The sequence below is a fragment of the Buteo buteo genome, chromosome 6, assembly GCF_964188355.1.
Source record: "Buteo buteo chromosome 6, bButBut1.hap1.1, whole genome shotgun sequence".
NCBI classification, from domain to species: domain Eukaryota; kingdom Metazoa; phylum Chordata; class Aves; order Accipitriformes; family Accipitridae; genus Buteo; species Buteo buteo.
Genome location: NC_134176.1, coordinates 29,398,630 through 29,470,718, shown reverse-complemented (window position 1 = coordinate 29,470,718; position 72,089 = coordinate 29,398,630). Strand labels below are relative to the sequence as shown.

Sequence of the window (72,089 nt, the reverse complement as noted above, 5' to 3'; positions counted from 1 at the left end):
GTTTCCCTGTGCTTATGAAAGTGTGCTTAACTGGGAACGTTTACTTCCAACTTCCTTGACCATGTGCTTGCTTCTACCCTTTTGGGTCACTGGTAGACTCATTTTTCCATTTGTGTACAAGATAGCACACTGACAGAGGTTAGCAAAGTAGGCAATTTGGAGGCTTCATTCTGGAATATTATTTGTCAGTTGACCTTGTAATATTCTCATTTGATAACTGTATATGACACTAGCATTTAATACTCTGTCTGGGCTGACAGATAAAATTCAAGGTGCAAATCAGTAACTTTCCAAGGACCTGATCACCACTAAGATGGCCTGCCTTTTCATACCATGCCCAGACTAATACTGCCTAAAGAAATCTGCATGAGCAATTAGAAGTAGTTCATCATGGTGGGTCACTGGCTCTTAAAATCATTCCCTTCATAATTTGCTACAGAGGGAAATAGACAACCTTGTAAGGAGCATGCAAGAAGCTTTTCTTTAGTTGTCTGAAATGGCTGCTAAATGCTGTGGTGTTAGACGTCAGAAATAACATTTTCTTTGATGATATGGGTGGGTCTGGGGAACTGTAAGGTAATCCTCTGCTCCAAACCATAAGAAGATGTCACAGACCAGGGCTCAAAGAGTACCAAAATGCTGATCACTATCTCAACACAGTTTAATGATAATGATAATGATAATAATAATAATAATAATAATAATAATAATGAATTGTTCCACAGGTTTATTCATAATTATTAGTTAGAACTGAAATCTGCTTAGATCTTCATACACATCCCATCTGTATACCTGACAGCCCTCTGCTGAGACATAAAGGTGAGTGGCACTTGCTCAGTGAAGCTGACCCATACAGTGAAATGGTTTATGAGAAATGACGATACATGATGAGAATACAAAACTTGATAATAGGTTTATTTATTGATTGAAAATAAAATTCATGAACTGTGAAGCTGAAAACTGCACCAAAGGGAATTGGTCCAAGAGGACATTTGGGAGGGGAGAACGGGGGGGAGAGAGAGAGTGAGAGAGTATGTGTGCTTGTGTGTATGTATTACATGTAAACTAAGTTAAAGGTTGCCTAAAGGCTTCTGATTCCACAAGCAGAGCCTCTGAGGATAGGATCTGAAAGCCTTTAATGCTACTAAGGCTTTGTCAGTAAGATATTTGCATATTTTGCCTACAAACCCAAAACGCTGTATTAATTAATTTTTATTTACCTTTCTGCCGCTTCCAAAAGAAACCTCGCAGGAAGCCATTAATGACACAGCTTCACGAGAGATAATTTTCAGAGAGGCTTTGCAGGTAGTGACTGAAGGAGGAAAAAAATGTGTGTCAAATTTAGGTTATTAACAACATAATCCTTAAACAGACGGTATCTCAAAGACTAATTCATCTTCAAATTTGACTGTAAAAACTGCATGATCCTTCACTCTGTGTGCATGCGAATTTATATTGCATGTCTTCTTTTTGTCATGTTTACTAGAAAGGGAAGCAGGAGAGTTTTGAAGCACCAGGCTGGAGGCTGGAAAACACAATTTCATCTTCATGCTATCGCACCTTCCATTCAAATTCAGGTCCTTTCTCCGCAGTCCACCAGCAAAATGATCGGGCAAGCAGCTTTCTCTCGCAGCCCATGTGCAAAGTCATCGGGCAGCAACAGGGCCCGTTTCCAACAGTGGCTGCCTGGGGAGGACTATTTGGGCAGCATGGGCCATTGTAGAGCTCTCTGCAGGACACCCCCAGTCCCCAGCAAGTGACAGCCCAAAAACTTTGCTCACTTGGGGCGTGTTTGCCATCTCTGGCATCACGCATGGGGAATCTGGATTGCCACAACAACTCACCACAAGCCAAATCATTTTGGTATCTAAAACATGCCCTGGGTTCCTCCCCACAAAATCAGACCTGGCGTCCCTGATTTGTCCGTGACTCACAGCAGTGGGCAGTTGGGACAAGACTGCTGTATTTTGTTATAAGTAAGATAAATAACACTTTTTGTTCAGTTTAGTGCCAGGTTCTTGGCAGACAAACCTTTGGACAAGCTGAATGAGAAGCAATTGCTCTGAAATCTGTGGCTGCAAGAATGCAGGAGTCCCATTTAATACAATTTTAACAGCATGATTTTTTAATCATGATACAGCAAAAGCAGTCTCAACCTTTTCCCCACTTAAGCATAAAGTACTAAAACCTTTGTATCTTCCCACACTGAGAGAAGTAAAAACCTTTTTTATAATCTTCAGTACAAGATTCTTTTAAACTTTCCTGTGGTTGGAGGTACATTTTTTCCTCCCTCTACTAGGATCCTTTCAAGATTTATAATTTATTAGAGGTTTCCTCTTCCTTCCTGTACTTTTCTGCTCTGGATGCTCTATTTATAGTCTTTGTAATGTCAAAATTAATTCTGAGGAAAAACAGAGAGAGTCATATACATAGGCAACATAAATGGGCCCCGTTCCACTGCCCAGTCCAGCATCTTTGCATCACATTTGTCCTTTAAACAGAGGAAACATTTCTCTTTTAATTTATTTACATTTGTCTAATTTATTTACTAATTTTTCTACATGTAATCTACGTTTAATCATTTGACCTATATCTAATTTATCTCCATACAGTAGTCCTTTTCTCCCCATGTGATGCATAGACCCGGTCTCCCGTCACATCCCTTGCTGGGCTGGCACATGTGTTGTGTCCCTGTGTACAGGCAAGTGCCATGTCCTGGTTAAAACCCATCAATGGCCCTCAGAGATGAAACAAAAGGTTGTATATGTGAACCATACGAGGTGCCGGGCACCCGGCCCCCCACTGCGCTGGAGGCTGGGCAGAGAGTGGGGAGAAACAACATCTTCATTACATGACCACCATCTTTCCACCACCTCCTCCGCCACAGTGCCTGGTTGAAGCCAGTGAGATTTTGTGTAACTGTGAGGCTCCTTGGGGACAGGACAAGGGAGGAAAAAGTGCCACCTGGTCATGCCATAGCACCTCCATCCTCCCTGATTGCACCGAAGTGTGTCTGCATCCAGACTTTCCTTTTTGGTCAGAAAAAGACTTGACCCATATTGTCCTGGAGGAGGACAAAATGCCTCTGTTCCTCACAGAGCAGTTATTCCCAGGAGCGATCCCACTGAAATCAATAGCACTCCTCCAACGAGTCCTCGTGCCACAGCGCAAGGGTTTCAAAACTTGACCCCACTGCAGTGGATATGATTGCAGTCCATTACAAGGCCCCCTCTTCCTGTGATGAGCCACTGAAATGTGCTTAAATGAGAGCCCTGGCCTTTCCAGGCACCCGGTAGCCCCGCGCCACATGGGCATGGGCGAGCAAGGAGGTGTACGAGGACATGCATGGGAAGGGCAAAAGATAGCAGTGGTGGCAATGACAAATTGTGAGCAGAAAGACCTTGGGGGTCTAGTGGTGTGTTACATGTGGTTTAGGAAGTTTTTTGCGGCTCTGTACCAAAAGGCTACAGAGCATTGCAGTTACATTTGTTCTTTGCAAGGGCTCTTTTTTTTCCTGGGGTTTTTCTGCATGAAACGAGGAAATGTTGCATCTGCAAAATTGCAAGGTCAGCTCATGCCAGTAGCTATTGCTGGAGAAGCAGCCCTGTGACACTATTAACCAGGCCACTACCACAGCTAATTAGCAGCATGAAGATGTTTCTTAGATCATGACTTAGAGAGCGGAGAAAGTAAGAAAAAGAGATTTCTGGGTAGGGGACTTCAAGCTGGGACATTTCCTAAAGCAATTAATATGGGGCAGGAAAAAACCAGAAAGTTCAGGAACATATGAATGTCAGCCATTTCTTCCTCCAAATACAAGTGCTTGAGATGATATCTTCGAAAACTAGCAGCAGGGCTGTGTGCCGGCGTCCTTTCCCGCTGTGTGCTATCCCAGGGACATGACAGGGGAAGGTGCCACAGTGGTGAAATTGGGTGTGTGGAAAGGGGGGTTCTCCAATGCACACATGTTCACTGAGTGTGCATGAATAGCGTGCAGAAACGTCTCTTTGAGCTGATATTCATGCCCTGTAATTCTAATATGACAATTATTTTATAGGCCTTTAATATATTTTTAACTAATTTTGAAGTTCAGAGCTGACAGTTGATTAGCCATATAGCCTAATTATTTAAAAGCTTAAGCCTTTTCTAACATACCAAAAAAGAGGGGAGTTTAGGTATTTCGCCTTTAAAGCCCCATGATAATTTTTCCTCCTCCTTCAAAAATGGCTGCAAAACAAAAAAATAAATAAAGTGAAAGGTTCAGCGCCAGAAACTGTTTCTCTTTGCTGCTCCTCAGACGTCATTACCAAGGTTTAATCCTTATTTGCAGTTCTGTAAGACAAGCAAACCGCAGACAGCGATAGCACAGGGCTTGGGGCTGTGCGTTAGTACAGGGCTGGTCTGTCTGGTCTAGGTGGGCGCTCTCATTGCGTGCCTGCACAGCCTCACGGGTGGGAGCAGCGGGCACTGCCGGAGGTGATTCAAGCCAGGCAAGACGTGGGTTGTGCTCTGGAGGTGTCGATCTCCAGACACCTGGAGGAGTCAGCCTGGAAGACTATTTACTTAATTCAGTCACCCTGTAAGTCAGCAGCGGCAAAGCCAATCCTCCAGCCCCTCGTACCCAACGGATGGCGTGCGCCTCCTTCCAGAGTCCAGCAGGAACGGGATGTGTCTCTGAAGATGACGATCCTGGCACGTGGCACGCTGCCTGCCACATCTGTCACCTACCGCCTCGGAAATAACCAGGACTTGACTTTGCTGCTAGTGGGTTGCCTATTGCTCACGGTCATTTTAATTTGTGTCAGTTGCCTCCAAATTTATTCTCACCCCCCTATAGCCCTATATTATTTGGTCTGCCATTTTGCTCACCAAAACGTACACACTCTGCTTAACCAAACATACTCGAGATTTTGGAGGTTTTCTTTGTTTTGTTTCTGGTTTTGTCAAAGAGATATAGCACAGTATTCACTAGAGATTTAACACCTTCAGTGCAGGCACTGTTAAGTCCATAAGCAAAAGTAGAAACAACCAGGAAGCTTCCTGGCCCTTGTAAAGTTTCAATAAAAATAAGAAGATGGTTCTAAATAGTTGTCAAATACCTTGCTTAAATCTGTTCTTTGTCGATGGACAGAGTTTTAGTTGAAGTCATAGAAAGTTGTCAGGTGACTCCATGTTTAATTTTAACATGGTTTTATGACATTTTCTATTTATGTTTCGATCTTTTCAGTAAGAGAAAGAATTTAATAGAGAAGAAAAAAAGTATATATTCTGCTTATAAATGTAGGCGCAACAGACATGCAACAGATATACAACAGATGTAACCATGTACAAACAACCGTGTCATAAAGATTTGGCCTCTTCCACCTGCAAAACCTCACTGGAAAAATAAAGAAAACCTAATTTTGCTATAACAAGTGTTAATTATTCTTTAAAGGAGTAGTAGTAAAAATAAGAAGTGGAAGAATCACATGCAAATGTAATGGCTAAAGAGCAGTCATCATATTGGAAAAGAATTAGCTATTCATAAATGGTCAAGTTACTCTGTATAATAGAGTAGAATATAAGCCATTTCAGGCAAGTTCCCCTGCTCCTGGCAAGACATATTTTAAAAAGATCTGATATCCTAATTATAACCTCTTCCCCCTGGGTAACAATGCTAGGTGTTACTCAGGTTAATATCCCCCTTTACATTTATTTTCTTTCTCTTTATAATGTGAAAAAATAAAATTGAAATGCATTCACACTCACACTTGTAAGAGCTTTGGAAGTTATGCGGCAAGATTTTTGGAGACCTTTTCTCCTGTCAGGTTTCACTAACACACACATTTGCCAATTCCCTTCTAGTGGTTCCTTTCAGGAGATCAGCTGCATTAATTTAACTTCTCTACTGTGATTTGTAGTTAACAGAGACTAAACCTGGGATAAAAGGAGGTTGGTAACTGCTTCTGCCTTTCGCCATCGTTTGCTTGGTCTGAAGATAATGGTGGCAACACTGACAATGTTAAAAAAAAAAAAAAAAAAAGAAAAAGAAAAAGAGCAGTACTTCAGGCTTTCACGCTAAGAAACAAAAAGCAATTACCCCAAAACAGAGAGAAAGGGAGAGGTTGTTGAAAGAAAGCTAAGAATCGATGTCTCCTGAGAAAAGATGTCAGCTTTGAGAAAGCATCTTTCTGACCTAAATCTTTCCTGTTGGCCTCCTATTCCAGGTGTTCAGCTTACCCATGCAGCCAACCCACCACTGCGCTGCCCCCACTACGTGAGGTCCCACGGTGACTTTCAGCTCTCCAGGCTCCCGCAGCACCCGCACCTTTCCACCCACCGAAGGGCAAGGCCCGTTCAGCTGGTGGCTTCGCAGGTGCCGGCAGCCACGCTCCATGGCAGGCAGAGGGCTACGAGACCTGCAGACCCTTCGCACCCCCGGCACGTGCTGGGATTTAAACGTGCACGCCCAGAGGTGGGATCTGTGCGCGTGTGTGTGTGTGTGTGTGCACATCCCTAAGCCTCTATATCTGTCACTTTGCCTGCTGCTGCCTCGTGCCCCGCATGGCTCTGGGGAACCCTGTCCCCATGGGAGAGGCACCTCTCAAAAATACTGTTGTGTGCCTCACAACATAAATAATAAAGAAGCACCTCAGTCTTGTCTCCACAAAAATTCTCTTTTTCGTTTTTTTTTTAAAATCTAGGCTTTCTAAACCACTGGGAAGCAAAGGGCATTATTCAGCTCCTGCACAGGAAAGAAAAACACGTGGCTAAAGTACAGCGTACTTAGTACTTTGGCTGAAAAACAAAACACCTCAGCACACATGTAAGTGCCATTAAAACCCGTATAAATTTGCAGATGATTTCAAAAGTGTCAAAGTCACTCAGGAGCGGCTGCGCTGGAAATGACAGGGGCCGGCTGGGACATTCCTCAGCCAGTCCTTAGGGCCTGGGGGGCTCGCCACTCTCTCTGCTCACACGCCAGGTTGTGGAGGGGGGGATATGCTACATCCCAACAAGTCACGGAACTGTGTCAAAGTACAGCCTGAACTGTCCCATACACCCAGAAGACCGTTCATGTTTGCCTCTCTGCTGGCTGCAGCTCCAGAAGCAGCTAAAAAAAGGCATGTAATACACCCCATGACTGCATGGAGATGGGTGCTAGTATGATCGTTTAACACACAGGAAGTAAAATGCATCACAAAAAGAAAAAGATAGCTAAACAAAAAAAACCCGAATCTTTTTGTAAATACATCAGGGCATCTCAGATACATCGCTGTGATCTATAAATTATAAGCCATTGCCTAACACAGCTTGTACCACTTGGTGGCAACACTTCCATGTTTGATTTATTGAACCTTTCTCTTAATCTTTCTTCTGATACTTGAAAGGACAAGTGTAGGCACTGATATGGGCAATTAATTACTGACAGAGAATAAAAATAAAAGTTTTGAATGGCTTTCCTACTACTTTCTATCCAGGAGTCATACTAAATAGTTTACAAAAGCATGGTGCTTTAGGTCCTGAGACATTTCTAAAAGGAAAATTTCACATGCCACAGAGACATCACTGAGCAGCCTTGTGCAGCAATCTCATCTTAAATACTGGCAGAAAACAATTTCTTCCAATGTGCAACCAGACCCATGAAATAATAAAGTGTTGACCAGCTGCTTGCAAAGCATCAGGTGCTCTGGAAAGACAGGGTAGATGGCTACAACTACTCAAGGCTCTCCATTGCAAGTGTGTTTTAAGGCTGAAGGTGCACATCCGAATGGCATTCAAGCTATAGTCTTGCATGGTGCCCAAACAACAGCCATGCCATGGCTCTTTCTCACAGTTTAAGTTTGATCTGCAAGACTCATTCTTCAAGCAAAGGTCATTCAGTGTCCCCACCTGCTCAACCCTGGGCCCCCTACTAAACCTGACAAGTAATGTCAATAATATCCCAAATTGCAGGATGTGCAAACCCATTGGCATTGGGCCCATACATGCAGTTTGTGGTGTCCTGTTCTGCCACATGTCCCTGCAGTAACATGTCACCCCAAGGCTATCAAGGGGCAGGCAGGATAGCTCTGGGAAAAGCAGCCCGGTCACACCGCAGCCCAGGGTTGGTACTGAAAATGGCAACACTCCTGGGTCTCTGTTCACTGCCACTGGTAGATTCTGGGTATCAAAGCAGTCCACAGACAACGTAGGCGAGATTCACGCGCTGCAATAACCTGTGGGAGTGCTTTCCAGTCCAGACCACCGTAGCCTCAGGCAGAACAGGGACAATGCAAAAGGCACCTGCATTTATCTATTCCTCACCTCTCAGGACACAGAGCACAAATTTAATAGCCAAAGTCCTTGAGGTCAGCAGCTGACACAGCAAATGGAGACATTGTTTGAGTCTTAAGGCTGGAGGGGAGAAGTCTCCTAGATATTCCTTTGCCCTTTGTGCCTACTCCACGGGGTGATGCTGGTCAGAGTGCTGGCATGGGTGCTCTATTCAGAGGGGATGGCAGCGGGGTCCCTCTCCTCCAAAGTGCTGAGCCAGCTTGGAGAGGATGTGCCATCTGCAGAGGCTGCAGAAGGCCCACCTCCTCCAAAATGGCCTCATCTACATCTTCTGTGCTGCCAAGGGGAATGAAAGGAAGCTGAGACTCCAACAATTTTCATGTGCTCCCTCGGCACATTTGCAGAGGCTAAGCAAAGGAAATACACTAACAATAAAGGGGGAAATGTTTGGCTTATGATATTAACATATTTATAGCAGCAAGAATACTATAGGTCCCAACCTTATATAAAATTCTGACAGACTGCCAGTTTTAAAAGTGAAAGAAAAGTTTGCAAGAACTACCCATGGTATTTAATATTAATAATAAAAGTATCCAGGCTTAAGTACTGATATTCCAAGTGCTTGAATTTATGATCACGTTAGTTAAATCAAGTTCTTTCAAATGTGTTGAAAGAATTAATGACTCAACTGAGAATTTACTTACAACATACTTGGAAATCAACACAGCTTTGCAAAAGGGAGAAAATGTTCGATGGAGGTAGTAAATGCTGACTTTCAGATGGACATACGCACATTCTCTTTAATCAGGACATGAACTGGGAGAAGGAGCAGACATTCCTGCCTTCAAAACCCCATATGCTCCCAAAGGCTAACTTCTGATACGCCACTGTATATTTCGTCATCATTCCTTTTTTTTTTCCCCACTATTATATCCATATGTCACGAATGATTGAAGATGACCTATAGCTTAATATTTCTCAGAAAACAGAGAGCCCAACCAGCTGCACAGCTGCTCTGGGTAGGGCGGGGAAAGCAAGATGTGCTCCCTGCTCTAAATCTGTTCTCAGCTCTACCTTGAGGCTAAATCCAAAGGGGCGTCAGGCTCAGAATTGCAATTCCTGAATTTGAGACAGAAAAAAGAGGAGAATCCACAGCCTTAGGCTCTAGATCAAAAAGTTTGGGCATCAAACAATAGGATAAGTGTAACGTGCATGAACTATCCAACAGGGAGCAGGTACAAAAGGAGCTACTGATACCACATTGCTGTGGAAAACACGGGTTCAGCTCTTTGCTGCACAGGAAGATGAGGTGTTGCTCAGCACAGAGCAGTGCCAGGCTGCAGCATGGGTACCTGCAAGTGTATCAGGCCAGAAAGAAGAGGGCAGGGGAGGACAAGCACTCACGGCAGTGTTGGGCTGAATTTCATTCCTCAGGAAGGGCAGCCCTGGCCTAGCCCCACCACAATGACTGTTAGTGGTCCCTGTAACCATTCACTGGAATAGGACAACCCCAAACCTCTTCCCTTCCATGGAGTACCTCAACCGCTTCAGCTCCAAAATCACGCTAACATTACCACGACACAGGACATGTCATCTAGTCTGGTCAGTCCCTTCTCACTGCTCCAAGAAAAAAAAGTCACTTCTACCTACATTGCTCTTGGCAGACATTTCTCCAACCACATCTCTGGTAACGGCATCTCCACAGCTTCTTCAGGCACTCCAGTAGTTCAGCGTCCCAGCCATAAGAAAGCTCTTCTTTAGAGCTAACTGGCAACTTCCTTGCTGCAATTTTATCCCAGTATTTGTGTGTTATCTGTTACAGGTATAGAGAACAAGCTATTTCCTTATTGTTTGCAGTAACCTTTCCTACATTTTAAGACTTACTTTGCTTTTATTTCCTCCTTCACTCCTGTCCCCGCTCTCCTTATCCCTGGAAGAAACTATCCCAGGTCTTTTAGCTTGTCCTCACAGGTCATGTTTTCTAGATCGCTGATCATACTCATTTTTTTCCAGTGGACTGATAGGAGAACATTTTTCTCCACATCTTTCTTGATGACAGCTGAGCCACAATATGCCAGTTCAGATAAATTTCCTCTTCAATCCATGAAAAAGTATTTATTCCCTCAGAAATGGAACAGCTTCAATGGGTTAACCAGCAAGGTCAGGTCACACTCCCTGACCACAAGGACATGCTGTGTAGCCTAATGCTCAGGATCTTCTCCCGGTGGGGGAATGAAGACGGTTTGAATCTCCTTGGGTAAGCCTGGTATCAGACCTTCGGCACCCTGCCTCCGTGCACGGACAGCTGGCCACCAGAGAAGGGCAGGGGGGCAGCTCTTCTCCCTCCTGCTATGGTCCACATGGGACCCAGGCCCAGAAGATTCATGTCTGCTCAGCGCTGTCAAGACTGAGGCAGCTCTTGACCAACTAGAAGGAGATCTGCTGGTGCTCTGGGAACTTGGCTAAAATAAATGTAGGTGAGTGTGGTGGTAGGCAGGAGGTTGGAAAGCTCCAAATGTAGGTCTCTGGCATGCAGTGTAGCACTTGGGCACCCAGGGCCACATTTGTGCCGATTAGTTATTGCAGTTTAATAAGCTGAGCTGTTCAACTGATGGTGCCTCAGAGTCCTCCATCTCCCCAGCCCTGGGAGGGTTTCAAACCCCAAGAACTGCATTCATACGATTGCACCACAGATCACAGCACTGGCTTGGCCCTAGCCCTGTCATGTCCATGCATTGGGACTGCAGCACAGGGAGCTAAAAATAATCAGCCTTTCCCAAATCAAGGAAAGATATTGCAGGTGAGGACCAACAGATTGGGAGCTAAGTAGAAGAGGAAAAAAAATATTTGAAGAAAGAGAAATCAAAACAACTTTCTGTATTGACACTTGTTTTTAAACTAAAGACATAATTATCCTGTTGCAAGCCTTGGCTACAGAGAAAAACATCTTGTTGGGAACTAATTAAAGAATTAGCCAGTGTTTAGCTTCTCATAGATAAAGGAGCATAAGCCTTGAAACAGAAGTGTTTGCAGTGAGCTTTTGAAAACTCTCTGAAGACAGCCAAGCTTAAGTCTGTTAAGCCTCTTCCTTCACCTATTAAATGTCTGTTCAGATGTCTTTTTTTTTTTTTCCTTTCTTTTTCTCTTCTTATAAGAGAAGCCCCTGGTTCCTCTTAACAACCAGCATTTTCTCCCTTGATTGGAGCATGGGATGATGTGCTACCGTACATCACAGTGATGAACACAGGGCATCCACTGAACCACTATAAAGGTGGACAAGTGCCAAGGCTGGCACAAAGTACAGTGTCTAGTAAATAAAAAGCAACCTGCTGTCACTGCGTGCCAGAACATCACTCCGAGGTTATGTCCTGACCAGACCTTTCCCAGGCACAGCCACCTTGCCTGGCCCACCTGGATAGGCACAGTGTCCCTGACACAACCAACCTCTGGGTGCTGTAGGGGATGCCCAGTTCCTTTTAAGAAGCTGACCAACTCCTTGGTCCTGTGTGGGGCAACTTTCATCCTAGCTTCCCTGTCTATGACCTCTTTTTCCCTACTGGGATATCTTTTATGAGTGAAATTTAAAACTTTCCTTATGTGGGTGAAGAAGGTGAATGTTTTGCAGCCCAGTTCCACCTACTGGTACTTTTCTGACTAGCCTGCTGGGCAATTGGTGAACTTGGCTGTATCCCCTATGCTCCACTGTATGTGCCAGAGAATGGTGGTAATTTAAAATACGTAGATCCACAAGGTGATCCTGAAATCCCACTGCCGATTGCCCCCTAACCTAACACCATGAGAAACCTTATTTTCTCAGTACTTAACTTCAGGCATTTATTTGATCTGCACTTCTCCCAGTGCCTCCACTGCCTATGTCTCGGCAGGGCCCCGCAGCTGACGTCTGATTGAGCCCCTGAGCTCATTTGGGCTGCACTGCCTAAGTGGTGCTCCCTTTGAGGGAGACAGACCACCCACCTGCAACCCTCAGGCACCCTCAGTGCAGTCCCAGCTATGCCCTCAAGGGTCCTACCAAATGCAGCAACAGCCACTGCACTGGGTTTGAAACAGCAATGACATTGCCACTTTATCCCCTTTGTATCCTGCATATAATCACTTTGTATAATAACTTCCTGCTCTCTGTATGGACTAAACACCAAGACAGAGTGCTTAAATGCAACATGGGAGCTCTAATTCTCTCCTTGCTTTAAGGATCCAGTTTCTCTCCCTGGCAGAAAAATGCCATTAATCTTCTTTTCTTACTTTTCTGGAAGTGTTTTCAATTCAAGTTCAAGAAGAAAACCAAGCCTTGATTAGTTTCTCTTTTATTTCACATGAATATAACATATATTGAAACACGAAGATATTTCCAACATAAAATGTGAATTATTTTCTCTGTCTTTGGGGAAAAAAAATAATGCACTTTCCTTGCTTTACTGGGGTATCAGCAGTCACTGAGGAGGAAGGCAGGTGTTTCCCACTGGTGATCAGGAGACTTTATGGTACTGCTACAGGGAAATACCAAGCCCTCTTGGGTGCTTTGCGTGTGGTTAGAAATAGCAGTATTGGCATGTTGATCAAGCCTGAGTTTTTGGCCAAATGTGAAGTGTCAGTCTCTTTTTTCTTATTTTTTCTTTTTCTTTTTTTTCTTTTTCTTTCTCCTTTCAGATTAAATATGAGGTGTTATGCAGTTTTCCTGGATTTCAGAAGTTTTTACATTTAGTTTTTAGGTTTCCACACTAATGGTCCTTTCTTACCTCTGCCATTAGGTCTGGCCAACACCTTGGCCATCGGCTCAGAAGGCCCCTCCGGACCCCGAGGTCTCAGAGCAGCCGGGACACATGCTTGCGGTCACGCAGCACACTGCCGGAGGCTGCTGAAGCTCATCGCGAGCCATTCCCCTCATCAGGCTAGCGCATGGGGGCTCAGCCCCAACAGCTTAACAGCCAGCGGTGAGCTAAACAAATCCAGAGATGGCAACACCGCGATACCGCCGATTTTATTTCCCACTTTGCATGCTCCTGACTGACATGCAGTAACGCCACGTGGCAAAACAGCTGGCAGAGGACTGGCAGGAGAGCTGGGGACTGCAGCGGTTTACTACAGTGCTGCAGATGAGCCTAAGCCTGCTCCCTCATGAGAAAGGCGCTAGTAAGTTTTAGTTATATCATGAGCAGATGCTATACTTCTATGTTTTTCTAACTGCCTCTCCTTCAGTTTTCTTAAGAAAAAAAAAAAAAGACAACTTCAGAAATACACCTTTAAGGAACAGTAAATATTTTAACTATAGATCCCTTCCTATGTCAGTTCTGGCAAAGGGAATGAGTCCCTTCTGTACACTGGAAAACACAACATATCTTTTCTCCAGTAACAGCAGCTAGTGAAAGAGCCTGGGAGGTTAGCTGAGCAGTAACAAAGGCTTGATGGTAAAATTACTGCTGTCTAAATTATTCCACTTTCAAAAGATGCACTGTGTGGTTTCATTTTGCAGTCCTTTTAGGAAGAAGAACTGGTTTATATTACCAACATTAGTTGGTAGCAGAGAAGCGACTTTCACTTTTCTCAAATTAATTCCCCCTGGAAGTCAGGCTTCCCTCTGGCTGCACAGGGAAACGAACACACAGACACACACACTCACACACACACCTGCCAAGACCGGCGGAACCTCGGATGCTTTTCTCTTCCCACAGGCAGCGGCCGCCAAGTCTCTGCTACAGCACTGCGGAGATGTAGCTGGTTTCTTGTACTGCTATCGGAGCGAGTGAGAGGGAATGGTGACAGTAACGTGTCATCTTTCATCAACTTTAATCGTTCGACGTCCTCTGCCAGGGAAGGGATGACAGCTCCCATGGTGGCGTGTGTGCTCGGCGCTGGGCACTCTCCTCGGGGACAACTGGGGCTTGGCTTCAGAAGCAGCTTTTCTCCGCCGTGAAAGCAGAGGTTGTCTCTATGGCTGACCCAGGCAGGGCAGCAGCCACGGCGGCGGTGGTGGAGCTGCAGGGACAGCCTCATTCTGCAGAAAGGAAGGAAAAATAAAACTGGGACAAAACCAGCCATTTGTTGTAGGAAGGTGGGACATGAGTTACAGACAGGGGTGCCCAGTGGGGACTGGGTGGTCGTGTTGTTCGCCCTGTGAGGGGTGGCAAGTCTGTCTACACCAATGGATACCCCCAGGAGCCTTTGTCTCACCCAGTCTTCTGTAAAGCTCACCAGCACTGGCAATGCTATCACCACCCCACGTAGCCGGGTCCAGGATGTGCCTGGGGTCCCAGTGAGCAAGGCACTTGGGCACTCTCCTGGGGGGCAGGAGATGGATGAATGACTGCCCTGTGCCAAGAGGGACCAAGATCCCGCTCTTCCCAGTGCCAGCTGCAAGGGCTGCCATGGAAGGGGAAATGGCTTCTACCAGTTCCCATATGCACCACCTTCATAATTATTTTTTTTTTTAATTCTTTTTTCGCTGCTTCCATGCACTGGAGAGATTTGAATCTTTAAGTACTCACAAGATGCAAGCATTACAGTACTGGGTGCTGCAGCACCCACAGGTCGCACCCTCAGGTCCCAGAGCAGTTCCCTCCCTAAGAGACGGGCGCTTCTGAATGCTACATCGGCCAGCAGCCTAGGCATGCAAACACCACAGCCAGGCAACCGCTAACACTGAAGGCGGGGCAAAATACACCCTTTTTGCACAATTCCAGTTCAATCTGCAGTTCTTCAACAGGTGCTGCTCCAAAACTGAGATTCATTACTTCCCAGGGCAGGGTTTTTACTGCTGTGCTGCTGGCTCATCCCTCACACTGCTCCCATACCTACCTGCATAATGCTGGGATCTGAAAGAGAAGCCTGGATGGAGATGGCTCTGCTCCCTCTGCCCAGCATCCTGACAGGAGCCGGGAATTCAACCCCCTCCACCAGGAACAAACGCAAAGCCTGCGGAGGGTCGTCATGGCTCCATGTTGTAACCCCTAAATGCATAAACGCTTGGGCTCCCACACTCAGCTTTCTGCATCAGATCACCCAGCCATTTCCCGGGCTCTTCCACATTGGCTGGACGACGTGCCTGGTCACGGCACACACTGGCAGAGAGCAGCTCAGTGCCAGCAGCCACTGTTCCCAGGGTGCTGGCCAAACTTGTCCATCACACTCCAGAGCCCACACCAGTGCCCTGTGGTCAGTTCCTGTGCTAGCCCAGGCCTGCTCTCACCTATTGCTGTCATATGTCCTGTTAATAGGTAAGCATAACAAAACCAGCTTGCCACAGCAGAACCACCAGCTCTATAGGGCAACAGGGACCCCTTCTGAGTAGTGCCATGCCTTCTGCTGCTTCTTTACTAAATTGGATGATGATTTCTCAGTTGAGAAATCTTCTGTGCTGCATATAGCATTATGGTATTTGAAAGATCATGCAGCAGCAATGCTTTGTAGCTCATGGGGCATGAGGGACCAGGAAAATGCTCTAAGTCACAGTTCTGGAAGTTACTAAATAGTAACAGCTGTATCAGAGCAGCAAGGCTTGTAAGGGGAGATAGTATTTTTTATTAATCAGACTGACACAGTTGGGGGAAAAAAAGGACATCTTCAGCCACAGAAACACTTCTGTTTAAATGCATTGGCTCTACTGTTTGGAGATCTCTTTCCCCCCAAGTGCTCTAGTTTAAAACTCCATTCTGATTTTGCTACTCCGAGGTGGTTTAGCAGGTATGAGCTGAGAACATGTCAAAATTAAAGGAACTAAGAATGGCTGCATGTGGTCACAAGTGATCTTCAGAGCATTATTAGCTTGGACTACAGGGTCTTTCTTTCCATGCTTCTCACCAGCCACCCATACAGTGGACTTTCAAGAGCCAGCCAGATTAACAATTCCCCAAAAACCTTGGGACTAGGCAGCCACACTCTGACTCCCCTCCTGCTAAATCAGTCTCCAGTGTGTTGGCTAAGATTAGGGACCACAAACTGCCACCTCTCTCACCTCTGGCAGGAAGACTTACCACTGTGGATGTCCAGCAAAGGAGCAGACCTGTACCCTGGCACTGACTGGGTTTGCCAGAGAACTGCTGTTGACTGCAGTTGGTCTAGTATAGTTTACTTAGCATCCCCAGCATTGTTTATAATACACACACATGCAGATGAAATTATCCCCTCTTTCCACAAGACAGAGTAAAAAAAAATAAAAAATTCTATCTAGGCTTTGTGAAAGAGGATCGGAGTCTTACCAACTCTCTGAAGTACTCCACAGAGACAAAATTATGTGGGAAAGGGGAATCAATTTTTACTAACTTCTCTTCCACTGTCACACTACATTGTAATTTTCAGTGCAATCTCTGATATCAGATACATTTCAAGAGTCATGGGAATTGTCAGTGCAAGTATATTTAGCCGTATCCCTTTGGGTAGGTGGGGAAGGAAAGAGACCCCTAAATAGCTGTAAGATAACAAATACTGCAAGCATATTTGCTTTGAGAAAGTTTAGTCAGAGTTCAGAAAAAAGACAAGTCCTTGGCAGCTGAATGGCCAATGGCCAGCTTCTTCTTGAGCTGTCCCTACAAACCCTTACTTTGTGAGGAGCATGATCACAAGAGAAACCCCTCTGCTTTCCTTAAGTCTTCTCCACACACTCTAAGCCCTCCTCATTGTAAAAGAAATGCTTAAGAAAGTGGCAAATTCTCTAGAATTCTCTCCCCTCTTTAACCAAAAAAGGCAAATCCAAGCCCTTCACAATAGAAAGCATCTTTTACATGGGGGGGGGGCGGGGGGGGGGAATATAACTCCCACTATTCACATTATTGCAAAAGAATCAAAAAAGTTCACAGCACTTTAACAGATGAGTGAAAATGTCCTGGCTTTCAGTCAACTTCAGCGTTAGTGGGAGTGAGGAGAAGCCTCCCCCGCAGCTGCAGGAGAAAACTGTGGGACTCAGGCTGGAAAAGTAGCAGGGGGAGGATGTGAACACTGTTAAAAATAAAACTTATCAGATAACAATTGAATCGTGAGAATGTTATCTGGTTTAACAGGAGTGTGAAAACAAATAGGCATTTCAAGAAGAGGGTCACTAGCAAGGTAAATAACTTCAAAATAGCAGGAAGTGACGAAGGAAACGTGCCAAGCTCTCCCCAACAGCGGAGGACAGCGGCAGCCGTGGATTTCGGTGTCACCTCTGTTCAGTGCTACCACCCTTCATCCTGCTGTGTGGCACTTCACCCACCCACCCACCCCAACCCTGGCCATGGTAAGACACAAGATTGAAAAGATTTGCACAGGACAACATTTAACGTGACCCAGTGTTTATTGACTCCTGCCACTTTTTTTTTTTCAATAGTAACAGGAATACAAAATGTGATGTATGGTAAAATATTACTAGAGGTTTCTATATCAATCTGATGCAAAGTGCCAGCATTGTTGACCAGCATACAACCTGACAAGAGAAGATGTAGCCATAACTCACTCTCAGATAGCTGCTGGGAGTACATCACAGTCGAAATAGAACTAGTTATTTGCCTGCAAATAGATACATTTTCTTCTAGATGCAAGTGGTGTTAGAGCCAGCTATTTTGCAACAACAACAACAAATACATATATTATATTCCAACATTTTAAAAAACTCAATAGGAAAGGACTAAAACTGTTTAAAAAGAGAAGGAAAAAAAGAGTGGATATTTTTAGACACTACTTTGCAAAGGCCATTCCTCATGGAACCAGAAGTAATCTTAAGAAAATAAGATTTATTAGAGGCTACTTTGCTCAAAAGGCCAGTGGTTACAGGTTTAAGAATAAAAATAGTCTCTTGATTTTCAGTACTGTCTCCTGGCCTTTTTCCTCCCTGCACAACAAAAACCACCTGTCGGAAATTGTGGCTTGGTGGCTCTGCATATTTTTCCAACACAATTGCATTTGGAAAGGCAACCATATTTCTTAAAGAACCATGAAAAACTTGCATGACATGCACATGTGGCATGTAACATCTTCACAGATATGAATGATGAAGGCACATTACCTAAAGGTTGGAAAAAAAAACCAACAAAACTTTTGGAGGACTAAAAATTAAATGCCTTGGAGAAAACACTCTTTTTCACAACTGGGTGACAAGTGCTGTTAGCTGTAGGTGTTTCAAATGGTTTGCCGTAAAGACAAAACACAAGGAAAGACTCTCTTGAAATGCCCTCCCTACTGCAGCAACCTGCTTCCCCCCACAGTTCTTCAGCCAATTTCACCCACCCCCCCATTTAAACCACAGCATCTGCAAGGAGATCTTCCCACTGATCTGAAAACAGGGTAAAGGTCTGGAACAGAGGACTGAGGAATTGGTTTCAAAATCCTGTGCCCTCAACTTCTTTTTCTTTATTAACACGTATAATTAAGTACAAAGACAATGCTCTCTGCCACAGAATAATTGCTCTCTCTATCTAGATCGGGAAGATATTGGCTAAAAATGAAAATATGTACTTTATTTACAATAAATGCATCTACACTGCTCTATGCTCCATCCACCACACGTGTTGCTGACCACAGCTGAAGCCAGGTGGTAGCAATAGTGGTAACTGAAGTACCTTTCTTTTCCAACCTTTATACAAAGCCTTTCCCCTCCCATCCCATCATCTTTCCACTGTTATAGGCTCCCATGAGATGTGTGCTAACATCTCTTTATAGTGCATTTTTTTAAGGTTACAGTTTCTAAAGGCAAAGTAAGACTTGCTCTGCTCTGTTTTAGCTGTCTTTGCCCCTTCTAAAATCAAGTGGGAGTTTCAAATTTACATGCCATTATCAACTTTGCATAGTAATAAAACAGGTTGGGTGCCCCCCCACCTTTTTAAATAATAATCCTGTGGGCCTCCCCTTTTTCATCACCTCCCATCTTTCAAAGGGTTACCTCTCACTCTTAGGGAAAAGCCCTAACTCTTTCTCTTCCGACATGAACACTGCAGAATGAGAATTTCAAGTTTTTGTTAAGTTTCCTTCAAGTCTATGTTGTGCTACTTAGAAGCAACTGCAGTGGAATAATGTTTTTCCCAACATTAAAGGACATTTAACAGATTATTTGTCTTTCTCTAGTCTTGAGTTATAAGAATATTTGTCACACATGTTCCCTCATATTCCTCTCTTAAGGTGCACAGTGGTCAGGCTGAACAAAGTCCAACCCATAAGACCATAGCTGGATCTCTGGGAGAAGCCAGAGAGAACAAGGAGTTTCTTAGCACTACCGTATTTACATTCAGAACTCAAGGACAGGCTGAAGGATGCTCAGCTTTCCCCCCCCCCCCTTTTTTTAAGAGACAGAACTGCTTAAAAAAATACTCCATTTCTATTATCATTTTTTATGTCATGAAATTTATTTCTTTTCTGTCCTATGCAGCTGTTACCCTTCTGTCACTGACATTTAATATTTGCCATTGCACACTACCTCTTCATTCCCTAGCTCAAGTGCGACAGAGCTGGCCCGCAGACCCATCACTAGCATGACAGCCTGGCACAGCGTGGTGAACTGGTGCAGGAGCCAGCAGTTCAGACAGACCACCTTCACCACTGCGGGCAGGTGGCATGGGAAAATATGGGACACTGAAGAGGACATCTGTTTGGAACATTTAGTAGGGTCTGACATACACACTGACAACATGAGACAAAAATGAATGCAAGTGAGTGTATTAGGTTGAGAACAATTAGTGTGATTGATAAATACATCCACCACCAGCTCCCAACTTCATTAAGAGCTATTCTGAACTGCATAGTAAGTGCTGGTTGTAGAAGCTTAGGCAGATTGGAGATAGCTCACCACTTATTCATTGAGTCTAACAAGTTTAAAAATAAAAAATGGAGAAAAAAAGAATATGTGCTTTGCCATTTGACTCATGGCTTAGACACAGCAGAAGTAGCTACCTGGCATAACAGATCAATTGAAACAGAATCACTGTTCATTCAGATTACTTACGCACGCAAAGTTAAACAAGTGTGTTAACTAAGGATAAGCAGCATAGGAATCAAGTCTAGATTACCCATTATTTATCATACATTTGTCAGACTGCCAGACATACTTTTTCATTCCAGATTCATATCTGTGTCATACAAAACATAGTAGATGAAGAAGTCACGAAAATAACACTTAACTCTACGTATCATTGTCCTTTAGGGCCAATGCATTCTGTGCCATCAGCCTTCCAAGTTTACCAAACTTTTGGGAGAAAACAGTTGCTTTACCAAACCGTGAAAATAGAAAATGTACAACCCATCCCACTCAGAACAGAAAGGAAATGGTTTTACAAAGTTGTGGACAGATGCATAACTACTTCCCCCTCGGTCCTGGGACAGAAAGGGCAGCACAACTCCACAGCTAGAACCTGACTCTTGAAAAGCAAACAAAATCCAGGAAATGTGATGACTGTGTAGACAAAAATCTGTTTGGAAAGTCATGCTATCAAAGAGCTGATCCAATGTTCTGCCAATGTTCTATGCAGCAAAGTGATGCGCAAAGCAGTACATTGATAGGCCTGTGTGGGACAGACCACAAGACGCTCTACAAAAATCCGGTTTAATTTCACATTTCCAGTATCTCTCCTTACCCATTAGCAGTCTGCCACAGCTCTTAAACTTGTGAAGCTCCTCCTCATTGAGCTAGATTATTTCCTCCCCCCCCATAAAGTGCAAGTAAGACTCAGGTTTTTACCACTAGTTCCAATGATCATTGTCTGGGTTACAAGAGTGTTCAAAAGCCAGGTGGCTGAGCCACTACTACTAGGCTTAGTGATACTCTTTTTTTTTTTTTTTTTTAACCCTGGTTACTTTTTCCAGCAAAAGACAAATAGAGAACAAGTGTTCCTTCTGCCAGATGCAGGCATGACAGGAGGCTGCCTTAAGTACCATCAATATAAGATGCACATGCTAGACACAACCAGTGCATTCTTGTACATAACAAGAATCTGCCCTTGTTCGCTGGAAATGGCAATCATCTTTGGGATCTTATTTCCTCACAAAAGAGTTCAGGAACAGTTGATTAGTCTTCATTAAGAGGTGCTTCTCTCTTCCTTGCATCTACATAGAATAGACGAAAAAAGGAGAGGCAGTTAAGCTAGAGGGTTCTGACAGCATTCATCTGAAAACTCAGAAACAGAATAAAGTTGGTTTGTTTTCAATGGACGGCACTTTCCATTTCAGACTTATAATATGAATTCACTACATGGACTGAAATGCTGTATGAATCCACAGCATGTTAACGAGATAGTGTGACCAAGGTTTTGTATGTTTGCCCTGTTGAAAGTGGAGACTACTCATGCAGTATTTAAGTAGCCCAATAAACCTTCAGACTCCAGATCTGTAATACTCTTCTCCCCAACTCTTGGCCCCTTGCTCATGATCCCTCTTAAGGGTGAAGCCAGTATTTGCTTTGCATACCAGCGACAGAGATGACAACAGTCTGTTCTGAAACGCATTTGACTAATTACAACTTTGCTGGTTCCCGGCTGCATAGCACACATTTTAAAAAAGATGAGTGCTGTCCACACTGTATTTCGAGGAACTGCCTGAGGCAGTCCCTGAAGACCAGATCTTAAACTGTTCCAAACACCAAAGCTTTGAGCACGGCCCTGGGTAGGGTGTTGGAGCACATCTGGACAAGTCAGTCCATTACTCATGTGCCAGTAGCATATGAGTACAGTAGCAGGCAGTGTGGCTGCCGTTAGGAAAGCTGGGGTCACCTCTTTCCAGGCTTCTGCAGAAGTGTCTCTGGGCTGACTTTAAGCTATCTGTGAGACCCAGTTGAATGAAGTGTACCGTGATCACAGCTACTCTAGCAACTGCCTGCCAAAAGATGCATTTATATATCTTTCTAAACTTAGGTTTTTTCCAACTCATAATCTATACATTCCAAGGTCATTATGAATATTCCCACTCAGAAATTACTTGTAAACTAAAGACAAATCCCTTTTGCATTATTGCAGGCCCCAACTGTCCTTTATTAATATAGAAGACAGGCCCTATTTGGCCAGAACATTTAGAGAAGACGGTTATGAAACTGCTTGTGTAAGTCTTGTGAGTTCATGCTAAACAAAGTTTGGAGGAGACAAAATATACTTCCCAAATAACAAAAGAATTGCTTAGAGACTCCCAGTGACTGGAGCAGCCACCTGGGGTGGGACAAAATCTCAACAGCCATTTGGGAGAGAAATCAGAAACCGCCTCTCCCATGTTCCCCCATCACATTCATCAGGGATGCTGAGGCCAGGTCTGAATCTTCTTCTGTCACAACTTCTCCACTTATAACTGACTAATGATTAAAGATGAAAAAGCTTTCTAAAAATGAGTTTCATACCAATCTAGCTACAGAGTTATTCCCAGTCTGTCTCCAACTTAGGAAATATCAAAATGTATTAAATTCTTTTTGGTGAACACTTATAAAAGAATCATACCGGTTAAGTTCCTGAACTTTTTTTTGGCTTCTGCTCTTTCTTCGGCATCAAAATACCACACAGTCATGGCATATCTATAAAAGAAAAAAAAAGAAAATATTGTGTTTGTTTCAACCTTTGCTATTAAAATAGAGCCCTGGCATTTTATGCTTACAGAGAAAGCAAAAACCAAAACTGGATTAGTAGATAAAAAAATAGGATGCAAATGGCACATGTTTATAGACAAATATAGACAGCATTTTAAATGTGTATTTTATCAAGTAAGATAGAAATATAGGTGAGAATTTCTGCTTGGAGGCACAAAAGAGTGCACAGCCCCTGGTAACAGAGAGCAAAAGTAGCTTCCAGACCTTTGCATGTTTTTCTGTTCTGGGATGTCTGTAGACAGCTTGGGGGTTGCCCTGAGTCACATCAGCTTTTCGTAGCCTGTTGACAGATGGTAGCCCCAAGAATCCCTATAGTGTTATGAGGGCAAAAGTATAACCCAGCATTTCCCAGCTAAATATCTATGCTTGGCTTGGAAGATTTCTCCTGTCAATGGTAAAAGGGCTTTTTTTCCATCACACAAGGAATCTTATCGTTCAAACTTGGTTTTCCTCATTTGATGAGAGAATTCCAAGTGACTCAAAACCAGAAAACCCACTCAGAATCTAGCTATTTTTTCTGCACATGTGTATTAAACAAACATGATGGCCATAACTTTAGATACAAATATTGGTAGAAGAGATGCTTTGTTTTTTCCTGGCCAAATATCTATACCAAATATGCTACTTACCTGGTTGCGTAAGAAGGCTGGACTTCATGTGGGTTCCTTCGATCTGACCAAAAAAAAAGTAATCGGTCAAAAATCGGCTCAACATCTGCTACATAGGACTTTCCTTCTGGGAATATCCGAAGAATTCCACCATGCAGCTGAAAGAAAAGGAAAGGTTGCTTTTTACACATATAAACACCCACACATTCATGCAAACAATGACTTTATTGCTCCTGCCTCAGCACACAACAAATGGGGAATAAACATCTAATGATAACCAAGACAGCTATATGACAACACCGGAAAACTGTATGCTGAATCTCTTGGCCACCTTGATTTTTCCCAAACAGTTTGTAATGTTTCAGCATAAACATCTGGCTAAAGTAAATTAACCAAGATAAAGACAACACTGGCCCTGTAACAAACACTGGGAAACTTCTGAGCTCCCAGTCACGTCTCTAGAACCAGTGAATACCACAAGGCAGGTAAGGCTGCTCCACCTGACCAGCCTGAGATCAGACTCTTCTCCCAGCAATTGCTAGATACTGCTTATGGTATTTCAGAGCCCACATCTGATCATGTAAGAGTTAACTTCTACATCCTGGGAAGAGTGAAGCCTGTTCTATTGTTGGATTTGTAATAACACTTCTCATAAATGCATTATATCTCCCAGACAGTCTTTTCCCTACTTATGACACAGCCTGGTTTCTCTACCACATCATTTCTCCCTTTCCATGTGCCACAAGTTTCGGAGAAAAAGTCTGGTGATCTGCATGTGCTTTAGAAACTTCGAAAGATGCAGATGAACTCTGCCTCCTCCCTGCTGCTGTTAGAGGGCTCTTTGGAGGCTTCTCTGTTGCACCACAGAGTGCAGAGAAGATGCTGTCAGCCCAGCACTGACCTGACTTAGTACCTCCATGTGGAATGCAAACCTCAGTAAAACTATTAGGTCAGGTTTAAGGCAACATGGTTGCTTTCAAAGGCCAGCATGGTTATATTGCATCTCCTCCAGCATACATTTGCATAAAATTACTATTACACCCACATAATCCTCTCTACCAGTGTACTGGATTTCAGTTAGGTTGCTTAGTGTCCACTTGGGTGCTTCCTCACTATTAGAATAAGAGTGCAGTGCACAAAATAAATTGGATATTTGCATTTCCTCCCACGTGTCCTCCTTCATTTTATTCCATTGAGATGTTTCATTATCATACCCTCTGTAAAGGAATGCGTTTTTCTCCAACAGTGCATTTTTCAGTGGCATTGTCTCTAAATCTGAACTCACTTTTGGGGGTTCATAGTATTTACATGTGCTTAAAGAGCATCCACCTAAAGTGGCCAAGACAGGTTAGAGAGATTAAAAAAACATTGGGCAATTTTCAATAGATAATCCATGTGAATGGTTTGTGCCACATTATGCAACAGAAGTGTAGAGACATCCTGCAATTTGACATACCCTTATCTTGTTTCTAACTTAAAGGTATGGTAAATTCAAGGCTGACTTTACTGCCTTATAGTATTACAGGCAGAAACAAGAGCACCACCCTGTCAAGAGACCCACTGGTGGAGTCAAAGATGGAGAGGACAAACCAAGCTATGTACTCATGCCTCTTACTAAGCCCCATCACTCATTAAGTAAGAAAACCACAAAGGCAACTGCCTGAAGATCTTCTGTGGGTTAGGCTGAAGGAATAGTATCAAGAACACTAAAGTCCCAAATTTGGGCTGTCATCTTATTCTGCTCCCAGAATGCACTTATTCTTTAGTGGATTATGTTTTTCTTTCTAGTGCTTCATTGCTCTTTCTTCTAAACAAAGTGCAAGAGCCAGCAGCCCAGTATTTAGAAGCTTTATTCTAGAGCAACAAAACAGTATGTGTGTGGGACGGGAGAGAGAATAAGGAAACAGTTCAGATTCTTATTTCCAAAGGGTTGCCATAAACACCAAGAAAATAAATGTAGAGATGAAGAACGGACCAGCTGTTCAAAAGTTCACCAGAGTTCACAGAAGCAACCGACAGCTCTGAACTATTTTTTCCTTCATGTTCTGCCTCAACCCTATGGCTTACTCACCTTGGAGTCCCAGTTCTTATTCAGGTAATAAATACAGGTGATGCAGCGCCCATCGCCATTTGGATTGTCCACATGACGAACATACCCAGTTCCATTTCCAGGATAGCAAGCAACCATAGCCTGAATGAAAGATAAAGATTGTAAAAAAAAAAAAAAAAAATTCTAAGATGCCCACCTTCAGTTTTTCTTTGCTAAGCATCCTCCCACTACCAGTTTGCCTCAGTACTTTTCAGATGATCAATCCAAAACCTACAGCAGACACTACCAGAAGGTATCTTTGCACAAGCTTCTTTCACTGGATGAGTCAGCCAGTGCGAAATTGCAAACTGGAAATAAATACCCTTCTTATTTCACAATATATACACTAAAGTAGGAGAAAAAAAATGAATTAAACTAAAACACTGGTATGTATGGTACAAGCTTATTGTTCTGTATACAAGGTACATGACTTTGAGGTAGTTTCAGCTAAAGTTTGCCTGGGTTTCTAAAAGATGAGCAGTCATTGCAAAACTGATTTGCTAGTCATAACAAAAGTAGAAAGTAATCCCAGGATGCCACACCTTATGACCACCATCCTCTTCCATTCATATCTTCCAATCCCTGTCATACACACCCGTATGGTCCAACACAAAGTGAGGGTCCCCAGGAGGTGTGGGTAAAAGTCCACAGAACAAAGTCTGCAAAAATCTGAACTCCTTTGTGCTGTGTTTGCACAGGGCAGTGCATGTTTGCTTTCATGGACTAAGCCACAGAACTAACCAAACAGCTTTCAGAAGCATACTTCTCTCTTTGATCATCTCTGGACTTGCTGATACAATCACTTAATTCACAGTTTGTTTAAATTTCACCTTGAGTGACGAGATAAGCCTAACAGGAATTACTCCAAACCACATGGCAGTCAACAGGTCTTAAAAGCGTTTTTACAGCCAAAATGTATTCAACTTGAGTTGACACCATTAGCGGTCTAAGCAGGATGCAGGGAAGAACAGGTGAGACTGCTGGTAGGCTACCAGATCTTTGTCTCAGAGTCACTTCTTCACTATTGGGACTACTTGGGACACCTTCTGTGGAGTTTACTAAAGATGTGGCAATAGAAGTCTTGCTCCCGCTCTTCTGACATCTCCTTTCATTGCTTGCCAGTATTAGCAGCAAGAGTGATGGGAGATGATGCAATAAGTTTGGTTGGAAAACTGGACACAGTATCCAGATGTGGTTTCCCCAGGGCTGAGTAGAGGGGGATAATCACTCTCCTGAGTCTACTGGCTGTGCTCCTGTGAGTATTGCCCTGGATGCTGTTGGGCAGGGGCACGCTGCAGGCTCACGTTCAGCTCACTGCCCACCAAGACCACCCGCTCCCCTGGGGAGCAGAGCTGCTCCCCAGCCTGGCAGCCCCCAGCCTGTACTGCTGCAAGGGGCTCTTCCTTCTCAGGGGCAGGACTTTGCGTTTGTTGAATTTTGTAATGTTCCCGTTGGCCTGTTCCTCCAGCCCATCTGGCTCCCTTTCGGTGGCAGCTCTGCCCTCAAGTACATCAACTGGTCCCCCTCAGTTTGGAGTCAAGTCCACACTTGATGAGAGTGCACTCTGCCATCTGCTTCGGGTTACTGATAATGGTGGTTAACAGCTCAGGTCCCGTGAGAGATCCCTGTGGTGCTCCATTTGTTACCAGCCTCTGGGTGTAGTACGACTGACTGATGAACCACCACCCTCCAAACCCAACCATCCAGCCATTTTACCCATTTGTTTTTTACCCATCTACTTTTCCATTCATCCAGGCCATAACATCCTAACTTTGGATACAAGAGTATTATACACGCCTGTCCCACAGAATGAGGATGTGATTGTGCACCACTTGCACGACCTGCCCCAAATAATCTGCCAAGCACAGTTGATAGCACTGAAGACTGACAGTATAGGCTTTAGTAAGAGCAATTAAAATTTTTATCTAGGAACCCTAGAGGTCTTGTCTTCTGATTCCAAGCACATGCTAAAGCCATGATGTTCTCATGGGACAGATGACCAGCTAGAGCATAGCACATGCTGCTTTAATCACAAAGGCTGTTTTACTGTGCCAACAAACACTGGCACAGAAGTTACTGCCAGCCAGCACAGTGGATCCCTTCGACCCTCTGCTACCAAGAACAAAACCTATTCACAGGAGTTGCCCAGTTCGGACAGGTGTACACGCAGAGCTGCAAAAACACAGCACTGCATTTCAAGTCATATATGAATTGACTTTCCTTCCTCCCCACAAGCACCAGCAGAGCAGTACCGGCAGGCAGCAGTACGTCACCAGAGCCCACTCCTCACCCTGACACCTCGGCCCGGGCTGCTGGGGGGCTGGTGGCCTGCAGAGTCAGGAGATTATGCTGCACAAGAGTGAGTACCTTTAATTCCAAGGAGTAAGCCCTCTTCCATCACACCTGGCAGCTGGCTCGATGCCTTGCCGTAGGTCCTGCCTGCTCTGTCGTCATTCCGCTGTTACAAACGGCTCCGCAGCCGAACTTAACATTTCACTATCAGCCTGATAACAGCAGTAAGGACCAGCCTACAGCTTAGCGCCGCAAACGAGTTTGTTAGGGGCATAAGCCTGGTGGAAATCACAAGTCAGCTGTACCTGCAACGTAGAAATGGTCAGAGGGAGCTGCACCCTCGCTGGCGAGGATAACCCCCCTCATGTACCCCCCCTCCCAGCTGCCAGCACAGCAGCTCACGCGGGTGCACCTTCACCCATCCCATGCGCACAGCGAGCTGGATTAGGTCGAACCATTGAAATAGTAACCCTTTGCTAAACCTGATCCTCGTACGCTGGGGAACGTGTCCCCGGGAGCTGAGAGCGCAGAGGAGAGGGGGCAGCGATTCCAGCAGACGAGGACAGAGGAGGGCTGTGCCAGGAGAGCCGGGGGAGCAGGGTGCTCATCTACGCAGCGAGCACAGCTGCTGCCAAGAGGATGCACATCTGCACCACCAGCACGAGGCCTGGCCCAGCACAGCTCTGCTAGTCATACCAGGGGGATGATGCACAGTGGGAATAAAACTTTGTTGACTGATAATACCTCGTTTTTAAGTCCATGTACAACACAAAATCTCTCTTTGGAGAGCAGACATTACTCCAAGATTACTGAACTGCCTAAAAATCAATCCAATATTAGTACTATTTTTTAATGCCACAATCAAAAAGCTGTTGAAGAATAATAAACTGCAGGCCAGATCCTTAAAGATATTTAGGTGCTTTACTTACTACCAAAATCTGGGCAGAAGGCCAGAGTTTTCCCCGGCCTCCCCCACGTAATATGTTCTCTTAGCAAAAGATGTGCTTTGACTCCAAGACATTGATGCATTATTTATTTATTTACTGTGTGCACCTTTTGCAACCACAACGCACAGAGTCCCTGGGGATGAAGAAGTAGAACAATTCCCACAGAATCCAAACGCACTGGCCACACTCTAGCATAATTTTAAGAAAAGAGAAAAAAGTTTTCTAGTAGCAGCAGCGAAGGGAGAAACGCAGAAGTGAAATATCCTTTTTCCTGGCATGGTGATTATTTGAATGAAACCTCAAACAATGAAGGGAAATCATTCTGGTCCTCCTAGAGCCTGTTGAAATGATATCAAGCTTTATCAGAGCACCGGCTGGAGCAGCTCCAGAGCAGATCAAGCTGGCCACAGCAGGGATTCCAGCTGTTAGCACTACTTTTGGATTCACTCAAAGCAAACAAGAAAGAGGAGATGAGATGCGTGACCCAGACTTAATTTGAGTAATTGGTGAACACTGGTATTTGCCAGTTTAGTGCACAGGCTAGCTACAAAAGCCAGAGGCTGGATCATAATAATCGAACCATTTACCAGGTGAGCAAGTGATGCATCAGTAAAAAATGTTTTCTATAATTTTGGCTATTGTATCCAGAAGAGCACACTGTTTTTGGAAGCATCTCCCTTCATTAACCAACTCCAAAGCTAAACTAACTATAGCAGGCAGTAATGAGCAGGAATGTACCTAACTTTTTTTTTTGGCAATAGAATCCATTACAATGGCTGTTAGTTGGCTTAACTTCCCAGCGTAAGCACTCAGAGCAAATTTCAGCAAGACACCCCCTGCCTTATTTTAAGTTAAAATAGATAAGTTTGTCTTAAACAACAGCTGAAGAGTTAAAAACTCTGATATATAGATGCATGCCTTTGCAGTTGCACACACACACGCCATAGTTTGAAGACCAATGCTCTGGTGGTCTAGTCAACAGTCATAAATTAAAGCCTACAAAACTTGGAAATGAAAAGGAAATCATCAAAAATGCAGTTTCTGCATTGTCATTTTCAGACATGTTAGGTTTCCCGAGAGGGTGCAAATCAACCACCAGTTAAACAAGCAGTAATTACCAGCTTTACTAAGGAGCCAGGAATCATCAGTAAACTCTGCGTTGCACAGAAGCTTGCAAAAATAAGTTATTCATCATTCAGTTTAAGTATTATAATAATTAATTATTATTAAGTCAGCCAGATAAATCTGCAAGTCAAACTGCAATACACCAGCAAAGTTTGGAGGCAGATAAAAAACAATGGTTCCATAGAGAGGATTTTTCCCCGTCCCCCAGTGCTTCTAGCAAAGAGAAAAATTCTCTTAGCTGATAGCCAGGACCATGCTGCGAGGCATCATTCTGCTACATTTCATAAAATAAGCAGTGCTGGAGTGGACTGATACTTGGAACAAAATGCTTCAGATAATACCTCAGCTTGAAGACACTGCTTAATAGGAAGGAGTGATGACAGCAGGTCAAAAGGAGATGCTCTCTGTGCCTGCTAGCACTAAGCCAGGGCCCCAGTGTACTAGTGCAGACTGCATAGGTGGTATTGTAACCCTATACTGATCCCATATTTTTCTCTCAGAACTCATATGACCTTTGCAACCACCAGAGAAAATTCTGACCTGTGTAACTCTATCCTGCCAACACCAACCACTCTTGCAGATTACAGTAAAGACTCCACAATATGCTTTTCCATTTTCTGTACCAGATTTGTCCTGTATATTATTGAACAGCTGCTGCTTTTGATCCCTAGTGTAGCTCATCTCTGCATACAGCTTATACATCAAATAGTTAAATTCAGAAATTACTGGTAAGCCTGTTAGATGAAGGGTACTATATAGACACAGAGTAATACTGATCTACAATATCACTATGATGGTTGTCTAGAAAACCAAGGTATTAATAAGAATTAATGGTGCTATAGACACTGGAACTTTCAGAATAATTTTTCTTTGGCTGCACACTTCCAAGTTTCCCAAATTTCAGTCCAATATGTGGCTCTCAGTCCTGAACTCGAGCGCAAACAAAAAAAACACTTGACCAGACTTTAGGAAATGAGGACTACCAGGATTCGCCTGACTGACTTCTTAGGTCTCAGTGCATACTGTACTCAGCTTGATTTTAGTTTGTAGATGCACACAGTCTGTACAGGCAGAAAGGGAAAGGCACACAGCATGCTCTACATTAAGAGAACATGAGTAGTCTGACATTTCATGATCAAAGACAAGAGACTCTCAGTTGAGGCTTGTCTGACACACAGGCACAACGGGGTGTTTCTTAAGTACTTTCTTGTTGCACCCAATTGCACCCAAGTGTTTTCTACCGTGTAGCTTATAATGGTTAAGTATAAAATATTCATGAACTTATTAAATATTTGTTTGTTTGAATTATGAAAGTTAAAACGCTCAACTGCTATACTGAAGCATAAACTAGGAAAATTGGTCTAATTTAATACTCTGTAGAGATGGGAGGGAACAGAGGGAAGAAAATCATGTTAAAACACCAAAAAATCAGAGACATCAGCTTTGTTCCTGTTGGAAAGGGAATCACCAATTCCAAAGGGGGACAAAACCCTGCTGGCTTCAGTCATGCAAAACATGAAATGGGCTTCAGTGGCAGTATTGCATGAGAAACCAGTACCTCATTTCCTCACCCATAACTTGATAATCAGTCTTCAGTCAAACAGCTGTTGGATTTACAAAGTTAAACCTAGCCACCTCCTCTTTGATCGGCTTCTTGCTCAGAGGTGGAAGCAAGAGAGGGGAAAAGATATGTGAGGAAGGAGCCTGTTTTTAGAAATTAAGAAACACTGGGGAAAGTGCTAGAATTTGGCAGGGCAAGACACCTGCACCTTTTCACTTCCAACTTTCATCTTCCTATGGAGGCCTGAACTGAAGCCATATAGAAGACATCAAAAAAGCAAAAAAGCCAACAGAAATAACAAGAAAAACCCTGGGGCATTTACCTTCTTTCATGAAACACAAAGCAGATCAAACTCCACAAACTCAGCTACAAGCACAGTTTGCTGAATGCTTCATTAGCTTGCAGAAGTAGTCCTACCCAACAAAGGTGCCTTGGATGCAGGTGACAAGTGTCTACTGAAGGGCCAAACGAGCCATGGCAAACCAGATATGAAAGACTGATAGGAGGACCCTGTACCAGTAGGTGACTCATCTCTGGAGCACTATATCTTGGACAGATTGACATGATCACAGCTACTTTTGCTCCTTGCTCTTCTATTCTATCAGCAACCCTGACAATTTTAGAGGAAAGGAGAAGACATTTCTATGGCCAGAGATGCAGCCACACAAGTGAAAATACATTCATTCTCAAAATTTCTCATCTCAGAAGCACAATGCAGTTTTCATGATGCCCAACAGCACCTTTTTTTTTTTTTTTTTTTTTTTTTTTACATAATACTTTCCTGCTTGGCAAGTACCTGTAACTCCTATAACTGTACAAAAATCCTGTTTCCGTGCACGGCATTTTAGCCAGGTGGTCTGGTACTTGCTTCTCCCTGCATGTATGTGACCTTGGTCATCAGATTCAGATCTTCCAAGAACTGGAAACCTCATCTCTCCCTTTTTATTCTCTTTGGTCTTTCGTATGCACCATTGTAGCTTGAGTATTATTTCCAGGTGCTTGGGGGCACATTTTGGAGAATTTTTTGAGGAACAGCCTGAGAGTGAGAATTGTGGGAAAGACTACTGCTCTCATCTGTAGGAAAAAGATCCAGATATACTGTTTATCTTTGCTTACCAACAAAAGGCTATTATTACCTGATGTTATTCTAATTACCATAAGATGGAAAACTGTTCCTGCTTATTAAATTTCTTCTAGAACTAAGGGTAGAAACAAAGAACTACCCATGAAAGCTCCAGTCATGGATTATCTCCATGCCACACAGCTGTTGATGACTGGCATGTTATCTAGTGGTAGCTTAAGGAGCCCTTAATAAGCTTTCAAATCTTATGGAATCTGTCTGTAAGGAAGCTAGATCACAGATTGATGCTGCTTTAAAAATGAGCTCCCTATTAAATGAATCTGTGATGGGGCTTAGGAAGCTTTTCTAATGATTGGCAACAAAATTTAGTTCTTCATGGCCTGAAGAGTCCTATTAACGTGAAGGACAGCTTCAGCTTGCGACTATTTTTTATTTCTTTTCTTAGTAGAACACCCACTTAGAGATAAATTTGGATGCCCTTCAAGTTCAAGCTGGCTGCCAGGGCAGTGCCGCTGTGAAGTGGGAAGGCATGGAACAGCTATGCCTCGTGTCAGCAGTGGCTGTCTGCAACTGCCAAGAGAATAGGGAGCATTTGCAAACCAAGCTTTGGAGACAGTGGTGAGTTTTGTTGAGCTGTCCCCACTGCTGGATACTCCCTGAGATCCTAAAGTGAAGAGGCAATTCAGGAAACTGTGAAAGGACCTGACCGCGGGAGAAGTTCTCCAGGCTTCTGAGGAGAGAAATCTGACTTGTGGTTTCCTGAGCAAAAGAGTCCCAGGCATTCATCTTCCTCTATATATGGTCTACATTGCTTGTTTTATTTTTTTTTTTTTTTTTTTTTTTTTAAAGCCAAGTAAAATAACACCTCTTGCTTTCAGACCACCACCCAAATTCTGTACTCAGCCTCTGGGCATGACCAGGAGAAAACAGAATACTGAAATTTAAGGAAACAAATCTAAAATTGCCATAGGATCACGACTGTCCTTGCAGTGAGCATCTTTGTCTCTTCTAATAACTAAAAGGATTAACCTCCTTCCTTGTACATTCAATTAATCCCCATATTTCTCTGCATATGTCAGTTACCACTTTTCTCCTGTTCCCCAGTGCTTCTCTCATCTTCTGCAATGGTAAAATCAGGTAAGATTTTTATTTTACATCCTCCTCTGACCTAAAGCTACATTTTAGGCTGCAACATGACTCAGACGTTGTGCCTTGCATGCACGCAGAGACAATACAGTTTCAGAAGAGATCAGCGTGCTGTGAAGAGCAGGCATACCGTCACGGCAGGACCTGAAATTTAAAAGGCTATTGCCAGTAAATTAGTTGAGTCGAGGATATTCAGATGAAGACTCCAATTAGCAGCTGTAAACATGCGCAGTGCATCAATGTATCAATAAAGGCTGTTTCAGTTTAGAAAGACCTCCCGCCCCTGCGCTGCTGAGCCCTGGCTTCAGGCCAGTGAGATGATGGCTTAACGACAGGGCTACGTGCGGAGCGTGAGGCGATCGGCGATCAAACGCAAACTTTACTCCAGAGGACACTTCACAGAGACGCTGTGGAGGGAAGAGGGCGAAACCCACGCTTGCAGCACGCAGACGCTCAAGGCGCTTCTCTGTTCTGGTTCTTACTGGTCTCCCTCTCCCTCCTGCTGCACACGCAGGCTTATTTCCCACACTTCAAAAAAAATACTCTGTTTAATTAAATTTTAGGATTATTTTTGCCTGTTCTTGAAGCCCTCTTTCATCACCCAGAAAACTCTTTCAGTCCCCTCCTCTCCCCCAAGAGCCAAACCTGGACGAGCTGCACTAACGAGAAAGCATCCCAAGCAATCAATGCAGATAGGGAAAGCATCCCCTGTAATGAGTCCCGGGGGACACGGTGACAAGCGCCACCCCCGCAGGAAAGCAAATTCATAAGTAAGTGCAGGCTCATTAAGGAGATCTGTAAGGACCCTCCCTGTACGTTCAGGTTCTCAGCGGGGAGTAAAGGCATGGTAACCAGCACAGACATCCTCTGCGGAATATCCTCATTTGTGTGGTAGAAAGATAAGTTCATAGTTCCTTAAATATTCCAGCCTTTCATTCTTTGTCAGCACTTAAGACCTTTTCGGTTCTGCTACTAATCACCCAGAAGATTACACGGCTTTTTTTTTCCTGCAACATTTAAAGAACTCTACGTATTTTGATGCTCTTGTGAGTGCGTTAATAATGGTCAGGGAAGACAGGCACAACACAGGCAAACTGTGTTTTGCCTGTGTCAGAGCTGCCCGAGCTGGCCAACATCCCTTTTTTACTTTTATTCATTTATTTTTAGCCCGTGGGCCCAGGGCGAGCGAGCAATGCTGCCCACAAGACTTTTATCAGCTCATGCACAGTACGCAGCACCCCTAAGGCTTCCCGTGAGCGTTTTGCTTCGGAGGCTCCCAGGAGCAGCCCGGGTGCCCACAGGCAGCAGAGGCGACCCACCACCGCCTCGAAGCAGAGTTGCCAACCGGACGGGACGGGGAAGCCGCAGCTGCAGACATGGACCCCCGTGGGGCCACCGGCCGGGACACCTCCGGCGGCCGCAGCACCGCACCTGGGAGATGTTTTTCTTTGTCCCCTCTGGCTCAGTGAAAGTCTCTCTCCGCTGCCAGAGAGGAAGGCAGGGTTCAGACTAGCACCGTCACACTTGGCAGGTACCCCGAATATGCCTCAAGGGTCCTCCCAAAACTGTCAGAGCCGTCTGGGCTTCTGAGGCTGCTAAGACATTCCTGCGCTACAAAAACAGAGAGATGAACGGTTCTCAAGAGTTTGTTATCACAGCAGTGGCACCAAATTAAGGCTAATTGATGAGACCAGTTATCTCCTATGTTGACTTCAGAAGGAAGCCATCTCACTCACCCCCCCATCTGTCTTTTGGTCCCCCACCACCTTTTCAGAGGACCTTGCCTAGCTAACAGTATATTTATTCCTGCAGAGGATTTTGTGGAAATGAATATTTATGGATAAAACTCATTAAAATTACCTATAATAAATTACCATGAGAAATAATTTCTTCTATGCTGAAACATGTGTAGTCTTTACCTCTAAGGCTTTGCCTGCACATAAAGTTGTACTGCTCTGACTACACATGTACGTTACAACAGCACAATCTCTCTAGTGTGGGTGCAATTAAAGGGGATGAATGTGTATACAGTGACACAGCATCTTTCCACAGAGGAAGGGAAACAAGCTATTCAGATTCAAGGCAATTTTGTAATAATATAACTATACACCTGTTCTAAGGTTAGGCAATAAAATGTATTGATTGAAAAAAACCAAAATCCTTCTAAGGGTTGTAGTGCCTGTCCTCCCCACCACCTACACAGCTGGTACTTGCACCAGTAGGATTTGTGTAGACAGAAACTAGGCAACTCTGAACAAAGAAAGCATGCATGAACGCAGACATGCACACACACACACAACAAACTGAGCTCCAGCCTTACGTTTGCACGTCCTAAAGCTATTCACAAAAGCTCTCAACTCATAGGCAAGGAAGCCTGGTCCTAAACCCAGCTGCGGGGCAACATCAGACTCCAGATTTGAATGCGGATTTGAACTGCTGAATTCCCACTTCTCTTTTCCCACTGGTCAAGCCTCTCCCACGGATTTATGCTGCCACCACCTGACCGAAGAGACCGACCCTACAGGCTGGCTGTGCTGCGGCCGCTGCCACGGGCTTCGACCCCGCCGGCTGGGACAGTGGTCCCGCAGGGGGACGACACAGCCATGCCGGACGGGTTCCCTCCCCAGCCTCCCCGCCGGCCCCTGCTGCCCTGCTTCGCTGCAGTCCCCTCTGGAGCCTTACCAAGCCATTCCCACCGCAACTCACTGAAGCAACAGCCCTTCAGAGGTTTCTTGAGACCCGGTTCAGGACTGGGCCTTAAAGTAATAATGTTCTTCGGCATTTAAGGTAGTTTTTGCAGGAAGCACAGCAACTGTTGAGCAGGGAGGTGGTGTCTCTGGTGTGGGTTCAGGATGTTTCCTGAGGATGCAGAAAGCCTGGAGTGGTCTTTCTGGCTCTGTTCCCTCCTTTTTCCTCTTCCTCTCCAAAACTTTTCCTCTCTGGCAGCCAGAGCAGCATGTACTCGGAGCCACCGCAGGGGCGGCTGGGAGTGAGCCAAGCTGGAGACTGGACGGGTGCTGCTCTCCCAGGATGCCAGCTGGTTGGGCAGCCAGGGGAAGCAGCCCTCATCCCCGTCTCTTCTCTTCCCTGGGATGGAGTCGAGATGGCGGCTGCACAGGCATGACAGGCTGCGGTAGGAGTGGGGGTAAGAAACCCCTTGGCGAGGGGCTGCAGCTGGCTTTGCTAGAGGTGTGGAGCGCAAGTGCTTCTCTGCGGTGGGAAACACAGAGGGGGAAGGCAGGACAAATCTGCAGTGGCGAGTCAGGGCTATAGGGGTATATATGCATATTTAGGTGTGGGGGTGAAGTAGGTCACCATTGGCACAACCGGTGCCTTTCCTAACTGCAGAGAAGACACTGTACTAATACAGTTCATAATTAGCAGCAATAGCTTCTACGGATGGCAAGCGGTGAAACAGGCTTTGAACCAAGTGCCAGCAAAAGAAGTAAACCAAGAAAGAAAAAAAATTGTATTTGTTTCAATTGCAGACATCTTATCTAAGTGTATCAAACAAACAGAAAACAAGTCAACTACATTTTCATCCTTGCCAAGAAATTATCACTGTGAGCGTCAGACTGGCACTGAGCCTTCAGGCCACCAGGTAGACATCAAGTTATGCACTGAGAAATATACTGGTAAAATGCACAACTTTGACACTTCAGCCTTTGACCAACATCAAATGTTGAATTATAATAAATTTGCCAATGGGGACCGGCACTGGCAAATCCTCTCATTGCTCCTCTGTGAAAAGGAAGTCTGCAAAACAGTTAACCAGGCAGCGACCCTTCCTGTTGGCCTGCTTCAGAGACATCACGCACATGCTCCACAGACAACGAAAGACAGAAGACAAGTTAATTTAGGGAAGCGGAAACATTGGTGAATACTGTAAAGAACAGAGTTATCGATACATCCTGGGGGACTCTGTTCTGTTTGTGCACATCTAGTCATATGCCATGGTTTATATGCCTTAACAGCAGGACATGCTACAGCATTTACAGTGAAGCTTCTCCTTTTTCTACTTCTCAAACCACTTCTACCAGATTCCCTATGGGAAATCAGAAGGGGAAGGTGCAGTTAGACATAGTCTTCAGCAGCAAGCACAACACCCTAAGACTGTTAACAACCTAGGAACAGGCACGTTGAGGAATAATTGACACTTCCCCCCTCCCTCTTTTTTTTTTTTTTTTAAATATCTGCTCTCCCAAATTCCCCTGGTTCTGCATTTTTTTTCCTCACCCACATGGTCCAGTGAGAGGCTGTGTGCAAGAGATTTTCGTCACTCCCTGGAGCCTCAGGGCAGTCAGGAGCCTCCATGCCAGCATCCACTGCCTCAGAGCCTGCTGTCCAATGGTGCCTCGCACCCCAGGCTTTTCCAATCAGGGTGGCATTCCCCAGCCTGCACTGACTAGCACCTATCTCCCTGTATGCATTACTGGAGTAACTGCTACTGTTAATGCTATAAGACAGGTTTGCCTCAAGACAGTCAATTGCAAAGGTCAGATTAACTGCTATCTATAACTTCCATCAAGTAAGGCTCCTTGCTCCCTCCCAAGACACCATGTAAAGGGTGGGCCATATTTCCAGTCTAAGACAAAGTGTAGACAAAGACCAGGGACAGCACAAGAACCACTGCAACTTTTCCTAAAGTTTTCTAACCATATTCTAGCATAGTCTAAGCCAAGCACCAAAGGATGTGTTTCAGTCCAATTGATCTGAAAGAGCCTTTAAAAAAAAGTACTTAAGTGAATTGCTGAACTGGGGCCAAAACTTTAAAAACCATTTGCCTTATCAATTTGTACAAAATTACAGTGCAAGAAGACATAAGCAACGATTAATTATTATTATGACTTACAGACAAGAAAAATGCAAACATATTTCTTGTTTGGATTTTCAGGTCCAAAAAAGAAAGCACAGAAAAGAGTCTATTGTGACCAAAGGATTCATATGATCTACATATACAGGAGACTCAAAATGGTTATCTTTTTGCTACAAAGTAGGATGCAATTCCCTGATGTTTGGCAAAAGACATGGCTACCCTGCCATTTCCAGCTGACAAAGCTTTGGACAAACAGTTTCCAGTCTGTGCAGATGGTGTGCTATGCTGTACTCCTGCAATTTATACTATTCATTTTAAATTGGGTGGCTGGTGGCATGAACATTTAGTAAGCCTCCATGGAATCCGTATGGTCAGCAAAATCTCTTGCACTACTTTATTTGTGAAAAATCAGAGCAACAAGTAGCTTGTTTAATCAACTGCTTTCTATTAAGTGCTTTGCATGGTGGCACGAAGTTTCTTTGTCTACTAATCTTATCAAAACACAATGACAAGAGAAAAATGACTGTAGGGAAAAGCTCCTTTCTGTCACTGAGAGATAGTAGATGCATATGTGTGAGTGAGTGATGGAGGGGAAATGGGGCTTACAGCTCTCCAAATCACTCGCAGGAATGGTCAGTAGTGGTGTGTGCTGACGGAATGACATGCCTGTGAATAGTTTAAACAGTCGGAGATAGATAGTCTACTTGGCATGAGCTTCCATCATCTGTTTTCTTCCTCCACCTCACTGCCTGAACAGCTAGAGACCTTCTTGGTTTTCTGACCAACTCCCTGTCATCTCTTTTCAAAGCAATAAAAGGTCTAAAACAAATTGCTATATAATGTTATGCATCAATCAAAATCTTTTGTCAAGCCCCCCCACCATGTTCTGTGCCAATGCATCAGTTATTTACCCTGGAGCTCACCACAGAGGCCATCAGCTGCCCTAGGCATAGGTACCAGAAGTAGTTCCCAAAACACCTCTACCTGAGAGCTCCTCTACTAATCCAATAAAACCTTTTCACAGAAGCTTAGGGAGTCTTGTGTTGCTGGCAGCTTTCTAACAACGTTGTTTCAGCCTTCAGCTTTGTGACAGAAGGATTACAGTCATGATAAATCCAGCCCAGGGCTTCAAATTCCCTCGAGTTGGTATGCACACATCCTCCTCCATAAATCTAAAACCAGCAACACTTATTCACAGGCTTCCCTTCCTGACCTCCTCATTCTCACAAGCCATCCACTGCAAGATGGATGAGCGCTGTGTGGCCTGCTGGTGCCAAAGGACCACTTGCCCCTGACCTATTACACAATGGGAGAAGGGAATCCAACTGAAACAGGAGCAGAGGAAAACTTTTTAAAAAGTTAATACCCCCCCAAAAAGTAAGGGGAAAAAAAAAAAAAGCACTTTGACTTTGTATGAGTCATCCTGAAACATTTGATAAAAGTATTGATCTCTTCCAAGTGTGTCAAGTCTGTTCTGCAAACATCAAGATTTCACCCAATTAAAAATCCATTCATGTCTGGGTCATTGTGGTTTTATCTTCTCCCTCTATACCACCCCTTCCACACATGGAAAGGAATTGCTGAGGGAGTACAGATACTGTTGAACATCCCCACCACCACCCCTCCAGGAAAAAAAAAAAAACTGGAAAAAAAAAACCTGTGTAACATAGGAGGAAGAAGAGAAGATGCTTCCGAGTACTAAATCAAGCAAATTGCTCAGGAAGCAACATGCAAGGTAAGGCTGTATTACATTGAGCCACCATCCAGATAAGTTTGGAAGTCAAAGAAAGAATAGTTTACTTTGAAATCAAATAAAGACACTGGGATTAACACAGACAGCTGGAATCCTTAATGCAAAGAAACAAGTTCACTTTTATCATGTACATGCTGCTCTGCATCTGTGTTATAAGCATCAATGCATGTCCATTTAAACATATACTGTTATTAGCAGTGAGCTGTAATGAACTGAATTATTCATTAATAATTACCTTGGGAAAAGGCTGTGTACAAATATTAATAGCAAGGACCAGCTCCTCTCCCTCCCAAAATGCAAGCTCAGCGGGAGGGGGCACTGAACTCTGAATCTTGCCATTTTCCCCAGCGGCTCTCCCAAGGATACTGTGCCTTGCAATGCTGTATACACACACCCTCCCCCCCAGTCCAAAGGACAAACACTCCCCTTACCCAGAGGCATTAATGCCACCTGTATTACAGTGTCCCTCCCCACACAGGTGTGGAAGGTTTACACTGACATTTAATGAGCAGTGAGCCCTCACACAAAAACAAACTGAGAGGCACATATTTACTTAGGGCTTGCAAGTAATAGGGATATAGGGAGGCACACCAGCAGGCTACCACTGCAAGCCACGGGCTTTAAGAGCTGACGCAGTGGTGCTGGGAAGGACTGGTACCAGAGCAGTCATGACAACGGATAAGAAGGTACTGAGGAAAACGCACTACCAGTATGGGAGAGATTGTGGAAAACTTCACTCCTTTGCCATCATTGTGTAACTCCAGAGTCTAATGAGACTCATTAAGCACTGCTTGACTGCAAAACTACAGACGATAAAAAAAGACAAGTAATCTGCCCTGATGCCATAAACACGTGCACAAACTCAGGATAAACAGACCACTCTGCTCTCTACATTGCCTGAGAGCTCAGACTTGCGTCCCTTCTCTTACAGGATTAGCCACCTTCTGCCTCCCCCTGTGACTATGACTGTAAAGCACACGGACAGGCTCCTAACACAGTGTAAGAAAGGTTGCTGGGTGGTTACAGACTTCTCCTGCACAAGAGGATAAGGAAGACCAACAGCAGCCACCTGACTGCCAAAGGCTCTGGTGTAATGCACACCGAAGATGGCACCTTTTTTCCACTGCCTACCATGGAATAAGTCTACCAGTGCACTACAGTCAGGTTCTTAGGAGTCATGATACATAACAGGTACCAAATTCAAGCTGCTTGTAACTTCAACACCCAAGTATGAGCTCAAACACTATTCCACAGAGGTCACCCACGCTTCTGAACCCACTTACAGATACGTGCATCGCTCTCTGTAAAATATTGACCTGTTTCTCCAATACCCTGTCCCTGCTGAGTGAAGAAGCAATCTGAAAGATTCTCTGAGTGCCTCTTTCAGAGAAGAAGTGTCTTGAAAGTTTCAAAAAGTCATTGAGAATAATTCGATGAAGAACAAAAACAAGAGCTAATATGCCCAGGTTTATACTCATTTAATGCTCTGATTGTCAAGTAAAAATTATACATTCCTGTGTATAATTAACCAGGCTAACTAATCTTGCTTGACAAACACAGATATAAACATCAGCTTTGACACCGAGCCAAAGCAACCACTCTAGGATCTGTGCCAATGCTGAATTCCTCAGTCTGATATCATAAAACGACTTGTCTGTTGTATTTACAGTTCCAGTGGCTCTGGACTCTGCCGGCAGCCGGCCAGAAGAACAGATTTGAACTCACCCATTATGCCAGAACATGTGCATTTGATTAGAAGAAAGAGAAATTATGCATATTTCTTCTGGATGGTGGTATTCATCAGACCTCCCATTGTAAACTAATTGCAAGGCATGCTGCTACACAAGTATCAAAAATCCTTTGTAACATAGAAAAAAACAGTATATTTCTATAGGCAGTACTGCTCTTCAGCTCTATAGCCAGTTTTCTGCTATCCTGCTCCTTACATGCACAGCTCAAATCAGAAAATGCAGCATTTCACTCCGTGTTTTAATTGCAAGAGACAGAATTTGAATGCTATAGAACAGAACTTTTTTCACACAAGTGTAAAAATACCTCCTCATTACCCGAGTTATGAGGGACTTGGGAAGACCACTCAACCCAAGCCTCTGACATTTCATGCATGTCTTCAATCTTCAGGAACAGGAATCTTGGTAAAAACTTGCTAGAGAGACCATGTTTCAAAACCTAGCTAAGAACACCCCATCATGTGGTAGGCAGAAGGACCCACTCTGGTTTTCAGCAAACGCTCGTTAGCCATGAAGGGCCACCACAGAAGACCTGCTTCTCCTGCAACAGTCAGAGAGGGCCCACCAGGATGGCTTGAGCAAGGAGGTGTTGTGGCTACAAGCAGAGGCGGCAGAAAACATCCCCTTAAAAAAGTGAAAGGCCCACACAGAGATTTTGAAGTAAGTTTTCAAGAGGGTTCACATCCCACAGGGACTTCTAAATTAACTAATCTCGTATTGAAAACACATTTTTTTTAACTTCAGGCCATATACTTGACACTGAACGGGAGCAGTTGGGTTCCGAGCTAAAAACATCAGTCATGGGCTTCCTTCAGCACAGGTCAGCTCTTAGGATTATGACTTCTTGCCTTATTTTCTAGCCAGTGGGGCTCACTGCTGTCCAGCAGGCGCAAGATGAGCTCAGGGTCCCCAAAGGCAGCCCTGACACGGATTTCAACCCATGATGGCACCCAAGAGGGTACTAGTGACTCATAGCAGGACACGCCACTGTCAGGACCGGTGTGCAGAGTCCACACAGAGTGCACACATGCCGATTCAAAGTACCTTCCACCCCTTGCCTGTGAGGACCAACGCAGCTGGCTGGCAGCACGTCAAGCGCTGACTCGGCTGAGGTGGCCCAGGGCAGCGGGCGCTGATGGCATCACTCTGGGACCCTGCCTGACCACGGGGAGAGCTGCCCTTCCCCAGCAGAGACAAAATGTGAAAGGGGGAATAGCCACAGCCTCCCAACAGCAGATGAGCTACCCTGCAATCCTGCCACGAACACGGCTTTTACGTTTCCGCGGACCAGCCAGCAGACCCGGTTCCTGCCAGCCCTCCTCCCCTGCCCCCCTGCAGGAGGGACTTCCAGGGCTCAGGGCTCCCCAGGCTCTGCAGCATCTGAGGCTGCCAAAGGGATGGATATCCTAAACTCCACAGCACCTGGCGCATCTGCAGCTTCCAAATTTAAAAAAAAAAAAAAAAAATTCTCATGTCTTGAAGTCTTGAAGGAGAAATTTCTCAAATGGCTTCTCTTCTGGAAGATTTTTCTGCCTTTCTTTTTAATGTTTTTGCTTTTAATTGTTTATTTATAATACAGGGATTTTTCTACAGGGCACCCCCTCAAGCCCCCGCAAATGCCAATTAACCCCAGGAAGGGACTTCGGGACCTGAGGAGTCAGAAGCTGCAGCCCACCACCTTTTCACCCACCATCCCCAGAGCACCACCTGACCCGAGGGCACTCCAGGTGACTGGCCTCACAGACCAAGCTGCAGCTTTGCTTCCTGGCCCCAACCATCCACCAGCTTTTCTCCAACAAGCATCAAAGCTCCACCAGAGTGGAGACAGGTCCTCAAAATCAGAGTGACCTCTGCCCTCAGGCCAGAGTGTCCTTCTGTACAAGGATGCGAATATTCTCACTCTGAGGAGAAGACTGAACCTGGGTCAACGATGCCCCAGTGATATCGTTAGCCATTTATCTGCTAGAAAAGGGGAACCATTGTATTATTTTACTAGAAAATGGCAACTCTAGTTGAGGAGAATGCAGAACCCAACAAGCGGTGCACTGGGTCTGTCAACAGAAGAGTCCTTTGGAAGAATGTTACCTGGTTATTTTGATCATTTAACCATGTCAGCCAGTATTTTAAAATATGACTTACTCCAAAGATAGATTTGGATCACTGGTCTGCAAAGATGAAAGGTTACATTTCATTATCAGCCCTCAAATGTCAACCAACGGCTCTTAAAAGTATCCAGCACCCTTGTAAAGTTTTACTTCTGTCCATTCTCTTTGATGCAATCTTAACTTTCTTGTAAAGCTGTTGAAATTCATTTGGAAACAGCAAAATCCTGACTGACTCATTTCTCTCATGTAGGTACGAGGAAAGCCTCCTTTATTGGACAAAAGTTGTTCTTGTCTTCCTATGTTTGTGTAGCTACAAACACAACATGAAGCACATCACACTAAGCAGACAGTGAGCTGATGGAAGTTCATTTACTAAGCAAACCTCTCCCACTTTTCCAACTCTTAGGCTGAAGATTGAAGTCATACTATTGGTTTAAAAGCATAAACCTCTAAATTATGATGAGGCTGATACCACACAGATTCATTTCCATGACAAGAGGAGTTACCATGTAGCCAAAGGCTTACACTTTAAACAAATTGCTCTGGACCCTTAGCTCCATCTAATACCTATATCCCAAAACAATAAATTATAATAGCACATGTCCAGCTAAGAAGTTCTGGTCCAGTTGCTCAGAAACACCCCACGTCCCTCCAAATGTTAAGCCATGCAAGTTTCTGGGCATCCATCTAGAGGTTATAATAAAAATACACTGAATTTAAATTTGGGATTTTTGTGTATGCATTCACAAGACTTCAGAAGATAAGCAAAATGGGCACGTTTAATGGTGGAAGGGAAAGGTCTATAGGTGACGTGGGAACCTGCATGCACTGTAGTAGTCAGTTAGTTAGTCACAGGAATAATCTTCCTGCTGAAGGCGTCCCACATCTCACTTACAGATGGCAGCTGCTATTTCAGGGCCACACATATCCATGGTACTTATTATTATAATAAGGGGATTGGTTACTATTAATTTCTGATGGAAATTCCTCCACATTTGGTTTTACAAACAATACTGAGTCCCTTTCAGTCTTGGACTGTCGTGTAGCACTTCCATGTGCTGTTTCCAGTCTGACATCTTCCATGGTAAAGCGCAAGGGCCAAAAGTCTGTCTTTATAGCAAGTAGCTTGGTATCTACTTATAAAACAAGTTCCGTCCTGTCTGTTATGACTATTTGTACAAAAATGACTGCAAGAACACCACAACTCAGTTTTAAAATAATCTCTACAACCCAAGGTCACTCCCCGAAAGACCCTTCTCCCTAGCGAGTGCCAACAGCCTTCACACAGCCAGTTGACTCTTTCTCCAAATACCTTGTAAAAATGCTGGACAACCTCCTTTCACTCCAGCCCAACTTTAAAGTAAGTCCCTGTTCCACCCCTCCCCTGCCAGGTAGCCAATGCAGTGCAGCAATGCACTTTCAGCAGTAATCAGGCAAACAGAAGGCACCCAGAGAAAGAACTAGGATGACCTCAAAGGCACGCCAAAACAGAATGGTTATTTATACCTCCTAACACCAGGCTCCCACCAGGAATAAGTGAAATCCAGTCTCCTCACATTTTAAGCCAAATCTACCCAAGCTTTAACTGAATTGATCAGTAGTCCAGTGGAGGTAAGCACAGGAGCAACGTTTCAACCTTTTATTATTCCTACCACTGTGTGGAAAGGTGCAGGGGGGTGCCTGCATAGGTTTTAAGGTATTCTCAAGCAACTGGTAAACATCGCCATACAGTTTTCTTCGTTTTCTGGGAAGGAGAAAAAAAAAAAAATCTCAGTACCACTCACACATCCCCTTAGTTCAGTGCCAAGTTAGGACCAAAAAAAATGCCTAACTTTTCACTTTTGTAATTTTCTAAGAGTTTCACCGTTTCTATTTCTGGCATATCTCTAAAAGTGGATGTTTTGAAAATGTTCTACGTATTGTAGAATTCAAGTATATTTCAGAAGTAAAGAAATGGGGACGTTTCCAGCATTCGGGACAATGAAGCAAACTTAGTTTCAAGCCAGTCCTCTTTGCCACAGCAAAGCAGACAAGGAAAGAAAAGCCAAGTTATCCCAAACTGAAGTAATGACATTGCAAGGGCAAATAAACTTCATTGGGAAAGAAAACTACAGGTGTCCTCCCCGTTTCTGAGAAAGAAAGCCTAGAAAAAACAACTCTCCTCTTAAAAGAAAAAAGGTTGCCGTGCTCGAACCGAGCATCCCGTATTTTGTGCCACATACCCAATGCAGTAACGACAACCTCTTCAGCCGCAGGACGCTGGCACGAGTCGGACCATCGAAACTACTTTGGGTAACACTACCACACGGGCGCAAACAACCGAATAATCGGGTCCGAGCCCTGTACGCGCACAAGGCGGGGGGTAGGGAGCTTCTCCCTCCACCTGAAACAATCCTCCGAAGGAAAGTCACGGCCAAGGCTCGACTGTGTCGGCGGGGTACGCCCCGCGTTGGCCGTCCGCGCTCTCCCCCGCCCCACCGCCGGGAAGCGGCGTGCCGCCTGCAGCCCCCGGGACGGCTGCCAAGAGACCCCCGGTGGCACACGGGGCTACAGCCAAGGGCCCGGCCGGGCTCCGGCAAGACCCAGCGCGGGGCAGCGCCGCCGGCACCGGCGGGGCGAGGGACCCGCAGCGGGCAGCCCCGCTGCCGCCGCCGCCGCGTTTCCAGCACGACCCCCGCGGCCGGCCGCCGCCGGCACGGGCTGGAGCGCGGCTGCCCGCCGCGGGCGTCCCCTGGGCAGCGCTCGGCGCCTCCGCCACCCGCAGCGGGGCGGCCCGAGCCGCGGACGCCCGCGGACGCGACACGGAGGGGGCGCGGGGAGCCGGGGGAAACTTTCCGCCAGGTGCCACCGGCAGCTGCGAGGCGGGCCGGGCCGGCCGGGAGCTCCTTACCTTGGATCGCTCCTTCACGTAGTACTTGCCGAGCCGGCTCCCGCAGTACATCACCAGCCGGTCTATCAGCGTGAGGAGGAAGTTGATGGCCTCGCAGCCCTCCTCCGTGCCCCCGATCCACTTGATCTGGTCGCCGCGGAGGTGCCGCTTAGCGACGCCGCGGCTGGGGCCGGCCAGCTGCCCGTCGGCCAGCTCCCCGTCGCGGTGCATCCGCTTCACCCGCTCTAGCACGCAGTCCCCCACCACCTCCCCCAGGAAGTTGTCCAGGTAGCAGAAGCCGATGTCGTGCAAGCAGGGCACGACGTACTCCAGGGCGATTCTCTCCAGGTCGAGCCTCATGATGTGCCCCAGCGGCATGGCGCGGCGGGGACGGGCGCGCCGCTGACCTGCCGGCGCCCGCGTCGGGAGGCGATGCCCGCCGGGCCGCCGCCGGCTCCAGGCCGACCCGGGCAGGGGGCTCCGCCGCGGCGCGGGGCCAGGCGAAACTTTCGCCGCGGCGGGCTGGGCTGGGCTGCGCTCCGCGGCCCGGCGCTGCTGGGAGGGGGGGGGGGGGGGGGGGGGCGGCGGTGCGGCCGGAGCCCCGCGCTGCCGCTGCCGCCCGAGCGGCGTTGCGGGACCCACCCCCGCGCCCCGAGGCCGCGCGGGAACGGCGCCCGGCAGCCCCCGCCCGATTTATGGACCGAGGCGGCAGATGGCCCCGCGCTGATTAATACGCCGGCTACGTGCGGGATGTGTGCTCGCCCCACCGCCCGCTCGCGCGGCGCCGCCGCACGTGGGTGGAGCCCGCCCGGCACGGCGCGGCGCGGCTCGCCCCGCCCGCTCCCCGCCCGCCGCGGCCCAGGCAGCCAATGGGCTGTCGCAGGGCGTGGCCAGCCCTCGGGGAACGGGCGGCGGAGGCTTCCACACGTGCGCGCGGCGGGCGTGGCCGGCGGTCCCGCCAGCCCCGCCTCCCCGGGGAGTGGGCGTGGCCAGCGCCATTGAGGAATTCTCCCCTCGCATGTCGGCGGCGCTGCCGCCCCCCGCCCCGGGCCGTCCCGCAGCCGGGCCGGGGGCATCGGCCCCCCGCCTCGCCCAGCTCCGCCGGGCCGGGGGCACCGGGGCTCTTGGACTAGTCCAAGTGAGGTTTGCAAGTGCCCCCGCGGAGTTCTCCTGCCGCCTCTTACATCCGTCTCCCGCCGCGGCAGTTTCAGCACCAGGCGGAAGTATTTAATGAGGCGGCAGGTACAGCTTTTCTGGGCGAGGAATGCGCTATTTTTTAAAAGGTTTCTATACTAACATACTATTTCCCTGAATTATTACCCCACAGGGCCCGCCAGGTCGCTTGGCGCTGCTGGCAGGTAACACCTCCCGAACTTGCGGCGGCTTCGCGCCGCGCCGAGACAGCTTGAGTCAAACCGTGACAGACTCACTTCGTTCCTCGCCCCCAAACGAAAACGCGCCTTTCCCCGGCGCCACCGTTTTTCGGTAACACTGTCCCTGCACCGGCCGGCCACGAAATACGATCCCGCTGTCGCTCTTCAGTCTGTCCCCGAGTGAACAGCATGCGTTCCATTAAAAACGCCTCGTGGAAAGCAAAAAGTAACTAACTACTCAGCTCCGCTCACAACACAACGCGGCATGCCCACGATTTGCTAAACGAGCAAACAAAGCCTCCGCAGAAACCAAAACTAAAGCAAAGGCACATTACGGACAAACCGGGCTGGAAGCCCTGCGGGACGCGGGGTCACTGAAGTTACCGGCCATCGCGCCCTCCCCGCTCCGATTCTGCCACCCCGCTGCCGCCGGGGATCCCCGCAGGACGCGGGGTGCGTGTGTCCGGGCGGGGAACGGACGACGCGCCCCGCGGGAGGCCGCTCCCCCACCGGCGGACCCCCCCCCACCCTCCTCCCCCCGCAGCCGGGCCGTGCGGGGGGTCCTCGCTGCGGCAGGGCACGGCACGGGAGTTACACGCGTTTCAGCTGGGACCCGGCACGCTGCACCCCCAAAAAAGGCAAAGTCCACGCGGGTTATTTTCTTCCCCTGCAAGTCGCAAATCCTGCCTGGATTGCAGCAGCCCGTGTTGCCGACGCTGCTTGAGCTGCAGACTCCAGGCCCCGACACACACGGGAGCGGGTCACGTATCCCACGTTTGTTCTCCTTGAATCCAGCAGTACCTACCCCCCAGTGCACAGCACTAAGCACAGGTCTCCTCCGCTGGAGTTATTCCCTGACAGCTCCGTCGAGAGCCAAGCCATACTTTTACATCAGATAAATTCACGTGCGGTGAGATACAGATTGTCAAAGGACTTCATTTGATTTAGGTACACACTTCACATTAAAGTGTGGTTATAATTAATAAGATGCAATTCTGAATCTTATTAATCCCTTAATGCTTATCTGAAAAATCAGTCAGGCATGGTAAGCTAAGAGCAGCTATAATAATCAGCAAGGGATACAAGATTAATTCAACTGCAAAATGTCAATGTTATGAAATTTGGATACATTAGGAAACATTATTGCTGCATTGTTGTACTGTTCACACATTTTTGTCATGTAAAAGCCAAGATGTGCCAAAATCCTTTGATTTTTCTTGGACTTTCCCCCCCTCTTTCTTGTTTACATGTACATGCATACACACGGTCCTGTGCCAGAATCGAGTATTTGTAGACCCTGAACATCTAGCCTTTTTACCAAGTGTAATGCTGCCATGTTGACAAGTCAAGGGCTGACAGGGATATCTTCTGGCTGTAGCTGAAGTTGGTCATTACAGCTCCATTCTTCTCCTTTCGAGAGTTTGGCATTATGAGTTAGGCAGATCTGCATCAGAAAAAGCCACCTTAGAGAGTTAGAGATGTGTCTTAGAAAGCTAAGTCCCCAGCCCCACTTGCAGAGTGATGTTCACAGAGTTGTAAATACTTCTATTCCACAAGCATCAAAAAGTCATGTCTTCCTCAGGAGGGCATCCACTGCCCTTTGTTGGCAAATCAGGTTTTTTGACGGACGGTGTGCTTGTTACCTTGAAGCATGATGTGGTTTTCACACCCTAGCATTTGCATTAGCAGTCAGATGCATTACTTTTCCACGTGAAGGTAAAACACCAAGAGAAACAAGCCCCAAGAACAGTGATTTAATTTATTTTTATTTACTGGTGCTATTTTACTCCACGTTTGTCCCTGACTTTTGTGGGAAGCGTGGTGATGATGAAGGTGTGCAATAGAGATTGTGATTGCTTAGGTTAGAAACTCTTTCCCCATGCATACATATTGCACCCAGCAATAGTCTCCGTATCATTATACTGGAACGAGTTTGTAACCTAAGCAGTCACAATCTCTATCACACGCTTTCATCATCACCAAGGAAGGGCAAATTCCTGCTGAGCCCACAGGCGCTCTGCCAGAGCTTTCTCATTCCCCTTAGGGGTACCAGAGCTGAGTGGAGAGATGCTGGGCTGCAATTGCAGTAACTCCCGAGCTAAGCCATGAACTTGCCAATAAAGAGGCAAAGCAGTCCTCAATGTATGCTCTCCTGCACAAGGACCACCCAGAGGAATAGTGAACCGCAGCAGGACCAGACATTGAACCTTCCCCAGCACTTCTTTTGACCAATCCACAGCTCCCCAAACAAATCGATCACGTAGCACGTACAATAGAGGACTGTTGCAGAGGTCACAAATAAAGGCATGAAGGTGCGAAATAAGGCAATTTGCAATGTCACCCGCACCTTTGGACATGCACAAAGTTTGTTTACTGTGCTGTGTATCACAGGCATGAAAGGCGTCACCACACTTTAATTAAAAATCCTACATCATTCAATTATGTATGAGCTATCCCTCTGCCATGTAAAGCTCTGTTTTTCCTTACGCTGTAGAAACTTTTATTTTCCCTTCTAAAATTAATTCTATATTTTCTTATTTCCTATTACAGAATCTCATATTCAAGACTTTTGACTCCTGCATATCTGTTGCTTACACCTGCTTACACTCTATATTAATAGAGTTCAGTAGACTAAAAGAGGAGATTATCATGCTGGCAGAATGATTTTAAGATTTGTTTTAGAAGACGAGAATAATTGGTAAGTGTCAGTAAAGCCTGGATAGCTTGTTACACACCAATGCAATTTTTTGACAGCAGAGTTTACAGATGAACCACTTCACACTTTTTTAGGGCAGAGAGTTTTAAACATTTTGAGCCTTGTTTTCGGATTCTTCCTTTCACAGAGGCAGTCCACTTCGGTGCCAAGAGCTGAATTGCAAAGGCCCCAGCAAGAGAAAGGGAAGAGGGGAAGAGTATTCTTTACATCAGTGAGAAACTGAAAAATAGTATTTTTAATACCTTGCAGTGTGATTTGTAGAGCTGATGTCTCACGATCTAGTAAGACAATAATTGAAGCCCTGCCTACAGAAGGAAGTTTTCTGACGATATTGGTATGGTTATACAGCCCCTTTCGCCGAGGGGCAGGCAGTATTTGTACAGGGATGACACCCAGCACTAGCACACCTTGCCAGGACTGCTTGAGAGGTGGGTAACCCCACCTGCTCTTCCTACCCCTCTGCCGCAGGTTTCGACCTCTCCTCCACAGGGCTGACACAAGGGAACATCTGGTTTTGCCTCAGCCACTTCAAAAGTGCAACGTCCAGAGCCTTAAGGCCACCTTCACTGGGGGCTTAGTTTTCCACAGAAGCGGCTGAGGCGTCGGTCGGTGCCTGTGCCGTTTCTCTGCCTGCTGTGCAGGTAGCAGCTCCTGGCAGAGCAGCCATGTTTTGGTGTGGTGTCTCCTCTGACTACAACGGCGAGACTTGCCGGAGCTCCTTTGTCAGCACCCTTAATATTATGTCATACTGAAAGCAGGTGTGAAGGCAAAGGTACGTGTCACGGCTTGAGCCGATCTAGCAACTCGTTCAGCGCCTTTTCCCCCACACCCCTCTTTGCACTTGCTTTGGCACCCTTTGGACTCCTCCACGGCCGATCCCATTTGCTAAGGTGGCAGAAAAGCAATCCTGAGCAAAACAATAAAGAAAGAGTCATTGTCTGCCAGGTCGGGGAGTTGAATTATCTCAGGTCAGGTCCTGTAAGATGGGAACGATCGGCACTGACCCCTTTGGGCAGGGGTGAACTCTTTGACAGCTCAGCCCTCGCTGGTATCTTTCCTTCACTGCCACAGTCACGTGGCCTGCACTAGGGTTCAGAGTTAGTTAACGTGCCATAAAACTTCAGGATAGGCTTTGACTCAGCTTAACATCTGCTAAAGATTGCCTTGTTTGTACTAGGCTGTGAACAGGCGTAAGTGATGCACCAGTAAGTATCTTCCAAATCCTAGTCTTGGGAAAAACCAAAACTATAAAAGTCATTAGCACTAAAGGAGCTTAGCTAGCATCACTGACAATTGAGTGTTTTCTCAAAGTTTCTCTAAAGCTTTCTAGGTGTAAAAATGGCCCTTTGGGAAGTAAGATTCCCAGCTTCCTGATGGGATTAAGTGCCTGTATCTTGTTCCAGCAGTCCCTGAGATATGCCAAACCTTAAACTTGCAGCTTTTACTGGTCTGTCCTGCATCTCTTCTGGAGGACTGTTTGTGGCATGCTGTCAGCTGTTTGAAGAGCCATGGGTTGTTCAAAACTGCCCTGCTGGGCGTTAGCAAGGGAGCAGAATGCAAGTGGAGCAGTCAAAGTCGCATAGTAAATGCAATTAATGCACGGTCTGACAATACAGCACTTGGCACTTAATGTTACGGCTATCAACTATCATACTATCAAGAACTTGGAAGGAAGTATGGCTATGAGGAAAAAAAGGCAACTATTGAGACTTTCATTATGCAAACAGAGAAGTTCCATGTTGTAAGAAAGAACTGCAAACAAGGGAAAGCAGTAAACTTTGCTAGTATAATTTTGTAAAACAAAGATTCAATGACTTTTAAAGGAATCTGACTGTACAGACATCCGTATATATATTTCCATGTTTTAGAGAGGTCTTACCTTTTTGATTTGGAGTGATAAGTTAAGAACTACATCTAGGGCTAGTAGTTACATTTGAAATTAAATAGAAAATTACTATAGATAACATTATGATTACCTTAAAACTGATTTCCTCCCCAGAAACCATATCCTTTGCTGCCAGGTGTATCTCAGTGCTACTGCGATTAAACAGTAAATCCTGATGACAGAGAAATAAGTCTGCCCCAAATGGTGCATTGTAATAAAATAGAGAATCTGTCCAGGAAAGCAATAATCCACCGATCAGAAGACTGGAGCCATAGCTGAGTTAGCTTCATTGTCAAGGATTTCAAGTCAAAGAGCCCTCAGAAACATAATTTTTGACAGACCGGAAATCAAAGTTCTCAACATTAAAGAGATTTCATTACTGAAAGGAACAGGCTTTGAAATCTTTCCTATGTCTTGTCTTTCTCAAAGACATTAACTGGTCATTTAACATCAATATAGGTGAAGAAGAAGAAAGCCAGAAATGTTTAAAGTGTTTAAAATATCTTCACTGCTGGTTTGCAGTTGTTGAGTTTTCACATTTCTAGTTCTTCCACAGCTTCCAGGGAAAACAAAAAATAAGTATATGATGTAAACAAAAATCTCTTTCTCAAAAAAAAAAAAAGTTAAAAAAAAAAGAAAGAGAATCTTTGGGGATGGACAATTTTAGGGATGAGACTTTCCACTTTTCCATTTCTATTAGTCAATCAACGAGCAGTAGTTTATTATCTGGATTTTATTACTAAAGCCTCTGCTGTGCAATTGTCAGTACAGGCAAACTTCATTTCTGGGAAATCTCTAGCTGGCAATGAAAACTACAGTTGGCTTTCAGCAGTTACTCTTCTGACGAAATGCCAGTAAGATAGTAGAGTTGTCTGGGTTGGTTTGTTGTTGGGTTTTTTCTTTGTTGTTTTGGGGTTTTTTTACTTTGCTGAAACAGAGAACAGTGAAAGACCTTGTAAGGGAAGAAAGTCAGAATTCTGGTTCTTCTTACATCTTTCTGATCGATATGGCTACAAAAACATTGTCTTCAGTACGGGTGAGTGGTGATACTGCTTTCTCTTATTTCATCTCCTTGCCATTTTATTTAGGAAGTCCCTATCTTCTACTGGAAAATTTTTGAGCAGCTCAGTGAGTATACAGTTTAACTCTCATGCCTTATCTCTCAAGAATTATGGTCCTCTACTTTGTCTTTAGAATGCAGTATGATCCAAGTTAAACAAAAAAAAAAACAAACAGAAAACAAGATTTTCTTAAAACTGCCTAGGTGAGAGGTCAAAATATCTTCCTCTAGATTACTTAAGATAATTAAAGCAGTGTATTTCTGCCCTTTCTTTTCTATCCTACAAGTATTGGTGCATTTATATACCTGCAAAAGTGCTTTATACTAGTATATAAACATTTTTTGCATCAGAAAGGGAATAAATCCTGTAAAATATAAGGCACATTCATATTGCTGTGATTATATCCATACCAGTAGTTGTACCAATAAAATTATTCTGTCAAAAAAAAAATTAACAAATACTGATTATACATGTCATGTATAGCCAGGCCATGAATAATGTGGTACCTCTGCCTACCTAAATGCTTATCTGTATCATAAAGTATTTTTTGGTTTTGGTAATGAAAATATGGCATGTATTTTGCTGGGGTTTTTTTATTATTTTATTAAGAATGGAGTTGACATTTTTTGCATAAAGATCACAATAAAATATTTTGGATTTGGGTTTCCGTGATACAAAATGAACACAAATGTAAGCTTTTTCTATGTTCTGAGTCTGATGATTAGGAACAGTTGTTCACGGACTTGGACATCTTATTGTATATATAATTACTAGAGCTGTACTCCTAATCATAGCATGCAGAATTCATCACTTACCATATCTAGTTAAAGTAATTTTTCCTCCTAATGCAGAACCATGAAAGTACTGTTCTCTAAATTCTCTTCTGAATGGCTTGCTAATAAAACTTATACCAAAGATTTGTTTTTCTCTGTTAAATTAATGTGTCTAACAAAATTCTTCTATTTTGTAGGATGTTTGCCAGATGTTATTCTGAGCAAATACTGCCTAAGTATTACTTTGGCTGCATAAAATGTAAAATACATGTTCATATCAAGTCATAAAATTAATAATTTACACACATAAATAGTTGTAGTGCCAGCCTTAAAACAAAACTGGACTCAGTTTGTCCTGTACAGTTCCAAACACCCTCATGGCAGGACATATGCTTTGTTCGATTTAAAATATTACTTGCTTTTTTTTGTAATTAAAGTTTAATTAAAATCTTGACACTCATGCACTTCTGAGGATCTTGTTGGTGGCTACCGCTTGTCCACACATTTGATTTTCTGATAAGCAATTTTTTCTTCTTTTAATTTTTTTCTGCCTCAAGAGCTGATAGCAAGCTATCCAGCCACATAATAGCAACAAATATCAATGTCATTAGGTAATTATTGTAAGTTAAAAGTTAACACCAGAATTCACAGTAGCTATCAATCACACTTGCACATCTTTCAGTTCATGTTGGGCAAATGCTTCACTATTCCTCTTAAACCTCAAAGTCCTTGTCCTGGTGTTTGAATAGAGTGGACACAGCCTTACCATCCCTCACACAGGGCTCCCAATCTCTTTGCTGGCCAAATGACATCACTTTTCACAGACCACATGCAGCTCAGCAAAAAAACACTATTGTAATTAAAACCTACCTTTTCAAACATACTTTACTGTTTCCAACTAGCCAGTAGTATCTTTCCCCAGCGAACCTTTCAGAAGGCAATACAGAAAAGAAAATCCAAAACTCCATGTAGTGTGTAGAAAAAGCAGACTCTTTGTGGAAAAAAAGATACTGTTGATATCTTTTCTCATAAGTGTTGAAATTATTTTTTTTATTGTGGGTTACAATGTCCTGTGGGAAAACTGAAGAAGAATCTGTGTGTTGCAGGTACAATATGGTGACTTAACTGATAGATAAGGGGGTTTAATGGAGAAAGACCTTGTGGAATGACTGTCTTGCCTGATTAGTTATAAAAGCAAAAGGAGTGAAAAACATTATAACTAAAGGAGGTCACCATTTATTTAAAATGCTGATTTTTTTTGTATTATTTAATTCATATACATTTAAAGCATTAATTTGGTAGACAAACCAATGTTCCTATAACTCATCTTGTGGCCAAAGCAAGGTTCCAGGTACGCCTAATTCATTGTCACAATGGATTAATTGACCTTAATTCATGTTTTTCATCACCTATCCATAGAGGCCGATGTTAAATTCTTTCTTTCAGTGTCTGTTTGACTACGAAATGTTAGCATGTCAGGATGCTGATATGTCCAAATAAAACCCCTAGACTTGGTGAACATAATCTGCTTTTGAAGAGGGACATTTTTGTCCCACAACATAATTTTTTTTCCATAAGGGACCTTTCGAGCTGCCTTTCTTGCACAGAAATTGCAGTAATTAGGCTCAGTTCAAAATGTCATTCTTACTAAATAAACAGATCAATCTCACTTTGCAGTTCCTCCATTGCCTTTCTGGGGATTTACGAGTCAGAGGGTAAGTAGCTATGTACTGCCAAAAAGCCAGTGGAGGTTCAACGGCAACCTCAAGGGAGGTCAAGCCTGGAGATCACAGAGCAACACCACTTCTGGGAATGTGGGTGCCCAAACCAGATGGGAGCAGCTAATATCTTCAGTGAAGACTTACCTTGACTTAAGATAATTTGAGCAGATACCAGGTAATTGCCATATACAGAGATTGGAGCAGCTAGGCACATGTTCAAGGCTTTATGACTATGGTAAGTGAGCCTCTACATGATTAATTCTTTAGCAATTTTCAGAGAAAAATATTTATTTTTTTTTCTGGGTGTATGGAAGGAATAGAAAAACCCTCTGAGAACACCCATGACTAAGCTTGTCTCCCCATTGCGTGGTGGTGAATGGAAACTTCATCCGGGCTCTTATCTGCACTGCTGTGCTCTAAATGATCTGACGTTGTGACATGAATAAGAAAAAAAAACAGCCTTAAAATTGTTCCTTTTCTCTCTTCCCTGAGGAAGAAAAACTTGTTTATGTTTTGCAAACAAAGATTTTAGCAAATGACCGCACCCTCACTTAACTAGGAATTATTACATGATTATGCCTTCTGGCTTGAGGATGGGGAATCACCTGAAGAGATCTGTGCTACATTGAAAGGTTGATTACACTGGGGTTTTTAGGCTTGCTTTAGGTACGAGTCTATCCTGGGGGCCCAGGAGTCTATCCTTAAGGCCATGTCATATCCCAGGAGCTACTATGCCTTTTAAATGTAAGAACAAAGTGCCTGATGAAAAGCCCATTGAAATCTTGCATGTGACCTCAGTAAAGTCTCAGGAAAAACATGTATATTTCTTCTGGCAGTTATTGCTTTTCTAGAGGCCAGAATCTCAATAGATTATAATACATTGAACATAGAGTGGATTGATTCATGTTGATTTTTTTCTTGACGTTTCTATTAAAAAAATCCTATGCCTTTTCCATGAAATATAGAAAAGATAAATCGACATTTTGAAAATCATCTTGTAAGTAAAGTGCTGTTTCAGCAACAGGCTGTCTGAGGGTATGTGTATTATTAAATATGTGACCAGGAGTACTTACAGCATCAATGATGAGGATAGGCTGATTTTACAGAGAAAAGTGGACCATCCCATTAATCTGTCTCGTATCAACAACACACATTTTAGTGCAGATGAAAGTAAACTTATGCACTAAGAAGCAAAGAACATAGATAAGATCGGGGTCTCGGTGTGCATGTATATTCAGTTGTATAATATCTAAACTACATATTATTTTGTGCTTTGGGATCCACAGTGATTTTCTAAAGGCCTTAAACATCAGGGAAAATAAGTTTGCTCTGCAGGGTCACGGCTGAGAAAGTGGTGCAGTCACAACAGATATGTTGACCTAAGCACAGGAATTACGCCCTGAGAATTTACTTTGCTCTAGTTGAGACATGTGCCCTATGCCCATATCTACCTGGCACTGACACATCCAGCTGATAATTTGGTATCCTCCTTTCTAGTAGTGCAAATCCTTCCAAGTGGGCCACATCAAAGCAGTGGAAATGGTGACTTTCACTGATACAGCTATCTGAATGCAGGTCTCACATTCAACAGTCAAGTAAGTGTCTGGTAAAGTTTTTCAATGCTGCTGTTCATAATTCAAAGTCCCAAGGATATTAAAAGGCTTTTTATATTGTGAGCTGCTAGACTCCCACTTTTTTCCCTGTCAATGAACACGAACTATGTGGTCAGTAAGGTGCAGAGAGGAAGCTATGGATTGTCTTGGATGGAGATGCAAAGAAGTAGTACAATGAATTGTCTGAAAGCCCAGCATTGGTTCAGGTCCAGCCCTAACACAGAGATGGAGCCCAAAATCTCACTCAGATGCCTAAACTTTTATTACTCCACAAGAAACAAAACTCAACTAAAAATTTGATACTCACACTAATCTCTGTCAAATTCCTGAACAATAACCTTGAATTCAAAGTAATGCTTACTGTACTTAAATTTTGAGTGAGCATCTCTGGCCCCTACCTTCCCAGCTGATGAAAACAGCTATGAGTGAAAATGTGGGGATCCTGTCCTTCCCCCAGCTCATTCACATGCTTCCAAATCATCTTCCATTTCCTCTCTGGCAAGCTTTTTTTCTGATTCTCCACTACCTAAAAAACCAAACCAAACCAAAACAAACCAACAACCAACCAACCAAAAAAAAAACCAACCAAAAAAAACCAAAAACCCAAACCAACCAAAACAGTTTCCTGAAAATGGATCATAAGATTCCTCAAACTCACTAAAATCCTCTTTTAACGCTGTTCAGTAATTTCCAGCGAGTGGCCTCCTCCATCCTTACATAACCCCAAAAGGCACCTTTATTATTGCCAAAAGCACAGGATGAATGCAAGAGGAGAAGACAGTGCTTGGGGATGGCAGCATTTTCACGTCAGTCATATAGTACAAGGTAATTTGTTGATCTTTCTAAAGCATGGGATTCAATCCATTAATGAAACATATTTAAACCATATGAAGTGTATTATGCAGTATTTGTGTGACAAAACTAATTTACTGTAATGACGTTATATAGAAAAGTAGAGGAGTAAATTATATGATAGGTACACAGAAAACACACTTATTATGTTACATGAATGAATGTGTGGTATGAAATGTGATATACACATATAGCAACTAAGGGAAAAGACACCTAAGATAGCTTACAGAAATTAAATTACATTATTTCCCAGCTAATTGATGTGGTTTTGAACTAGAAGAGCATTTTTTTTTCTGCTATGAACTCAGTCACAGATCCGTAAACTTGCCTTGTGTATGTATCAGAAACCCACCTTTTTTGTTCAGACACAGACTTGAGCAGTGGATTGTACCATGCAGATTTTGGGTTATGCTCTGCCTATGTTGCCATGTGTTAGAAGAAGACTTATAAAGGCAGTTTTTATTTAGGGCATGGGAAGCAGCAGCAACATCTACACTGTAATGTTAGGGTGCTCTAAGGAGCTTGCCATGGCCACCGAGGGTCTTGTCTGATCTCCCAGTGCAGACACACGGTGATGAGCCACCACTGGAGAGGCAGAGGAGGGGAGGAAGCCAGAAAGGTCACTTGGCAGAAGCCTGTAAAAACTCACTGGAGGTTGCCACACTGAGTCCTGTGGCTTATAGCCATAGAAACCTGTTAGCATTCATGTATTTAAAAGCAGTATTTTACAGGATACTTAACACTTTGCCAGCACAGCACAGAGGAAGAAACTATATGTGGCAAGAAAGGAAAACACTCCTCTTATTATTCCACCAGCCCTTCTCAAAACGCTGTAAAAGATACTGGCTGCATATTTTCCCAGCTTGTCTCCTGCCACTTAGGGATTCCTCTTGAAAGATATTCCCTCAAGGATTCTGCCTGGAATAGTTTAACATCCTTCATTAAATACTTCCTCTGCTTACTACCCCTTTACTTCAGTATTCCCAGGAGAAGTTTTACAAGATGCTGAACTTGCACAGTAGGGAAAAAAATACTCAGCACCCAAGGCCTTAAATGGAGTGTTTGCTTCAAGACTCTAATTAAGGTTTAAATATATGTTTTTAAGTGGGGAAATAAAAGGACTAGGAACAATTATCTGTTCTTTGTTTTTTCAGTTCACCTGTGACCTCAGGGAGTAAATTTCTGCAATATCTTTCTACGCTGCTGCAAAATTTCTGGTGAATGTTTGAACCATAGGAAAAAAAAAAGTGGTGAGTGTGTATTTTGCAAGCTTATGTCCAGAGGCCAACAATACACCAACAGAAGCAGGAAATCCTACGGTGTTGGCATTGACTGTGGCAAGTTAGGATGGTATACCCAGGAAAACATACCTCTAGAAGTGTCTTATTATTATGGACTTTCCTGAAGCATCTACTGCTGCCACAAGGAGGATGGTAAGTAACTGGACTTCTGCTCAAATCTAGTATGGCCATCCTTCTGGAAATGCCAAAGAAGTACTGAAAGACATGCAGCTGGGTGCAATCCAGACAATGAAACACAAGACAGAACTATTGGAAACAATAGTAGGGAATACGGTAGCAACCACAGGAAATATAACCCCAGAACTACAGAGGCACGCAAGCCATTGCCAGCGGCCCATATGTACATCACACTCCATCAAGTCGCCTCTTCCTCCTATGGAGCTCTCAATTGACTTCATCATCCCACAACAATACCTTGTTAATAAAGTTCAAGTGTTTTGTGAATCAATGTCCTTTTATTGTAAGTGATAGCCATAACAATAGACAGGAGATGAAAAATAGAGACAGTAGAGATAAGCACCAGGGTGCAGCCTTACAATCACCTGCACAAGGAAATACTGTATCATGACCACATACTCTCAAAATAAGTTGGTACCGCATTCCCCACCCCTACCCAAAATGGCAGTACGCCCACATGCTAAAAGTGAACTTCACAAATTTTGTGTACCAAAAGCCAAATAGGAGAGGTAGTCTAGTGCATTTTTCTTGTTGAGCTTAAGCCATGTTATGAGACGCCTCGACTTGCCTGTCAGCTTCCACAGACCTACTCCACACCCTCTGTGACTACCTGTCACTTGTTGCCTCCTTTAGCAGGAAAAAAGCACTGCATTTCATCAGCCTGGAAAAGACAAGACAGTCTGGTACAGCTAATATCTTGATGAGCATCATGAAGATCAACTAGGTGATTGGGGAAGGGAGAAGTCCTTACTAACAGCTTTGCCAGATGTTTCCCGAATTGCCTAATGTTCTTCTCCAGCCCAAGCTGATGGCACTTAGGCGTTCCCAGTGACCTGCTACGACATGGGAGTTACTAACTCCCAGTTATCTCCCTGGCAGGTGGATGCGGATGACAAAAATAGCACCCACGATCAATTAAGAACTTGGAATGAGTGCATATGGGGACTATAGTCTCCCTGTACATTTTCTCGCTGAAAATCCACAGCTCCAAGGGCATGACGTGCCCTGAGGTTTTAGTTTCATTGCTGGCCAATATAACAACCAGCTTCACCAAATTGTACGTCTGCCCTGCAAACACAGCATTCACAAGCTTAATTCCTCTCATGCATGTTCTCCACCCTTGGGCACAGGGATTTCCAGCGTCCTTCCCATTGCAGCAGGGTACATCCTGACCTAACAATGGGAAAAGGCATAATTACTCAGTCCTCACCCAGGCAGGTGACGATAGGCTCAGGAATGAGACGGCCAAATAAATTAATAGATTAAACAAAGCAAAAGTCAGTGTTTGAACCTCAGCTCCCACAATTATGATGAGAGCTGGTATGCTGCCAGGGCCCCGAGAGCATCCCTGCTCCCGGAGACCTGGCTGGGAGTTCAGGGTCCCTTTGGTGCCTGCGGGAAGAGGCTGCCAGGCAGCACTGCTGGGGGCCTCGGCAAGGGCTGACGCCCCTTCTCGTGGGAGCTGCTTTGAGCCAAGCCTCTACCATTTGCCTCCCACCCGAGCTTGACCATCCCAGGGCTGTCTAAGCCCGGTTCCCCTCACTAGGCCTGATCCTGGCCCCCGTCCGCAGGCTGACATCTCAGCCTGGCCATATCCCTGTCCCAGTGCTCCCCAGCCTGCCCTGGTCCCGGCTGGGGGCAGTGGGCTGGTCCTGTCCGGGAGGCCCTGCCCGGCCTGCTCTGGGGGAACCCCGGCCGCTCGCAGCACCCTGATGCACGGCATGGTCACACTGCTGACGTTTCTAATGAGGCACGGCTGCAGGGAGTAAGATGGAGGACGTCGGTTATCCGTGTGCGGCGTGCTTCCTCACTGACACGCAGAGAGCTGGGACACGACGAGGGGGCTCAGAGTCAGCCGGCCCACCAACAACATTTTGGGGGTGAGCAAAATCTTGTGCCTCAGCAGTTGTATTTTAGCTAACTTCTGGGTAGATTTGGAAAGACAGAAGCATTGGGTTGCGGCTCGTGCTAGTACAGGTATATTTGATGCCACCACACGCAACAGCAGACAGACCATGACTGGAATAGTACAGCCCAGTGTCCACATTTCAAAGGAATAAAATTGAAAGGTTCCTAAAGAGAATGATAGGAATGGCAGAAAACCTGCTTTACAGGGAGCCTGAGGAGACTGTATTACTTCACAGGCAAAGAAGTCTTTAATTTGGTATACAAACTTAAACAACAATACAATGTCTAGAAGCCAAAGCTTCAATTTCAGATTACCAATAAGGGGCATAGCAAAAGGAATAACTTACCAAATGCAGAAACACATTTTCCACCATTTGAAGTACATAAATGAGCATTAGAGAGTTTCCAATGTCCTCTGTCTTGACCCAAGCTAGGGACTAAACTACGAAGTGCCACTGTGAAAGTTCAATGGTTTCTGCTACACCTGTGGGCAGAGAAGATACTTCCAATGGGCTGCTCCAGACGTCAATCTACAGCTATTAAATCACTTTTTTCTCCAGGAGTTTGACAATAAAATGTTATTTTATTTTTATATAAGAGTAAATATCTTTTACCAAATTGGGGTAAAGATGTCAGAAAGTACAATGCCCTTGGTCCTACTTTAAGGAAAAAAACAGAAGAGAAAGGCAATGTGAGGTGATCCTTCCCCTCTACTCAGTGCTGATGAGGCCACACCTGGAGTACTGCCTCCAGTTTTGGGGTCCCCAGTACAAGAGAGGCATGGACATACTGAAGACAGTCCAACGAAGGGCCGTGAAGATGTTGAAGGGACAGGAGCATCTCTGCTATGAGGAAAGGCTGAGAGAGCTGGGGCTGTTTATCCTGAAGGAGATAAGGCTCAGGCGGGATCTCATCAATGTGCACAAATACCTGAAGGGAGGGTGCAGAGAGGACAGAGCCAGGCTCTCTTCAGTGGTGCCCAGTGACAGGACCAGAGGCAGTGGGCACAAACTGAAACACAGGAGGGTTCATCTGAACATCAGGAAACGCTTTTTTACTGTGAGGGTGACTGAGCACTGGCACAGGTTGTCCATAGACATTGTGGAGTCTCCATCCTTGGAGATATTCAAGAGCCGTCCGGACACAGTCCTGGGCAACCAGCTCTAGGTGGCCCTGCTTGAGCAGGGGGTTGGACTAGATGACCTCCAGAGGTCCCGTCCAACCTCAACCATTCTGTGGTTCTGTGATTCTGAGAACAGACAAGACTGAGTGGGTCATGGAGCAGTGAAACAAACTTGTGGTAGCCACCAGGACTTCTTGTATATATTTTTGAAAATTATATTGTATGACTATTTTTTACTTGTATCACAGATTTTTTTTTCCCTCAGGTCTGCGGAGCTAGACTTTGCTCTGAGTTTTATCAGTAGACTCTGAAGCCAGATCACTCCAAAGAACCTGTGATCTGGTGTCCTTCTGCTAATCAAAGGTCCACCTTTTGATACAGCTGCATTTGGCCCTGGGGACAGAATGAAATGGAGCCTATGTGAACTGTCCAGCCAGTCTCTGCCAAACCTCTTTCCAGGGGAAAAGTACTAACACCTTGAAATGGGTGAAAACATTTAGCGTAAAACATCAGACCCTGTTGTAACACTAAAAGGGTTAAGCCTTCTATTCTGTTAAATTAACAAACGTGCTGTTACTATTTCCTCCTTGTTTGCCAGTGTGGTTTCCTCTGCAGTAACATCTGTGATGCCACAGTATTTTTCAAGACCTAATTAGTGATGTTAGAAGAGAATGTTAGTTCACCAGGCAGTTTGGGGAATAATGTAATTTTTGTATATATATGTTTGTTAAGCATCTTGAATCTTCCTCACATCCCCATGAATCTTGTGTGGTAGCATCCCTGGAATGCAAAAATCATCTAGGGAATTCCTCATCGCTAAGTTTAGCACTAAAGAGCTAATGGCTTCAGTATGTTGTATTGTATAGATGTGAGGTTAAATTCAGAGATCAGACTCAGTTTCTTTTCTGGAAAACCAGTCTAAATACAGTTAGGGTGTGTAAGTTCCACTTTTAACTACCCTGCATTGGACCCTGGTGGCAGGACCCTGGAAAGTGCAGAAAAATCTGTTTAGCAGAGCAGTAGCTTTCTTAAAAGAAAAAGGCATTAACTCAGTTTTTCATTTCTAATTCTCCAATCACTAAAACATTATCTGTCACCAGAAGAAGGAGCAGTGTTAAAAAGTACCACTTGCTTTAAGGAAAAGTACACTCACTGAATTCTTCAGAAAAACAGAGCTTACATGTAAGTTTAATTCCCACATCTTCAAAGGAGCCAGTTTATGTAAACTGGCTTATATAAATTAAAAGGTGCAAAGGATCTAGATCATTGTAGTTCCCTAAAATCAAATATGTCCCACTTCAGTTTAGTTTTATAAATTGTTATATCTAGAATTTACTTTCCATGTTAATGGCTCTCTGCCTTTCTTCAAAACTTTTTAATCTTCTGTCCTATTTTCAATGGATAAGAAATTGCCTTTTGGTCATATTCCCACATCACTGAAGTGACTGATGAGTTTGGCCAGAATTCTGGCCTTTAGAATACAAGAGCTGAAATCTGCTGCTAATGGCTACAGCTATGCCTAGAAAGACTATGAAGTAAAGCCAGAGTTGTGCAATCTGCTAGACTTAAAAAATTAAGTACTGTCACTGGAAATAGCTAGCTACCACTGGGAAACAGAACGTAAAAATAATTATTTTAGCTGTATTTATGCAACCAGGGAAAAAGACAGTTAAATCAATAATAAAGAAAAAAGATTACTCAAATACAGTCTTCTGTGACCTGTGCCAGATTCCAGTAATGAAAACAGTTCATCAACAAATATTGTAAAATCAGCAAAAGACACAAACCCATATCACCGTCTGCTTTCTTTTATCCAGCCTCGGTAAACTCACCAAAATAGTCTAATATGATGATGTGAAGATAGTCTGGGAGTTATAGAAAGCGGTTCCCATAATAAACCAGCACCAATTACTCCACACATTTGCCAGACCAGCTGATATTTTAGATGTCTTCTCTTGGGTAATCTGAGAAGGTTCACTAAACCTATAGTACAGAATACCATTTTCTGATCTCTCTTGCAAGGCCTTGTGATGCCTTATATGTACTTAGCATAACCTTTGAATATGCTAATAAACACTGATGTGAGGGGGTAGCACTTTCAAAAATAGCATTGTGTCCTCTGAACTCCAGACAGATGGCTAACCATAACATCCTCCTCCCTCCTGCTGGCTGCTACCTGGCAATAGTCTCCTCTGTACAAAAAAACAGACAACAGTGTCGGCCAAACCACTTAAATATTGGAGCCACTGAGGCTAATGCAGATCTTGCCTTCTTGCTTTACCCCAGCTCCTTAGAGGAGGAGGGAGGGAGTTACTGCATCCTCTGGTTTGAGATAACTGTAGTGCAGTGCTCCAGCACACACAGCACCTGGCCTTCCCACTGCTGCTCACAACTGGCAGCAATCTGTTCACAGGCCTTTCAAAGGTACATGTCCTCAATGTTTTGCAATATGAAGATTTAGGCAGACTTTGTGATTCCCATAGGTTATCTGTGATTTTGCTTTTGTGAGTCACCCAACATTGTTTTGGGCAATGGAAGGCGTGCTCCTTATGCATCTGCTCCGTCACTATCCTCAGCTCCTGCCATAGCCCCTGCAGCCAAGGGCAGCCCCTGCAGGTCCCAGGGCTGGGATCCAGATTGACTCGCCATCCATCTGGACTGGGAAGTAAATGGACAAGGGATTTTTCTCCCATATCCGAAGTCCTGTACTGAGCGTGCAGCTAGGGCTAAGGATTGGGCTAACAGATACCATTAATAGCTGCAGATTTTGAAAGAGTTGAAGCAAAACATCAATTGATTAAAAAATTCTTACATAACATTTCTCCATGCTAAACAAAAGGGACTGTACGGTAGAGAGAATTTTCAAGACAATTCGATAGTAGATCATAGGCTTTCCACAAGCTATGTTTTTGAAGCTGGTGGTATGTTTGTAAAAGTTGTATAGCATGGATTTAATAATATACAAAGAATGAAAAATCAGTATATATGAGAAAGACAAGTTTTCCTACCTATGCTATTTAATTTATGCTGAGAATGGTTACAGTTAAGTAAGGAAGATGAGAAGAAAATAATGTACGTCTTCCAATGTAATACACCTGCCTTATCATTCCTTTCTCTAAGTAGATTTAGATAGACATAGTGCAGAACATGAACCCTTATTGACAGATAAGCAGTAGTATAATATGGCAGTGAAACAGGGAACTTAAGCATTTCTAAAGAGATTACCTACTGTTTAATGCAGGATACTTTTAACAATCAAAGAAAAATCTATGCAAATTCATTTTGCTAAAGGTACTGTCATTTTCTACTAGCAAGACATACTGCATTTTGCTATTTTATGGCCACTGGTGCTATTCTATCATTCTGTAGAAAAAAATAATCTACGGAATTGTCCATTTCTTTTTGTGGTAAGGACAAAATAAGCTTTCCACACTAAATTAAGCTAGATTAAGATTGTATATTTTAAAAAAGCATTCCCTTCTGATGCTATCTGAAAACAGCAGCAGGCTGCACCAACCATTACCATTTTCTTTACATTTAAAATATCATATTTATAGCAAAGGTAGCTGACAATAGTAGTTTAAATCAGTTATGTTACATACTGAAATGGGAAGTCAGAAGTACATAAAGGAATAGAAAACCAAAAAAAAAAAATAAATCCATAAACTGCATTCTAATGTGACAAGAAAAGATTAGGCTTTGTGATGACAAAGACCAAGCAGAATATGAATACTAACAAATTTTTTAGTAAATGTGCACTATGAATGCAGAGCTTTGGGCATAACACAAAAGTTGCTTTGTAATGACAAAATTTCTTTCACCCCAAGGTGAATTTGGTGCTGAAATACATTTCTGTGAAGAATACTGTGGTTCTTGCAAAAACTGAGATAATCGTACTGACTCTTTAATTATTAGCTGAGACTTACGACAAAACATGCCTGCACCCAGTGTTGCTAATAGCACCCAGTTGATGTAGGTCTTTGTTCCTTCCACACAGCTCAAGTCACATGAGGATAACATTGACCTTATTTCAAGGAAGAATTATTCATGTCACTTCTTTTAGTTATAGAGGTTGTTCACCCAGTCATGCCTGACTGAAATAGAAAGGATGGATTTACAAATTCAGTGCCAGACACACCAAGTCGACAAAGTACTTTATTTAATCTGTAAAATTAGTTCCAGAGCTACAAATGGCAGAGGAGACAGATCCAGCACGCCTGCTGGAAGAACCCTAATATCATTTAGGACCTCAAGCAGTCACCTGGCAACTTCTATAGTCTCTTCTCTGCAGACTTTTTCTTTCTACCCCTAATACAGTCCAAACACTTGTTGAGCCACACTGGTCCATTAGCAATTTTTTTTCTTTCCACTATCATGTCTGCATTACCATCTCTCATACAGCCTGGCCTTTCAGCTCTCTCAGGTCCTTTTTTTTAATACCCCAACAGAACCTCTGAAAACCTGACATTCTTGAAGATGCCTTCATAGGATTGCTCTCTGAAAACTACACTTAATCCCTACATCCCCGTCACCAATCCTTCTCTTCGTTTTAAACTCCAAGGAAAGGAGACGGAAACTCTGATGTGTCAAGGTGACGAAGGAAAGCTATGTTTAAGCAGAGAATTAAATTCAGGATAGCTACAGTCTTCACAAGAGGACATCCTTCATGTCTTTCAAGTCCCCTTCCCCTCTTCCTTAAATCCATTTGTAACTGCTACTTGGAATTTAGCCAGGGCAAGTACTTGTAAAAAAAATGGTCCAAATTATAAGGAGTCCAAATCTTTTCAGTCCTAAGTGTTAAATGAAAGATATCCCTGTCTAGCAGGTAATGCTCCTTACACTTGGGACACAGGCCTTGGTGATAACTCGAGCTATACAGTCCTAAATCCCTGCTTGAATCTAGCCCTAAGAGAAGAAATTATATTAACCTACTTTCATTCTGAGTAAGAGTATCCATGCAGGAGGATAAATAATGTTCAACCACTGCACTTTGGAGCATCATTCAGATTAGTCAAATATTCCTATATACAGGAGCTTTAATGGATTTTCCATGCAGGTACTAGTCCAGTCAAGCCCTCTTCAGCATTAAAGGTGTCCCTTATATCATAAGATACCTTATTTTGCAGATATATTTTCTGCGCTGTCCACTTTCGGTAAGGTATGCTATGGGGCATAGCACTGGGTGCCAGTCGTCTTAATGTTTATTAAGTGACTCATAAAGGTTAGCAAATGACAAGAATTGCTTGTTATGTCATACACCATTACTTGTATGGACATTACAGTAGCCAGTGCTTCTGCTCACATTTTAGTCCAATGAGTGCAGTTTTCTGCAATGATACATAAGCAGTAATAGGTAATAACGACCTCATGACAAGCTTATTTTGTAGAGCCTGAGAACCCAAGCAATGAGGGAAATAGCAGTGCTGCTTTTATAGTACATGTTCATATTGGTATGGTAAGTAGCTAAACTGACAAAACAGCAGTATTTCACTTAAGTATCTTTCTATTTTTCCTCTTTTATGTAAGTGCATCCATTTCCCTGTTTATTCCATTATCATTCACTAATACAGGAAATAATTGTGAGACTGAGATTTTCTTTCAAATAGAGCTCTGCATCGTTGACTTTATTTTAGCTTTGCTGTAGTTATGCTAACAAAAACCAGTATGTGAGCTATGAATGGTCTTGTCACAGCCATTATCTTTCTCCTGATGGCTTTTTGAGTTCAGCACAGACTATTTACATGTAGCTTTTGGAATCACAGAAATAAGGGCAGGAAAGGACCTCAGGAGGTCACCCATTGCCTCTCCCTGCTGCAGGGCAGAGGCAAACAGCTAAACCACAGCTAAACAGATCTGAATTTTCCCTAGCTGTTAACATCTGACCTATGTTGACACAATAGCCACCGGTGACTGTCTACCTCAGCTTCAAGATCTGATCTAATTATAGATGCTGTGACTTTTAATAGATGATGTGATCCATACTGTGCATTGGATGTATAGCTCTCTTCATTCCATGCTCTTACTGTCTCACTTCACAATGCTTTGTGTCCTCTGTAGGTCTGAAAATCTACATGTTGCAGTATAGAGAAGGACATTTCCACTGTCCCTCTACCAAACGGTATGATCTGCAAATGGTTTCCATCAGCCTCTGTATTCTCTGATAAATCCTCTGCTTTCACAACCCTGAGCAGTTATAAACAGCAACACATGATATTGCATCTTGAAAAAGCCACAAAACTTCCCAAGAAACTGATTGCCCAACTGAAAATGCAGGAAAAAGGGCAAAACTAACCCTAATGTACCAGGTAAGCAAAATATCTGAGACTTTGTTCCCTGCTTTCTTTCATTTGCAAAGCACTCAGATGCAACTGTCATTTCTAAAATGATGAAGTTTGCTGAGGCTGCACAGAGCTTTCCATGAAAATCCTTTTGGAACTCCACTGGGAGAATGTGGCTTGGATAATGAAGTGGTCTTAAAGCTGGTGGTCTGTGTTCTAGCAATATATTACTTATCCACATGTTGGGATTTTTTTTTTCCTGAGGCATTCATCATCTTCATATTGCCAGATATTGTTAAAATTGCTATGGAAAGGCATGTATGTAATTGTAGGAACTTGTGTGCAAATATACATAATTTATCCACAGCAAAACGTGCAGCACAGGTGCAAAATTCTACTCACTGAGCAGGAATTTTGCCAGCAAGTCTGGGATTTCATCCTCAAGACTGCTCCTCCCTTCGGAGTTATGGATGAGGTAAAAAAGTATTACTAGATTCACTTCAGAAGGGGAACATCAGACAATGAGCAAATTGCTCTATCACTGTTGCTGAGTGAGTCTCAGTAATAACCCCAGTTTATTGCCCTAGAAACCTTGTCCTTGTCCCTTTTCTGATAGGATAGCATTAGCAAATTCTACACTTTAAAACCTTGGGGGGAGAGGGGGGTCCCTGTGGGTGGGAGTTACCTGGTGCAATATGCTTACACGATATAATCAACAGTGAACCCTAACTAGGGTAATCCCAGGGAGAAGAGCCTGATGGTGTAGAACAGATTTAGAACAACCAGAAAGGGCACACATCTGAAGTGTAATGACATATTTCAAGTGCTCCAAATGCACAGGGTCTTTTAACCTATTAGAAATTATGAGCTTCAACCCACTGTGTAGTAAGAAAAATTAAACCATAGAATCATAGAATCATTTAGGTTGGAAAAGACCTTTAAGATCACCAAGTCCAACTGTAAACCTAACACTGTCAAGTCCACCACTAAACCATACTAACCCTACTGCCTGCTCATAAAGAAAAGCCTCATAGCCACCTTGACAGAACTTGCACCCAAGTGCCCTCAAACTTGTACAACCTTGCTCTGTATAGAACATGCCTCACAACAAATGTCAGGGGTTAAGAATGAGCAGTAGGATTTAATTTACACTATAGAAATAGAAACTTAGAAAGATTCAATGACCAAGATATTCATTTCTAGACGTAAGTCCCAGGCAAAAATTCCATAACTAGAGTCCATTCCCACCTCAGGATGGTGCCCTATGATATGCTGTATTGTAATATTGCCCAGGGTAGGACAGCATAGTAGATTCACTGGAGAAAAACAGTTTCATTCCCATCTGGGTCTGAAAAACCTAGGGCCTGATCTCAGGAACAGCCACTGAAATACCTAACTTGCACATCTATGAACAAAGTTGCTCCTATGAGCAAAGTTGCTCCATGTTTTTAGCACCAAGTCTAAAACTTGACGTGTCAAAGACAAAAATGCACTGGATGATATACTGGAAACAGCTGATTCTCAGCACCCCAACTCTAAACAGTTAAGTCATGCTAAAAATATTTCCAGGGATACTCACAGATGGCAGACACAAATCTAATTGCCTGTTACTGTGAGGACATGCAGAGGAGCATGTTTCCAGCTCTTCATCATCAGAAAGTGATTGAGACAATATCCTAAATTCCAGTGATACAACTGTAATGGATGCAAATGTAGGACCCAATGCATATGAATCATCCCACCAGCCAAATCCTGACTCTTCACTTATTTTTTTCAGTTCCTTTTCAGGCAAAGTTTCCATTTATATTAATGTGACTACTTTCACAAGGGAAGGTCATAAGCACAAGAATCATTGCACTGCTCCTAAAGATAGATCATGGCCCTTAAGTACACATTTATCAGAAAGCTGATAGGTAACAGATGATGTAACACAGCTGATTGAAGAAGACATTTTTTCACAAAAGAAATTAAATGGAGTGAATTAACTTTATGGATCAAAACCCAGTAAAACACAGGAGGCCTACTGAAGAATGGATGTTTTCATTATTGAATGCTTCTGCTAACAAGAATGTAACATACAACCTGCACAAGAACAAGCTAAATTCTCTGTTACTCAGAGAAGATCAATTAACTTCATTGGGATTGCTTCTAAGAATGGCAATTTTAGATTATTTAGAAAAGTTTAGCTGAAACCAAAAAACTCTCCTTAGATTTTTAAGGACCCAGAAGAGTTATGTATAGCAATCCCGAGGAGTACCACCTAAAATAGCTAGGTAAACCATCTATAACAAATGCATACTGTCAAAGTAAAAGCAACCAGGAAATCCAGCCACATCATGGACATCCAAGTCTCAAGCTTGGGAAGGTGGAGACACCAAG

At 44.1% G+C, this 72,089-nt stretch overlaps 1 protein-coding gene across 1 annotated transcript; it reads right to left on the bottom strand.

Moving 5' to 3' along the window:
- Positions 1–17,523: 17,523 nt before the first annotated feature.
- On the bottom strand, positions 17,524–47,307 carry EGLN3 (egl-9 family hypoxia inducible factor 3). The gene is made up of 5 exons (XM_075030306.1): positions 46,951–47,307; positions 25,469–25,588; positions 23,419–23,555; positions 22,644–22,717; positions 17,524–21,270 (listed from the first exon to the last, which is right to left on the bottom strand). Exons 1-5 carry the CDS (start codon positions 47,305–47,307, stop codon positions 21,233–21,235), a joined length of 726 nt encoding a protein of 241 aa, XP_074886407.1. The 3' UTR covers positions 17,524–21,232.
- Between the last annotated feature and the right edge of the window lie 24,782 nt (positions 47,308–72,089).

What these genes read in the sequence shown, in the direction of transcription:
- EGLN3 (XM_075030306.1), bottom strand. Translation starts at nt 47,307, where the DNA reads ATGCCGCTGGGGCACATCATGAGGCTCGACCTGGAGAGAATCGCCCTG. An exon ending in ACGTGAAGGAGCGATCCAAG is followed by an intron (nt 25,589 to 46,950) that starts GTAAGGAGCTCC and finishes TCTTTCATTCAG; the next exon opens with GCTATGGTTGCTTGCTATCC. An exon ending in ATAAGAACTGGGACTCCAAG is followed by an intron (nt 23,556 to 25,468) that starts GTGAGTAAGCCA and finishes CTTTTCTTTCAG; the next exon opens with CTGCATGGTGGAATTCTTCG.